At 35.5% G+C, this 60948-nt stretch overlaps 2 protein-coding genes and 1 long non-coding RNA gene across 3 annotated transcripts; 1 reads left to right on the forward strand and 2 right to left on the reverse strand.

Moving 5' to 3' along the window:
• Positions 1 to 15583: 15583 nt before the first annotated feature.
• On the reverse strand, positions 15584 to 21019 carry LOC116205766 (dihydroceramide fatty acyl 2-hydroxylase FAH1-like). The gene is made up of 7 exons (XM_031538428.1): positions 20837 to 21019; positions 19536 to 19607; positions 18888 to 18980; positions 18530 to 18726; positions 18081 to 18186; positions 16779 to 16925; positions 15584 to 15965 (listed from the first exon to the last, which is right to left on the reverse strand). Exons 2-7 carry the CDS (start codon positions 19584 to 19586, stop codon positions 15846 to 15848), a joined length of 714 nt encoding a protein of 237 aa, XP_031394288.1. The 5' UTR covers positions 19587 to 19607; positions 20837 to 21019; the 3' UTR covers positions 15584 to 15845.
• A 17182-nt stretch (positions 21020 to 38201) lies between these two features.
• LOC116202961 lies at positions 38202 to 38805 on the reverse strand. Its single transcript, XR_004156178.1, has 3 exons — positions 38592 to 38805; positions 38393 to 38441; positions 38202 to 38294 (listed from the first exon to the last, which is right to left on the reverse strand). It is a non-coding gene; the product is annotated as an uncharacterized LOC116202961 (long non-coding RNA).
• A 9323-nt stretch (positions 38806 to 48128) lies between these two features.
• LOC116205599 (probable aspartyl protease At4g16563) lies at positions 48129 to 49787 on the forward strand. Its single transcript, XM_031538231.1, has one exon. The coding sequence runs from the start codon at positions 48166 to 48168 to the stop codon at positions 49627 to 49629; it is 1464 nt and encodes a 487-aa protein (XP_031394091.1). The 5' UTR covers positions 48129 to 48165; the 3' UTR covers positions 49630 to 49787.
• Positions 49788 to 60948: the final 11161 nt, after the last annotated feature.

Consider the following 60948-nt stretch of genomic DNA (forward strand, 5'->3'; position numbering starts at 1 on the left):
AAACCAGCCGGTTTAATGGGTTCTCTCATTGTATTAAATCAAAAAAATTGAAGGCGTTTGCATGGGGAGTTGAACACAAGACCTCCCACTCCCTCTATGAAATGTTGCTCATGCTCTAGAACATTAAGCTATCGGTTTCTTTTATATTGAAGTTACAATTTACATGATTTTACAACCATTTCATTAAGTTTTTCAACACAAATGAGTGGACAAAGATACTTTATCTTTCTATTTTTTATTTATTTCTTCCTAATTATTATATACTTATCAATTATCATTACTAATCATAATTTTATTAGTAATATATGTATTATATATTTTTTAATTAAATGTGCGGTCCGACCCATCGAACCTAGGTTGGACCCATCAAACCCGTGAACCGATACCTCGACCGATTCTGATAGCACTACTTTCGGTGGCGTCTTTTGTACTTTACCTTTAAAAAAGGAAAAAATAAGAATTCCTTCGATGTTTATCTATTTAAGGAGCATACAAAATTATACACTGTAAATGATGGTATACCACATTGGCTACCCTTTACTTGATTTTAAATGGTTGTTTCAACCGGTCATGATGCAGCGTGGATCACATTTTCTCAAGCCTAAATCTGAATTTAGACTCGAAAGGAATAGATCACATCTAAACTAGACAAATAACACCCAAAAGGGCCACGATATAAGAGAAAACCTCTCCAAGAAATACTATTGATACTGAGATATAAAATTCTAGTATTTTTGGTACAATGAGATGAACTATATATATATCGGCCTAGGACAACTAAGAAAACACTAAAATAGGAAATTAGAATCTAGACTCTTACTATATAACTTCATAAAACAAAATAAGTAATTGTTTCAAAATAAGAAACTAAAGACTCTTGATTCAAACTAAAATTGAAAATAATATCTAACTCTGAATATATTTCTATCTAAATAAAATATACCACATAATTAAGATAGTAATATTCTTAATCTATGGATCAAGATATCTCATCTTTTCTTTTTACATTGCGAGAATATTTCTTTGATATATCCAAGATATGCATATTTGGGTATGGGCTTGTTGATATGGATTTGAGTTGAAAATCCTCCTCGTCATTCCCCCTCACTTGTGAAAATCCCGCCCTCGAGCTTTCGATGTACTTCAAATATTATAGTCACCATGAAGTTGAATCGCTCATATGGATGGATCTTCATTCGCCAAAGCTTGAAATTCCATATGTAGGAATTTTGATATGCATGACATCTTTAGGATCTTCTCTTCCAATGAAATAGGCAACTCTTGCGATTCTGGAGTTAACTCAATCTTGGCCTCAAATGCTTCTTTATTTTTTGGGACTCTTGACAATCTTGGAAACTTTCTTAATCTTCTCCTCCTTGCGGTCGATTGGCTTCGGTCTCTCATCTTCCTTTTCGAGGCCATGGTTCCTGTGCGGAATTCCCTCTTCCGTCGCTGGATGAATATTCGCCATATCACTAAGATTTAGCTTATCCTTTTCATGATGAAGTTTGGCGAAATTCTCTCTAGTTTTAGTTCTAATTTGCTTATTCAATTGCAATTCGGCTTTAAAAGCTAATCCTTAAGCTTCAGATAAATTTGAGATCACCTTGTACCCCATTCTTTTTTGTATGTCAAGATTTAGGCCTTCTAGATAACGCTTGATTTTGATATCTTCACTTTCCACTAGTAGAACGCATTCAGCCAAGTAAAGGAATTCCATAGTATACTCTTCAAGCGTCCTACTTAGTTCAGAACATTGCTGGTACAATTGAAACAAGTACTCTTCATACTCCAGTGAAAGAAATCTTGCTTTTAGAAATCTCTTTATACGCCTCCATGTAAAAACTAGATCTTTGCAATCTCTAACGCAATCTTGTTGCAATCTTTCCCACCAAGTAGAAACTCTACATCTTAAACGATAAACAACTCTATCAACTCGGCTTCCATTATCCAAAATATCATAGTAACCAAAGAAATGATCCACATTGGGAAAATCTATTCTAGAAAATCTTCGTCACTTAGTCTTCCATCGAAAGTAGGAAGTCTTCTTGGATGGTAATCTCCTAAATCCCATAGATATCTTCTACTTCCTTAATAATTCACAACTTGATCGTATCCTCTATCTTGATATGGAACAGTATTAACTTGGAGTGTATGATGCCGAAACTAGTCGACAAGCTGCTCACGAGGAACAACTCAATATGCTCGACCAACGTCTCCCGTGTCATGTCAGCACACAAGCCTAGAACGCCAAGCATGGTACATAGCTCCTAGAACCTCTGGTCTACTCTCTGCTCCAACCTCTATTCGAGTGTTTGTTCCAGCCTCTCGAATCTCTGCTGATTTACTGCCACCTCTTGCTCTTCGGTATTAGGGTGGTTGTGAACCACTTCGTCCGCCATTATCAGATTTAAGCAAGTCCTGCTCTGATACCAACTAACGCAGCGTGGATCATAGTTTCTTAAGCCTAAATTCGAATTTAGACTCGAAGAGAATAGATCACATTTAAACCTGACAAATAACACCAAAAGGGCCACGATAGAAAAGAAAACCTCTCCAATAAATACTATTGATACTGAGATATAAAGTTCTAGCATTTCTAGTACAATGATATGGACTACATATATCGACCTAAGACAACTAAGAAGACACTAAAATAGGAAATTAGAATATAGACTCATACTATGTAACTTCTTAAAACAAAACAAATAATTGTTCAAAAATAAGAAACTGGAGAGTCTTGACTCACACTAAAATTGAAAGTAATATCTAATTCTAAATATATTTCTATTTAAATAAAATATACTACCTAATTGAGATAGTAATATTCATAATCTATGGATCAAGACATATCATCTTCCCTTTTCACATCACGAGAATATTTCTTGGATATATCCAAGATATGCTTCTATAGGTTTAGACTTGTTGATATGAGTTTGGGCTGAAAATCCTCATTGTCAAGTAAGTATAAATGCATCTATCTTCTACTCAAATGGCAAACAAGTTTAAGCTTTTCAATTTGACATCCCACTGGTACTATGTCTAGATCAAGATATATCATATATAGGATCGACGTATTGTAGTCGTATTTAGATAAGCAACTGGGAACCATAAGATAAGTGAAACGCGAAATTCGAGAAATGCTGAAAGAGAGCATTCCCGAAAATATGTGGTATATCACATATTTTGAATCTCTTACTTTTAAATTCTTTAACCATTGCAACCACTATACTGCTAGTTTCACGGGACCTACGGAAGCGTAAAAGGAATAGAAATTCAAAATTTTCTACCGGTGAAACTAGATCCCAAGACCTACTAGTAGAATGGGAATAGATAAAGTGTACCTGAAATCTTTTAAACCGTCGACCAAGCGTCCTACACGTGACGCCTCTACCAGTATCCACACCGACTTCGTCGACGAGTTTTCGAGATCGGCGGTGCTAGCAGCCAACGCTCGAAGGAAACACCGGTGCGACTCCAAACTAATGGACTCTACAAATCGGACTTTCTGATTTTGACTTATACACTTATACTCATACGCACACATATATACATGTCCGTACATATATATATATGTATGTATGTATGTATATATATCCATGCCGTCATCATCTTCAGCCATTCCATTTGTGCTTCTATATATAAGCACATGAATGGAAGGCTTATGATGCATGGCATCCATGCATATGGACACATGGAAGGCACTTGGCCTCCATGCAAAAATTCCACTGGTGGCTTTGCATGTGTCTGCAACGTGGCCCCTGATTAGGGCCTCGTGTGCCTTTGTTTCCTGTATAAATCGGGTCCAGTTAATCTAATTAACCGGGTCCAATTAATCGGCGAATTTAATCTCATTAAATATCCGATTAACTAATCACACCGTAACTCGTCTAATCTCTATTAGACAAATTTAGTGTTTCAAAACCATTTCATCGATTTGGTCGTAGTGTGTAACCCTGTAGGTTCCCAATTACGTTAACAGTAATATCGAAATCTCTATTTCAATATTACAAACAGTAAGCGGCATCTAGCAATGCATCACTGCTACTCAAGTAATCGGAAAGTCAATTTTTCGACAAACCTTGTGACCTATGTTACCGTGCAGTATAATCCATTTGTCCTCTATATCTCTATTGAGCCCAAGACATGGTCGTTGTCATCCTTGGATGGCTCAATCTCTTTTTCTTGGTTTACCGGGTAAGTCTATCAGAACAAATGAACTCAATATCCCTATATCGTATCATTTAGGTATGCATACACTTATAAACTCTACCCACCAAGCGACCGTGAGATATCACTCCCATTACGTAGGAGGGACAAATCCTATCTTGGTCACTCACATTCCTCTCCATGCTTTGTGGTATACCCAATAACTGTCTTTATAACCAGCCTGCTACGGTGGCGTTTGACAGTATCAAAGTATACGACATTACATGTATGAAACCATGATGACCTCAAGTCAAAGGACTATTGTACCATAGTCACTATGAGATCTACCAATGACAGTCACATAACAACCCATGTAGCAGTCTTATGAAGGGTCGCTCTAGTACACATTACTCTTAATGTATACCTGCGGTGTGACTCGATGTCTCCACATCTATGACCTGTGAGACTTGGTTATCAATCTACACCCGCATTAGTCTAACCGCACTATCATCGTCCTAATTAACGATAATACTTTGACTAGGGACATTTAGGAATAGTGTTAAGTCATTATAGGATCTCACAATCAAGTCACACTTGATGCCTGTGAACTTACTATTCCAAGGACGTTATTGTGTAAAATTAATATTCAGCGCAACCCACACAATAACATAAATGCCTCGTATTATAATGAAATATATGTCATATTACAGAATTGATGACAGATTGTCTCTAGAGCATACACCAATTCCCAACATATCCTTCTAATCAACAATAAAACTTCCGAGTCTCTGTCACAATAAGCATGGCATTGCTATGTAAACACAATAAAACTGTACCTCCTAAATATAAAATAATTCCTTTTTTATTAATTTGGCTTGCAATTATTATTGCCTAAAAACGGTCTAAAAGATTGGACTAATGTGTTTGGTTTCAAAAAAATTTCGAACTCTACTTAATTCAACTCTACTTATCTTCAATTCAACGATACAATCATTACTTTTTCCATTTTTTAAAATTTTTTTAACCATTCAATTCAATTTTTAATATTAAATTCTCTCAACTATTCATTACTTTTTTCACAATTCAAAAACACAATCATTACTTTCTCTCAACTATTCATTACTTTTTCACATTTTTTCTTATAATTCAACAATACAATCATTACAAAGTAATTAAGACCAAAACTCAACTCAACTCAACTCTAAAACCAAACACATTCTAAAGGAGATGAAGGCATTGGTTGTTGAAATTCTGCTTTACCGGGTAGAATACTGAAGGAACGTTGACTTTGATTTCCTGAGCAAACCAAATTTCTTTTGTCTTTTCCTTTTTTTTTTTTTCTACTGTGAACCACGGTATCCAAAAGGCCAACGAATCCCGATTAATCTAGTCGAGCCGGGTTGACCTACTAAGGGGTAAAACTCTCCCAGAGATCTTTTTCAATTCGATTTTGTCACGTTTGGTCGACCGGCTAGGATAGGAAATAAAGAGAGGATGTGATATGATTAAAATCCTAAGAAAATTAACCCAATCTACTGTTCAGTACATGAGAAGGATTAGATTTAGGATATCAAGATGAAATGAAATGAATGCCCTATAATTTTTTTTGTTTTTCAATTTTCAGAATGAGTAGAATAATATTTTGAAATTAAATTAAAATGTTAGTAATAAAAATTTTGAAAAAAAAATCGAAAAAGAAAGACCGAGCAGTGAATAGAATCGCAGAATGAGAGGGGCATTGGGTTCAACACAACCAACCAACTCTTCGGCAACAATCAATGAGGCAAGCTTATGTAGAAAACCTCACAATCTCGAAGCACGAATCGCACATAAACCGCAATCCACCAACGCAGAGTGATATGATCCAGTTGGGGGACCCTTTGCACGGGCATGAGGAAGGATCCCAGGATGACCGGAGAGGCATAAAGTCGAGTATTGGGATATGCATGTGCTAGCGAGACCAAGTCTAAGAGCACGAGCCAAGCGAATCAAACAAGTCATGCAAATGATGTTATTGCACGTCCTTGGAGGAAAAGTCGAGCTCTTAGGCGAGATGCATTTGGAACATGAAGTCATGACCGTTAATATCCTAGAAGTCTATCTAGAAGATGATCCAAGTTCAAGGGGTTGAATTTGGGCTATTTTTGTAAGACATAATTAGTCACTTTCAATAAGTTGCGCCTATTTCATTTTAGGCTTGTTAAACTTAGAATTTATTTTAGTCAAGACTATTAGCCTATTTAGGTTAGTAGCTAGTATCTCTTTATAAATAGACATGTGGCCTCTATAGAGAAAGATAGATCAGATTTCATCAACTTCTGAGAGAGATTTTCTCTGAGCTGTTCTTCAGCGACTTCGCGGATATTGCAAGTGTGATGATTTGTAATTCCCGACATTTATAATATTGATTTCTAGCTCCTTATATCTAACGGGTCAATATTTCATATTATAATATTTGGTTTCTGGCTTTTTATAATCAACAGGTCAATAGTCTCTATCATTGAAATCTTCATTGGACGCTCCTTGGTTTGATCTCATTCTATTGTTGTTGGGTCTCTCGGCAAGTTCATTGAGGTTCACATCATTTGGTATCAAAGCTTTGGCTCCAATCTAGGTTTCACTTATCCTATTTCGTTCTTGTTATTCATTGTCCTCAGGGTTCATAAATCATTGATAGAAGTCATGATTTTTGTTGGTTGATTCCAATTTTCCTGAAGAACCCTAAAATTTCAATTTATCTTATTAGAGATCTGAAAAAAAGAAAAAAAAAAGAAATTCGTCTAAAAAATACATAAAAAAAAAGGAAAAGAGAAGGAAAAAAAGAAAAAAAAGTTGTGCAAAAAAGAAAGGAAGGAAAGAAAAAAAGAAAGAAATGAAAGAGCAATTGTTGGTGAAATCTTGACTTTTAGGGTAGAAGAAGCTTCCTTAGATATCTAATCAAGCAAAGTTGGGAATTCCAAAAGTTTCCTTTTGTTTCCTTCAATATCTGCCATTATCTTTGAGTTACCTTCCTTTATATATTCTTGTTTACTTTGGTGGACCATTGGCATATAAGATGTGGTTGGGAAATATAATATTGTTTTCTTTCATTTGAATATTTTCCTATCACATTTCTTTCCTATGTCTTAGATCATCCCTTCCTTCTATTTCGATACTCCCATAAATCTCTTGTTTCCTTATTCCAAAAAATCTTCCTTGTACATCTCATTTGTTTCAGTACTTCATTTACCACATTATTTCCTCTCTCATCTAGGTTTAGATCCTAAATTTGACTCAATTTTTGAAATCAATGAGTATAAATGCTTTGGGCTGATCAAGTGATTTTACTCTTATAATTGAATTGCTTAGTTTCTGAGGAACTTTGAGGGGAAAATCTAGAGAGGAAAAAACAGGCAAGAGTGGGTGAGCATATCAGAGGGTAAAAGCCTAAAATTAAGTGAAACATGAGTGCTTGTGTGACATTAAACAAAGTTTAAACACATGAGGGAGTATGTGAGGTCCACTTGTATTTCTAGAATTTCACTAGTTGATTTTTACCATATCACAAGAGAATAGTGGAGGAATTGATCCGAACAGTGGAGAGACTGATCAAAGCATGTTAATCTGGGCAATGCAACAACAATTAGAGCGCATAAATGTGATGCTTGATGAGATTTTTGATCGGTTGGAAAGGCAAGATAAGCGGATTGAACAGTTACTAGCTGGCTATGATGAAGTTTTTGGTTCATCCTCTAGTAAATTGAAGTGTGGTTCTTCTTTGAAACAAGAAGAGAAAGTAGCCTTGACGTCAAAAAGAGAGAAACCCATGGCCAAGTTTCAACCCGACAACAAAGATAAATGTTACATTGCTTCTCAATGCCCGAAAAACGATGGTCGGAATGTAACACTTGTGCCGTTCCTCACCAAGTGTATACGAAGCAACTTCAGTTCAAGTCTGTTGCTTCCAATTCAAAGGAAAATGAGAGTATGATTGAACCAAAAGAGAAAAGAGTGTGAACATGAGAGAAAAGAAAGTGAAGTGAAGAAGGAAAAAGAGAGAGGTGAAAAGGAAAAGTTGAGAGTTCAACCATGGTTAGGAAAAAGGGAGATAAATTGAGTTTCATTACAAAAGAGAAAGAAATTAAGAGTGCGTTTAAGGAAAATAGGCCAATGATCTTGTTATTTAACAAAGAGGCCTATCTTTTTACTACTGACCTCGATTTTTCGTTATCCCATATTACTACATGTTTTTTGCAGGAATTCAAAGATATTTTTCTTGAGCAAATGCCCCCGGGATAGCCACCAATCAAATGGGTTGAGCATCAAATTGATGATAATTCATACAAGTTGGATCTTCTAAGTAAGTTTCAAGTGAGTTCTACTCCAAATATTTCTTACCTTTCTCCTTTTTATGTGGGTGCATATTCGAGGAACAATCCTTTTGACGAGAGAGGGAATGATATGAGCCAGCTAGGGGACCCTTTGCACGGGCATGAGGAAGGATCCCAGGATGACGGGGTGTGGCATAAAATCGAGTATTGGGACATGTATGTGCTAGCTGGACCAAGTACAAGAGCACAAGCCAAACGAATCAAACAAGCTATGCAAAGGATGTTATTGCAAGTCCTTGGAGGAGAAGTCGAGCTCTTGGGAGAGATGCATGTGAAACATGAAACCAAGACCATTAATATCCTAGAAATCTATTTAGAAGATGATCCAAGTTCAAAGGGCTGAATTTTGGCTATTTTTGTAAGACATAATTAGTTGCTTTTAATAAATTGGGTCTATTTTATCTTGGGCTTGTTAAACTTATGATTTATTTTAGCCAAGACCATTAGCATATTTAGGTTAGTAGCTAGTATCTCTCTATAAATAGGCATGTAGCATCCATAGAGAAAGATAGATTAGATTTCATCAACTTTGTGAGAGAGATTTTCTCCGAGTTGTTTTTCAACGACTTCGCGGATATTACAAGTGTGATGACTTGTGATTCTCGACATTTATAATATTGATTTCTAGCTCCTTATAGCTAGCAGGTTAATATTTCATATTATAATATTAGTTTTTTATTTTTTATAGTCAGCGGGTCAATATTCCCTATCTTTGAAACTTTCATTGGACGATTCCTGGTTTAATCTCATTCTATTGTTGCTGGGTCTCACGGCAGGTTCGTCGAGGTTCGCATCATAGAGTGTCTCACTTGAGATTTACTTTCGGAAGGAAACTGAAACTCCCTGACTCAAACTCGGAGAAGAGAAGGCCTCCACTAGCAGATGACCGGAGATGGAAATCCGTCGCGTATTCATTCGAAGATGGGTTCACAGGCGACCTCGGTCAGGTCAGTGGTTGTATCACCCTTCTCCGAAGTTGGTTCCGTAGGTTTGAAGGAATGGCAGTCTTGAAAATTTGATTCCAAAGGAGGGGTAATTTTGTCATTTAGCTCGAGATCATTTCATAATCCAAGCCCAACACATCTGCTCAGTCGAATTTAGGCCTTAAAAAATAATCTGGTTCAATCCTCCTTCATTTCCTATCCTAGTAACCACCAAACACCAAATAAGGATTTGAGAAATCATATCCGGTGTTATATCCGGTCGACCAAATGCGGCCTTTGCTCTTTTCTCTTAGGAACCACGCTCGTGAGGAATGGGACTTGACATAGTGGTATAAGTTGCCAACTCGAAACCATGAGGTTTTGAGTGCAATACACTTTCATTCCCCTTTATTTAACTTTTGCTATTCTTATATTAAATCATAAGTCTCCCTTATAATCGAAAAAAAAAAACATTGATGAGCCTAAAAAGAGAATAGATAGTAAGGGAGATTATAAAATAAAAAAAAGGGTAAATTACAAAAAAAAACTCAAATTTTGTAAAATGTCTCAATTTTGTTCTAAATTTTGTTTTGTAACAAAAAAAACCATAAGTTTTCTAAAATGTCTCAAAAATAATCTCCGTTATAACTTCTGTCAATTTTTGCCTACGTGTGACCTACGTGGACTGTTAAAGGGACCCACCATCAGCAGCAAAAATTGACGGAAGTTATAACGGAGGTCATTTTTGAGACATTTTAGAAAACTTATGGTTTTTTTGTTACAAAACAAAATTTAGGACAAAATTGAGACTTTTTACAAAATTTGGGTTTTTTTTGTAATTTGCCCTAAAAAAAACATAGAAGTTTCACTTATGAATGAGAATTGAATTAAAAACCTCTTGATATCAAGTTAGTGGGCAATGAGATCCAAGTTGACTATAAACAATCGCATTAACATCCATTAAATTTCTCTAAGGACAGCTCTTATTTCATTTTTCTCTTTTATTTTTCCCTTCAATTTTGTTATCTTAAACTATAATAGTTTTTCTACAAGGACGGCCGTTTAAAATGAATTTTTTGGGATCCTCCATGACATAAGTCACATGGCAATAAATCCAAACAGGGATTGAATAATCTAACTGGTCTTGAAATTGGAAGTCAACTGCCGCTTAATTAACAGCGTTTATCATATTATATATATATATATATATATTATGTTTGAAGTAAGATTTAGTCCTCTTATTAAATAAAAAGTTTGCCTGTGGCCAAAAATGTATTAAGTTTGCCTCAATTTAGGCCGGCAACTTATTTTAACTTGATTTTTTAAGTAATAAACATCTTGACTACCGAAAAATAAAAAAGAAAGTAATAAGTATCATGTGATTATAATTAAACTGGAAGTTTTATTGTTTATTCAATATGGTCAATTATCTATATGTGGAGGCTCTTTAAAAGTCTCCTAAGTTTGATTCAATATAAGAAAAAGGATATAGTACAATAATGCACATCCTCGCTTGATAATTAAGAGATTCTAGATTTGATTCTCGTAGTGAGATTACGCATTCCTTTATTAGTTATTATGATTTTATTTCATTATACTAAACTCGTAAGTCTCTTTCGGGAAAACAAAATATTTGATCAATATGGATAGATGTGTATATATTCACATTGAGGAAATCCTCTTGGAGCAATGAGAAAAAGAGTATTAATCACATATACTATAACAAACTAATCAATTCTTTCTAATTATATTATTATAAGGTAATCAATGTAGATTGGTTCGAGTAATTTGGCGATTGTTTTCCAAAAGTAAATTTTCACAATCGAGTAATATGAATGGAGAAAATTCATATTGAAAAGTTTTACTGCGTAGTGGGCAAATTCGATTCCAACTGAATTTATAGAAATCACTGAACTTTCAAATACCAAAATGTATACTGAAAAAATAATATTATAAGATAAGATCATGTGAAATTTTCACTTCTGAATTAGATGTAATTTGCAGATCGAGAGCCACCCTCCCTCACAACGTAAATTATAGGCATGTGAAACATTGACCCCCGATGAGTGGGAAATAGGCAGCGGAAATATCGGAAAATTTTGGGGCCCTCGTCCATATGCGGCCCGCCATGGAATGTGGGAGGACAAAGTGGAGGTCCGGAAGTGGGAAAGAGAGGAAGAGGGAGACCAGTTCCCCCTGGGTGGACCCGGGCCGGCAGTGGCAGATACATTCTATTAAATTACTAATTTATTTTATTTTTATTTCATTCCACATGTCGTCTTCTTTTAGATGCAGTCAGTGCGAGGGGTTCTTCTTTGTCAATTTGCTTTTTCCCCAACTAACTCCAACCAACCAAGTTAGTCCACCACTAAAGCATCTATCAAGCACATATTTTATAATTTGTGCCTAGCAGATATCACGGGTAAATGTCTCTTCTTATGCATGATTTGATACTCAGAAGAGCAATCAGATCGATCCACTGAAGGATATAATTTTTTTAATCTTAAACTTTTGCCTTATTTAAATAAAGAAAAGAACATACTAAAACAACAAGATGAGTTATTTGAGAGAATTTTCTTTATTCTTAGAAAGATTCGATACTTCTAAAAATTTTATCTATTATGTATATTAATATAATTGACAATAATATATTGTATCAATTAGATAATTACTCATAAAAATAGGACAAATTGATCCACTTGCATGATAGATTCTCAAAGATGCAATTTTCGAATCTCCAATTGGAATGGAGAAACACAGCTCATAGGATAGAGAAAAATGATATAACATATCACCACTCTAGAAGCCGATCCGAGATAAAGACTAATCACCACTCTGAATGGGATTTAAGAGATAAAGATCTAGGGCTTCACCACTTTTAGAGCACAAAAAGATAAAGAAACTAGAGAGAAGAGGCAAATTCGGCCAAATTCAAATGGTTTGTCTTTCATTCCTTTCGAAGGTCACTATAAATATTTGTGGACTGAATTTAATGGCCTAAGTCCCTAAAACATATTGAAACTAACGTTTCAACCTTAATGAATTAAAATCTTACAACTTTTAAGAGAATTAAACCCCTAAACATTCCCCATGGAGCAACCTCTTATTTATTATAATTCTTGACTTTTGCTCAATTACCATCAGAATTCTCAACTGATTGGGCTTCTCCATTCATCGTTTTCATCATAGATAGACTAACTTCTCCATGTATATCACTCACCTTAAGAGTTGCACTATTGTTAACATAACAAAAGTAGGTCAATAGAGGGATTGGCGAAAGAAAAATAGGAGTGAAAATATGAAATAAAAAATATAAGTTGTTCTTTGTTACTCTTAATATTCTACCCTTCATTCAAAAGTTATTATTTGCGATACATGTGACATACGTGATGCGTGCCGAATGCACCAAATTAATTTTAACTCTAAATTAACCTAGTAGATAGGATAAGTAGAGGTCGATCCCTGGAGGACTACGTAACTAGCTATCAAAATTCGAGGTATCTAGCAACTGCAGAATTGAAAACAATAAATTGGGGGGAAATTGGTTCAAATCACTATGTAGAAAGATTAACTAAACAAATAAGCTTATAAGGCTTAACCAAGAATAAAATGCATTCAGTAGAGAGATGAGAAATCCACCATAAATATAAGATTAATCATTGACAAAAATTCGATTTACTATCTTAAATAGGTTGACTGTAGAATTCACACAAGCCGTCCAATTCCCTGTCTTTCCTTAGCTAATAGTTTAATCCGTTTAGCCCTACAATCAAACTCTAACCATTAAACCAAACCCCCGAACGCTCGCAATATTAGATTCGGTGAATCAATAAGGACTAGAAAGACATCATCAATCATAAGCGATGAACATACTTTGCGCAGTTTATAAAACCTAGATCATGAATCACCATAATAGAGAATACAAACGTGATTATCCATATCTCTATTATTTTCTACTAGTGCTAATCCATCTAAGTAATTACGGACTTAGAAGTATTAGCTAGCATTAAACATCAAGCAAAGTCGAATAGTTGGCCACCTATACAACTAAACTCTAAATCACAGACATGCAAGTATTGATCAATCATGAATGTTAAAGAATAGCATATCAGAATTCTATTAAGCACAAGAATCGAGTCTCATAATCGTAAATTCGTGGTTTCATTCCTCACTCAACTGAATAAACGAATTACTCCATCATGGTTATGGAATCAAAAGAGAAAGAAAAACTCATGATTGCTCCTTCTTTGGTGGCAACGCAGATACGAAAGCTCGAGTCTTAACTTCCGTTAACTCCATTTTAGTCCTCTAAGAGTTGGAGCACAGCAGCAGCCCTTTTTCTCCTCTTATCTCCCTCTCCAATATGTCCCCTATCTCCCTCTCCAATATGTCCCCTAGATGTCAATAAATGGCCTTCTCCCCTTAACAAGTATTTACTCTTCCTCTTCAATTGCTGGACATTATTTCCTTCTTCATCTCTTTTCTTTATGGTACGTAATCTTCAACAATCATTGCATTGATCCTTCCTTGTCCACCATCATTAGCTGTAACATAATTCAGTTTCTTGCTTAATCAGTCCATCTCCTTGATTCCCTCTATTTATTCTAGCAAACACCTACAAACACAAGACACATAGTTATGAAATGAAAAATCCAAAATAAGGAATAACATAACTAAAAATCAAACATAACTCAACCAAAAGTATAAGTCGGGATAATGAATATATGACCATTATTGCACTTATCAATACGCAATTTAGATACCAAATGCCTCCTCTTTGTAATAATAATAGACAATAGATAATATCATTGCTAGCACATGTCAAACTTTAGGGCCTATTTACTGATAGAAAACTCTTCAATTTTCTAGGGAAATTTTTTAAAATAAGAAAACTAGAAACAATGTGTTTACTTATATTGAATTCAAATAATTTTCCAAAGAAACCAACATGAGTTGATTCAAATAGTTCGGCGTTTGTTCCGCTTACACAAGATCTCAGATTTGAGTCCTTGTGAATGCAAAAAATTCACGTTAGAAGAGATTTACCTTTAGTGGGCGTAGCTCGACTAGATTTATCGGGGTCCAATTAGGCTTCCAGATACCTGAATTTACACTAAAAAATAAAATTTTCTAAAGAAATTTTTTTCTCTATTATTTTAAATTATATATAGATTAGATAAAGCTCTTTTTTTTAGTTATTCAATTTTTCATTTGCCCATTATTTTCTTTTTATATTCTAATTAATAACTTTCCATTTCTATTGACTTTTCTATTTAGAAATTTATTTTATATCATCTTTTTACGTGATTACTTCAATTATTCTCACATAAGAAAATTTTCTAATTTAACATTAGTAAACATATTTTCACATTTTTCTATGGAGAAATAAATTTAGAAAATGTGAAGAAAAATATAGATGAAAAGTGGAAATTAATTTTCTAAAAGTAACGAAGCCCTTAGTTTCCTAGTCAATGAATTGTCATTGTCTGAATATATAAAAATTCCTAAGCCGATTCTACCAACAGATAATAGGTAACAGGTCATCGACTTTTGACAATTTTTTCATTTTTGTCTTTTATTTTTTATCATTCTCGTGCACAGCCTCTCGCTTTTGTCACTTTAGTCCAAAAGTTTATTTTTCCGTTAAAGACAAATTTTTCGTCCAAATAATAATTTTTTACAATTTTGAAATATTGAAAAATTACAAAATAACTTAGAATAAAACCTGAAATGTAAAAAAAAAAATCTTTAAAGAAGAAAGCTTGGGGCAGATCCAATCGGGTCTGCCCCCAAGTTTTTCTTTCTTTTTTTTAATGTTCAGCTTTTTTTCAAAGTTTTCTGGCTTTCGGAATCCTTCAAAATTTCATAAATTATAAAATATCATTTTTGACGAAAATGTATTTTTAATGGATAAATGAACGGCCGGACAACACTGGCCAAAAGGGCAGATTTAGAACGAGAATGACAAAAAATAGAGATTCAGAGAAAGGCTGCAACCCACTACTGAGCATGTTTCCAATGAGCCTAAAGCTACCCAATTGTAGATCCTCATCCCTTACTCTTCTATATGTATCATATAAGAAATTTTCCTAACACATAAGAAATTTTCCTAAGAAAAGCAACAGTCGGGAATCGGAAATGTGTCTGATCAATTATGCCAAATTTTAGATTAATAAATTATCAGGGACAGCAAATGGAAATACATTTACACAGAATCTTCCCGAGCATGAAGGAACACAAAATTGACACTGCACGAAATATCACAATATAGCTTAGATCGACATACAGTAGCGCAATAATGAATTTAGTGAAGCCCTAGCAGAAGAATGTCTATAGAGAAATATTGGAGTACTTCGGCAACTTCAAACTTCCAAACAGTTCTCTTGGCCATCACTACCAGCATTCATCTACTCTTCTCACCAGCTTTCCCCAGAGGAAGAGTCCCAAACACTCTGTCCCACAGAGCTGAAGTGATTCCAAACCCCTTGTCCTGGACCCGGAAGTGATGATTCAAGTGATATTTCTGCAGGCCAAATGATTTCAAATTCAATCAAACCAAGAGGTAAAATACAATATTGGTTTAACTGTTCTCTTAAAAGGGTTTTATCCTACTCTCCATATGCCTCTTCAATGGTCAATTCTCAGTTTTAACACCATAATCACGTCGTTTATGTTTTCTTTTAATAGAGGAACCGGGTGGATTGGATCTCCAGTGCCACCAGATATTGGATTTTTTCCATGCAGACCACTTTAGTTCAGATTAACACAGAAAATACAACTGAATTGAAGAATTTCTTCTTTGAAATTTGATCTCTGTTAAACTACAAAAAAGGAGGGGAAAAAAAAACTGCAGGCAGAATCGACGTAACGATTGTTTATCAGATCCACAAAAATTCACTTTATTTATGATCGCTGGTAATAATGATGGCTTCAAGAGTTAGATAAATTGACTAGGTCAATGGAGGAGAGAGAAGTGCCAGGAAGAAAAAAGAAAGATATGATTAACGTTGAAAAAGAAAAGTGAGTTGGGGCACAAAGGAAAGTGCTTTAGGCAGCAACTCTCTCAATGACTTGAGACGATATTTAGTCCATTTTGTGGGCAGTGGAAACAGCCCCAACCTCTATAGATTATAACTTTATTTTTTTAATCTCCCATATTATTGCTCCGCAATCATTTCTTCACTACAATTCTTGTTTGGATTGAGTCATCATTAGCCACCATTCTGTTCCTGTTACATTTTGTTTTATGCATATACAACGTGCCACAAAAGGAAAGGTTGCAGAAAAGTTTGAAGATTTTATGAAAAGGGTCAGAGGATTCGAAAGGGAATCCTACCTTGAGACTTTTGGGCATTTCGCTAGTGGGCTGGCCATGGTGCAAGTAATAATGGGTGACATCATACATCACGTAACCCAGCAGACCTCCTCCAAACAACACAGGAGTTGTTGAAGGTGTAGAGATGAGCTTAAGCAAGTTCCAGAACTGTCAAACAAGTTCTCAGAAATGAGTTAGAAGAAGGAAAATAGATACACCAGCGTGTAGATTGCCACAAGTGAACTCTGAATGAGCAATTATAATTTATAAATGGAGGATTCTCTACAATAACTGACAGCGAATATTGTAGCATAAACCAACTTGTAAATGCTTATTTCAAATGGTATCAAGGCATCAACAAGCTTGACTCAATGGTTAAAATTAATTAACAACAAGTGTGTAGCTTTCTGGAATTTTTGTGCAGTATTTGCGGAACTGACCATATTCTTTTCTTGCCAAATGGTAGCTGCTTCTTGGGACCAGAACAATATATATATATATATATATATATATATATACATTTGAATGATGAGACCTAAACAAAATAGTATACTTTCTAATTCTATTCCTATATGACTTGCATGCAGTTTTGGCTTCAGTATGTGGAACTCCATAAGAAGTGATACTATCTGCAATTCAAATAGAAGCAATAATGCTGAAATCAAACTAAGGGACTGACAGAACAGAGGGGTTCATCAAAACTAAGTGTTTAAATCAAATGAAGATTGTATGCTGAAAACTGGTCCAAAGAAAATGACCACATCAAAACATTAAGAATCAAGTTGAGATACTGTTTGCCCTTCCAAAGTATTGGCGGAGAATAAGATATACCAACATGATATTCCTTCTGCAACTTAAGAAATTTTTAAGCTGACTATAAAATTTCAACACATTACGGAAAATATATTCAAGCCCTGTGCAAGAATAAATCTATACCATCTGAAATTATATTATAAGACTTTTTAAAAGTAGACTCATTCAGACACTAAAGTCAGAAACGTTGCAGAGGAAAACCTATCCTCACAAACTATTTGGCAACTGCCAGAATCCAGGATCGAGAATAAAGCCAGTGAGCATGAAACGCTACAATTTTATAGATAGGAAATTCACGCTTTAAAGTAATACGACAATCACCGAGCATTCATCACAAATATTAACACATTCCAAGATTTAGGGAAATCATGTACTCACGTTCAGATACAGCCCCATATCTAGACTGGGTGGGGGTTACTAAAGTAAATAGACTACAAACTTACAAGGATGCAATACACTCCATACATAACTTGTTTCAAACAAATGGCAATTAGGCAAAAGTGTACTTACAGGAATGCAAAGAATAGCAGTTGCAGCTGGTGGAAAAACAAGCCGAAGGCCGTCCATTGGGTGCTTATGGTGGCAGCCATGAAGAAGATAATGCAATGTATTTCCCCTAAAGTGTCAAAATCCAAGTTAGATAGCCATAGCAGTTCTAAAACTGGATTGCATTGGACCAGACAGCTGGTCTGACTAAATCCTGACACTGGCCATCCAGATCCACATGATTGTGTCACTGAACTGGGAAGTTTTAGACCATCAATTTACGAAATTTACATTTTAAAGTAACTTCCTGAAATGTCTAAATAAATTTGGCCAGATTCTTAATCCATGAACGATGAAACATGGCCTTTACCAAAAATGCTATGTGCCTGAAAATGACACCATTGATGATGCATCTGGGTGTGTTCATGTTGGTGTTCAAAAGAGAGTGATATAGTCAGAAACAGAGATCTCACCAATAGCTTTTTGTCTTGATGTGGAAGAGGAAACGGTGCAGAGTATATTCCAATAATGTCCAGACAAAGATCCCACAAACCACCATTAAAGCTATCTGAGGTGTGGTATGACCCATCCTTACTGACATGGAGATGCACCAACATACTACTGGCAGCCAAATGACAGGAATTGCCCACCATACAGTACGAGTCAAGAACTGTTCCAGATAAACGACGCGGGAAAGAAACCAAAGATGTTTAGTTCACAAGATAATAAAACTTAATTTTTAACATATGCATTTGCCACGACGGTTTGGAATAAATCACTCTTAACTATTTGGAAAGCAAAAGGATAAATGACAAGTAGAACACGCCATACCTCCCAGAAATCACTCTCAAAAAAACGAGGCCCTTCCTTGCTGACAATGGGCTGGTGAACCCACTCCTGATAAGTTTCACCTAAATGGCCGACCTAAGCAAGATTTCAAATGTCTTAGGCAAATAAATGGTGATTATAATTAACAGTAAAAGTAAGGGCAATTATGGTTGAAAAGTTATACTGAAATTTTGAAAACGTGCCCAATCAATGAATAGGTATTGTCAGGGGAACAAGGAATTTTTTCCATTTGTATAATCACAACTTAAGAAGATTGTCAGAGAAAGATTAATCTACTGAACTATTAGATATAGAGAATTTGAAAAAAATTCCATCATTGAGTAGATTTATTAAACACATGCATATATAGAGTTACACCCCTGAGTGCAATGAATGTGCACAAGCTACAAAATTCGCATGCAAGACAAGCATGCAATGCTGATATGACTATGTCTCCCTACTATGAACAGAAAGAGAAGATAATCGAAATTTAACCATTAATTGGGTTAATTGTAATGCCAAACAAATTCCACGGATATTTAAATTAACATGTGCGGACTATAGAACTGAAAACTACTTAAGATCAAAGTTCATTACAATATATGCATACCTTAACAAACAAAAAGTAAATGAATTAGAACATAACAATACCTGGAAGACTAGTGGTTTATTTAAATCAACTGTGAACCCTTGCGCAACCATCTTGGTCTCCTTAAAATGCACCTGGAAGTTAAGGGAGGGACAGACATATTACAACTGAATGGTACGATACATAAGAATGACAAAGGAAACTTCTGTCAAAGAGCCTTATATAGAGCTAGCTAACAGATAAAGGCACAAACTGTGAAAGAGAAGACAACCTCTTGGAAAAGGTGGGTTATGCAACTTGCTCTGCATCCTAGTTACTATTTTTAGGTTTTAGGAACAGTTGATTATGGTACACAAAGGGAAAAGGAAGTAATAGCAAGTATCAACTGGAGATCATATGTTTGAAGACGAAATGGAGAAGCACCCAAATCTGAGCCTTGACGGGATTCAAAACAAATGGTTCTGAGAAAGCACCAACTGAAATTACTAACAGCATGTTAATGGAATAATAAGTACTCCGTGGGAATACTTTTTTCTTGATTGGGTTGACAGGAACGTCAAGGAAATGTAATGGAACAAAGGAGCTAGGAAAACGGAACAAAGTTCACCCTCAAGGAAGGTCAATTGAATTAACCAAAGAAACAAGTTAGCCTGCACAGAGGTACATCCATATATGTTCCTGCGAAATAAACAGATCCGTGCAAGACTGAATGGACGAGGACTGCAACCAAATCCAGTCTAGATATTAAGCCGGTTCAAACCAAATGGAGTACAGATATATCAGAATAAGAATGACCAAATTTGAATTTCGGGTTTGCATCATTCACTCCACCTAAGAGCTGATGAATAGATGGATTGTCACTTGAACAGGACCCACATTCGAAAAGAAGACAGGCCCAAAAGGCGAATTATAAAGTTTTATACACTTTTTTTTTTATTTTAAATTCAGGCCGAATCTGGTTGACATATCACCAGGAAAGGTCAGCATCAGGAGGCAAACTGAACTGAACCAACCACAGTTTGAGGACAAAACACAATCAGCCAGCAAGCTCTGTTGATGGAAGTTTGCAATATGATTGATTGACTAATAGATCCACAAGAGAAAGACCCGTTCCTCTACTTCGTCAGCTACAAAGTGAGTGGTCGGGTTAGTAGGTTCATTCATTACTTGCCCGCAAATCTCGAGTAAGCCGTCGTCCTCACCGGATTTCACGAATCATTTCACTAAGCTAAACACGAAAGGGAATCCCGAACAAGCATAGACCAGACAATGTAACTTTGAAGACCCTCATGATTCAAAGGAAAGACGCAACAATCATGAACCCGCTTCAGATCGTACAATGGAGGGAGCAGGGAACACTTACCCAGGAGACAGCGGGTCGGATCTGAGATGGAGGAGTGGAGCTACACCACCACCACAGTCACCACGACCACCGCCGCAACAGTAGGCGCAGGCGCAGTAGGAGGGAGATTGCCGACTCGAGGGAATGGAGATGAAGAAGAAGAATTGGGGTGGGAGTGACCGCGTCCGTGAGTGGAAAGAATTTTGGGGGCAAATATATATTATTAAATATTATTATTATTATTTATTTCATCATTCGCCATACAATACATAACGTGGAGACGCCAAAGCATATCTGGACCGTTGGTTTTTGAATAGAATCAAAGAATCAAAGGACAGCTGATTCTCACGTTAGGATCATTGACAGGCTGGCGACATTAACGCCCAGCTCAGCTCCTCAAAAACCAGAGAAAGAAACTGCAGACTCATTTTTTTCCTAGAAATTTTTTTCACTTTTAGGGCCCATTAGGTTCGTTTCAAACAAGAGAGGAATCCGAATAGGAATGAGACCTTCCTATTGTAGTTGTTTGATCGGAGGCTTTGTACTTTGTGTTAGGAAATCGCTTATCTCATAGTAGAGAATCATTCATTCTTTGGGCCTCCAGGAAATTAGAAGAGGAAAAGAAAAATACTTTTATCTTGGATAATTTAAATCAGTGTTATCAGAACCAGATCGGACGTCGAACCGAATAAGGTATTAGTTCATGGGTTTATGGATTCAACCGGAAATTCGATGGGTTGGACCGCAGATTTATTTAATCATAATATTTTAATATTTAAAGTAATATTAATGATAATTAAATTCATAATATCTATCTAATTTCATTAAAAAATGTATAATATCTAGGGAACAAAACTAATAGATGAAGAAATGAAGCAACAAATAGATGTTGTTTAGTTGGTTAAGGAGTGAGCATAGTTGTGCATATGGAGTGAGAGGGGGGGAGAGGTTCAAAACCTCACATTGTCAACAACTTAATATTTTTGTTTATATATTTGTCCAACCATTAAACCCATGAACCGACTGGTTCTGTGGGTTCAACAGTTCAAAGATGCATTTCCGGTTTAAATGTGAAACCAGGCCGGTCATGTTATTGATTTTTGGTCCAACCGGTCGATCCGGTTCTGATAATAATGATTTAAATTATACTTTCTACGATTTAATAAAATAACTACAACACCAACTCTTTTTAAAATAAGACAAGGACCATCTTAAGTTCTTTTGAGATGGCAAGTTATTTGGTGGCCTGTGCACATAATATGTTTTTAATTTATGATTTCAAAAAAAAATATGTATATATTGAAATTATTTTTGAAAATTCTCTAGAGAAAGCCCATCGATGACCTCACTGGGAGGGTGCGGGGTCTCAAGATCCTACTCGACCTAGGGTGGGGGCCTCCCACATGCGTGGTCACGTGACAAATTCACTGGTGGGGGTGGTGACAGGAAAAGAGGCCCCACACCGCAGGAACAAGGGGAGGTCTCCGTTTCTAGATTAGTATTGCATGTTTTCAACTGTTTTGTATATTTGAATAATTATAGAACAATCTTTCAATACTTTCAAGGCACTCGGATCAAATTTTTGTTCTTATTTACTTCGAAATGACTATGCTATTGAATAAATTTGGTATATTTTTAAATGAATTATGTATATATGTTATATGATTAATCATTGACACACATGGATTACTTATTAGTCGTTTACTTAAAATATTATATAAGTAATTATCAAATTCGGAAAATTGATTGTGATTCCTAGGCAACACTCCATGATGAGAATCAAGGGCATGATGATAAGGCTGATGCACGAAAGCAAGAGCTTGGAAGTTGAGCACATGATGATCAGGCTGATGCACGAGATCTTGGAGGCTTACATGTGCCGAGTGGACCAATAACATGGGTGAGAGCAAGACGAATTCAACAAGTTATGGAGAGCTTGATGATGGACTATTCAGGTCAAGAGAAGACTAATTCAATTGAGTCTCCAAAGGGCTTTAATCAATTGATTTGCCATGAGTTAATTGCAATCAATGCCAAACTGGAGTAGATGCATATGGGGGCAAGAGGGAGCTGAAGCTGGATAAAATTAATGCCAAATTATTCTAGATGGCATGATATTGATTTCCTTTTATGCCAAATTAAGATTAGCTTGTTTCTCAAGTTTATTTATTTTCAATTTCCCTTAGGCATTTATATAAGGAGTCCGACTAGCTTATTGTGGTTAGACTATTTTAGTGAAATTTTCTCCTTTGTTCTTCATTGAATTCCTACGAACGATCAAGTGTGATAACTTGTGAGGTTCGACATAATTTGATAATATTGGCTATATTTTCTTTATAAACAAGTCAATAATCATCGTCTTGATATTATTAGTTCTTGTTTCTCTATAGACAATGGGTCACTAGTCCTCTTCATCTAAATATGTTTTTGGCGATCTAGGAATCAATTCAAGTTTGACCGTTGGGTTTCACAATCCTTTGTGAGGTCCGCATCACTCCAAATGGAAGCAAATGAAATTAAATTTTGATTCCTTATTAATTCAAACAAAAGAGAAAATCGTCATTCCATTTTCAATTTCATCTCATTCCACCTCATTTCAATTCCATTTCTATTTTATTTTCAGACCTTGAACAAACAAGCCTTTAGTGATCTTGGCACCGATTCTCTAGGACTGTTGATAATAATGCAACTACATGCATCACTAGGCCTTGTTTGGAAATGACGTTAAGTTAAAACTCAATTCCATTCCAAGTATATATATATATATAAGGGAAAATAGCCCTATATAGCACAGTTTTTACCTTATTTTCACTTCCTATTACAGTTTTTAAAGTTGTCACGATCTAGCACGAATCACCATTTTATTCCGGGATCTAGCACACCGTTAAACTCCGTCTAAAAACCGTTAAACACCATTAGACGGAGTTTAACGGTGTGCTAGATCCGGGAATAAAATGGTGATTCGTGCTAGATTGTGACAACTTTTAAAAACGTGGTAGGAAATGAAAATAAGGTAAAAACTGTGCTATATGAGACTATTTTTTCTTTTTATTTATTTGAAGATTCACCACCTAGAAAAATTTGAAAATAAGTGTGGAGCTTTATAATAATATCAGAAACATGGGGTAAAAGTTTTATCTCGTTTTGAAATCAAGGGATTCACAAAAACTATCAAAATCGGACCACCGAAAAGATAAGTAAACATATTTTATCTGAAGATTCACTGTTCAGAAAAATATGAAAATATGTGAGGAGCTTTATAATAATGTTAGGAACTTGGGGAAAAAGTTTCATCTTGTTTTGAGATCGGACGGTTCACAAAAACTATCAAAATCAGAGCACCGAAAAGGGTAATTAATTTTTACCTGAAGAGTCACCTCCCAAAAAAATTTGAAATTTTGTGTGGAGCTTTATAATAATATCAGGAATATCGGGTAAACTTTTCACCTCATTTTGAGATCGGACGATTCACAAAAGCTATCTAAATCACAACACTGAAAAAAGAGGTAAATATTTTTTATCTAAAAATTTACTACCCAGAAAAATCTGAAAATTTGTGTGGAGCTTTATAATAATATCAGAAACATGGGGTAAAAGTTTCATCTCGTTTTGAGACCGAGAGATTAACAAAAACTATCAAAATCGAAACACCAAAAAGATTGGTAAATATATTTTATCTGAAGATTCACCGTCCAGAAAAATCTGAAAATCTGTGAGGAGTTTGCTTCATCTCATTTTGAGATCGAACAGTGCATAAAAACTATCAAAATCGGAGCACGGAAAAGAAGGGTAATTATTTTTTATCTGAAGATTCACCACCCATAAAATTTTAAAATTTTGTGTGGAGCTTTATAATAATATCAGGAACGCGGGATAAAAGTTTCACCTCGCTTTGTGATCGCACGATTCACAAAAGCTATCTAAATCACAACACTAAAAAAGATGTAAATATTTTTTATCTGAAAATTCACCTTTTAGAAAAATCTGAAAATTAGTGTGGAGGTTTATAATAACATCAGGAACATGGGGTAAAAGTTTCACCTTGTTTTGAGATCGTACAGTTCACAAAAACTATGAAAATTGGAATACTGAAAAGAGTGGTAAATACTTTTTAAGGGAAAATAGCCCCTTGTAGAACAGTTTTTACCTTATTTTCAATTCTTACCACATTTTTAAAAGTTGTCACGATCTAGCACGAATCACCATTTTATTACCAGATTTAGCACGCAGTTAAACTCTGTCTAACGGTGTGCTAGATCCGGGAATAAAATAGTGATTCGTGCTAGATCGTGACAACTTTTAAAAACGTGCTAGGAAGTGAAAATAAAGTAAAAATTGTGCTATATGGGGCTATTTTCCCTATATATAATTGGGTTGTAACAATAGTGGGAAAAAGTAATTATTGTGATGTTAAATTATGGGAAAAAAAAGTGAGAAGAAGTAATGAATAGTTAAGAAAAAATAATGATTGTATTGTTGAATTGTGAAAAAAAAACTAATGAACAGTTGAGAGAATTTCGTATTAAAAATTGAATTGAATGGTAGAAGAAAAATGGAAAAATAATAATTATATTGTTAAATTAAAGATAAGTTGAGTTAAAGTAGAGTAAAGTTAAAAAAATAAATCATTTGCCAAACAAGGCCTTAAGTAGCTTCTTTTTTCTTTTTTTTTCTATTTTTTTTTAATTTTTTCAGTGAGAATCACTATGGTGCTTATAGTTACTACTAGAAGTCTATCGACATTAACCTCAAGGGCTTGGGTTGGTGGTCGTGTGTCCCTCAAGGCCATATTGCAAGATTATTTCCATGAATCCCTAAGAAGGTGCGAGATGTTTGAAAAGTCAAGTTAGGCTTGGTTTGAAAGTGCTATTGTTGAAATAGAAATACTAAATTATAGTTGTTGAAAAATAAGTGTTGATTTTAGAAAGAGCAAATGTGTTTGTAATGAAACAATTTGAAACCACTAAAATCAAATGAATGTTTAAAATAAAAAATAAGTAGAAACAATTTTTATAAATACTTATCAATCTACTGGACAAAATTACATTTCCAACAACAGAAAATAGTCAGACCAGGGTTTTCAAATAATTCACCAAACACTGTTTCTACTTAATTCTCAATAACATAAGCACTTATCAAACGTCATCTCACTTCCAAATGAAACCTTAAATTGATCAAATTAGGTGGGTGAATATGACTTATAAAATTGATCATGTGTTTGTTTCAACTTAATTATAAGTGCTGAATTTTTAAGTGCGGAATGAAATAATTGCTTATCAAATTAAGTTAAATATGTTTGGCAAATTCTATAATGGAGCGAAAAATTATGTTCCATGGTAGAACACAAGTTTTTTTTAGTCCTTTCAATATTAAAGACAAAATTTTGGCTCATAGATCTTTTAATACCGTCACAAATCTATCAGACCACATGTAAAATACAATAAAATTAGAGGATCGTTTACATATCGATGACTTATCGCTGACGTGTCGTTGATGTGTCCATAAATTAAAACCCACTTACATGTCGTTGATGTGTCCAACTTATATTAGACCGGTTTTCTTTTAAAATCGGTTTTTATGAACCGATTTTCTTTGAAAACAATTTGTATATACAAACACCGAATCATTTAGATTTACTATTTAATCGATTGGTTGAGTGTTTAAATCGCCATTGTCCATTTGAAGGAAATCGAACAAGAAGTTTCCTCTCAATCTATAATTGTTGTTGACTCCTGACAAAAACCACTCCCACGAGATTATTTTATTCCATCAAATGAGTTCAAGAGTTACCTCCGTAATACAGTTCTACAATAAAATATGAAGATTTAAACTAAGTCACCAACTCCGAAGAATCATGGCTTATTTATTAAAAATTTAGTAATGCCAAGCATACAGAAAGTTAAACAAGTGTTCAGGAAACCAGAGTTATCAGTTGCACATATATAATCGGTTTAATCAATTTTGAAGTAAGACCGTGGCGAGGCTAGCGGAGGCCATTGGCTATCGGTGTTGTATGATGACTAAGGCGACGGCAATGAAGTGGGGTTGACAGTATTTGACCATGAGGGAGTAGCGGCTAATGGCGTTCTGTGGCAAATGTCTAATGTCGTCGTGCTTTAAGTATGCAGGCTACCGTGTTGGCCACCTGAGTCCATCGTGAATTTCCTCCCTCTCTCAGTCTCCGAATTTTTTTTGGTCAGATCACTTCCCATCATTAATCTCCGCAAATTAAGGGATAATAACTTCCTAACAAAAAAACTGGGAACCACCTCCCTAAAAATTAGGTGACACCGACAACCAATTATTCTTATTTCCATTTACGAAAAATAACTGTTTTATTTATGCAGAGGATGTTGGTTTGAGCTAGATAAGAAACGGGTTCAAACTAACCTATAAAGTACATATTATTTTCCAACTGCACATGTTAACTTGACCCAAATTAATGAGTTAGACCTAACCAACAACAAAACGAATTATTAAATTGTAGCCAATGTAATTGATTTTAACGGACCTACTATATCAGACGAATGCACATGAATCATTGGGTAAAGAAGCTCATGTTATCCCTGTAATATCCAAGACCAATATCATTGATTAGTTTCCTAATAGCAAATTTGAGTCAATAGTATCGGTTTAAGTGTTCCTTAGTTAAGATCGGGTTAGGACTACCAATTGCTTGAAATCTGTTTAAGTCTGGGAAGGTTGGACCAAATTTTGAGATTTCTGAAAATAATTGAATTATGAGAAACTTTTTCTCGTTATTTGTTCTTTCATGTTATTAGACCTTAAAGATCATTTTTAATGAATTTTTCGATGAGTTTTACCTTTGTAGAAAGTCGATATGAATTTGAAGAAAGTGCAAAAATTTCATTTTTATTCTTCAATTGGAAAGTTGACTTTTTATCGGAATTTGCTTTTTATGCTATTTTATTTGAATCTAAATTGGGGTTACTTTCTTATTTACATGTATGTCTAAAGTAAATGGAGTAAATACAAAAATGTAAGCGACAACATTTATTTAAATGATATTCACGTAAATAATCTATTTCCTGAGGATTAGTTCAGAGTTTTTAATGTTGTGTTTGGTAATAGTAACTCCACTCTGTTCCAAATATTTAATGTGTATATTTAAATGAGATTGTAATGATTATTAGGAAACAGTACGCATTAGAATTTATTATTAATAAATAGGAGAAAAAGATTAAAAAAATGATGATTATGTTATTGAATTGACGAAAGAATGGAGTAGAGTGTGAGAATTTATTATTAAAAAATCGATTATAATAATGGTTAAAAAAATATGTGTGAGAATTTATTATTAAATAGGAGAAAAATATAAATATAGTAATGATTATAGTGTTAAATTTGGTAAAAAAATGGAGTGGAGTAGATTAGTAATGGAGTTAAACTCCATTCCCAAACAAAGTATGGGGATCTCCTTGCAAATGTTTAACCGATCTTCCCTTTTAGCTTTATCACTTCGAATGCCCCTTGAACAGAAACGAAGCTCTATTTTCTATTTCTATAGAACAACAAAAGAACATATTAGCGAGAGAGAGAGAGAGAGAGAGAGAGAGAGAGAGAGAGAGAGAGAGAGAGCTAAGTGAACTTGAAGAAGAAGAGGAAGAAGAAAAGGAAGAGGAAAAAGGAGAAGGCTAAGCTCGGGATTTTGGTTGTATAAATTGATTTTCCCTAACATAGACAGTCATATTCACCGAGTTTAGGTGCGGGTTGAGCCATATTCCTCTTTGTTTTAGTTTGGTTTAGGGTTCAATGTACCCACGAATTAAGAAGTTTTGACTGTAAGTTAGCTCTCTGTAACCTTGGCCTTCTTAATAATTCGTTTCATGTTTTGTATGGCTGGTTCCAATTCGTTTCAGTTGAGGTTAGGGTATCTGAATAAAGATAGCTTTCATGTAAGTTGGTTTCATAAAATTCGATTATCTGCATCCTTAAGAGTGAGCTTGGTTTTTATATAATTTGATGAAGCTAATTATGATAGAGATTATGATACAGAAAGTCAATTCTTTATGGTAATGAACGTTGATCGGTGCGGTTATCCTAGTGTGCTCAAGAGAGCTGATTGTGTACTTATGGATTGTGAATGAGTGAGTTTATACTGGTATGATAGTGCTGATTGGGGAATTTTTGCTATAAGTATATATATATATATGTATGTATGAATGTATATGGATGGTCGGGTTTAATTGGTTTTAATTGCCTTGTTGTGGTGATGGAACTCGGCATGGATGCAATTGATTCTAATGACTATGTGCCGATAAGATTCTGCTTTGATTAGAGAAGTGAATGGTGAGTTTATTAGTACGTGTGTGTCTGTGTTTGCCTGAGGTCTTAACATGTTAAGAGTTATGAGTAACATGGTTAAACTCTCATTGTTGTTTTATATAAGATTGTGAATGAATATTGGACTGAGTTCACACTATTGTGCTTGCATAAGATTGTGATATGTTAATTGATTTATAAGTTTCGGGAAATGTTAAGGTAAGCAAAGTAATTGATATGTATAAGCTATTGCAAATGCTAAGGTAAGTGAGATGATTGATTCATGCATGTGCATATCCCGAAAGGGGGGAAATTAACTGTTCCGTATTCTTCTCCGGGAGGGATGAAATGAAATGTTAAGCATTCCTCGGAAAGGTTGAAATGGACCACTGGCCAGTTAGTATTGTTACTCACTTGAGTATATTAGTGAGGATAGCTATGTAGCATTGCATCGATTCATGGCTTTATCTGGTTATTTCATAGTTTTGATTAAATGGATGCTTATATTATTGATATGCAAGTGATAAGTACAGGGTATTCAACTTTCTGAATCATGAAAGGCAATGGCTTCATTTGTTTTGATAGAGGTTCATGATATTTTATCTTTATATACTTGGAGTGAATATGAATGACTAGATTATGGATTGTCAACTTACCGAGCTTTAGCCTCACCCCTTTAATTTTAAACATTTAAGGTAAGTAGAAGTTCGAGGGTTTGATATTGAGTTTTATGGATAACTTCTAAAAAGAAGTGTCAGTACCCCGTTTTGGTCCACTAACTCCAATGGGCATCGACAGCAATCCTAACGACAACTCTTGAACCGTAACAGAGAACGACCAAACAGTCTACAAGTAACTAATCATAGCTGAGTCATCGAGATCAACCAAACAACCCTGGAAGCAATGCGCAGAGGATTACAACACGAGAAGAACTTGAAACCGACAAACTAGCATGATCACAAAGAGGAAAGGCAAAATCGTCATTATGTCATCTATTGGAGGGAAGTATTGATTACTCGAGCATTCACGGTTTTTGAAACCAAGACACATCCTTAATTTAACCTTAATTTGGCATTTTTAAGAAAAAAAAACTCTATTGGACGTTTTCAGGCCCTACACTCGTTAAATTCGAATTTCAAAATCTGTAACAAAACTCAAGATTGAAAAATATTTTTTGCATAATATCGGTCCTTGATTTTTTTTGTACGAAATGGTGATCCTGGATTAATTTTCGGGTATCCAATTGAAAAAACATTAATTTTCAAGCCCTACTTGCATCAATTGTGATTCTTTTTAAAATTCGAGACGATACTCGAGATTGAAAAATATTTTTCTACATAATGTTGAATCTCAAATTTTTTTTTTACCACAATGGAGGTCTCGGAATATTTTTCTGATATCCGTTTGAAAAGACCAGAAATTCGAAAATAATCTAGCAATTACGATTGACGTAAGTCGGATGTTCGATTTCGATTTTTATCAAGATTTGATCTCCGTAGATGCAAATTTGAGTTCTCATAGAGTCGATTATATTTTGAATTTCTCAATTTCGAAGTTTTCATCTCGAAAATGTCGACGAATCTCGAGAAATCGAATTTCACCTTAAGACGCTCGACCGAGTAATAAATAAATAAATAAATAAAATGAAATAAAAAAAAGAAAAAAAAATGGCAGCCACTTGGCCGAACCCCCCCATATCTTCTCAGTTGACTCCATGCAGTGGGGGAGATTTTTTTTCTTTTCTTTTCTTTTTCTTACGTTTTCTCTTCTTCTTCATTACTCTGCAACTTTGGCTAACCACCTCCTCTGCTCCTTCTGCTTCTGACCGCACCATCACTATCACCATCAACTTTCTTTCCTTCACCTTCTCCTTGGCTTCTTATGCTTCACGGCAAACACGGACTAGAAACCAGTAGACAACGGTAGCTTTCATCCTCACCTTATGCCTCCCCTTTTGCTTACTTGGCTACACACAACATCTCCCAGAGATCGACAACTTCCACTCCCTCTCAGGATCTCTCGGTCTCTCTGATGATCTTCCACCATCTTCTGTTGCTCTAGGAAGAACGATCATTTTTTTCTCCACCCTCTCTCCCTGAAGCTCTCATCAACTAAGTCTTTTCATATTCTTTTCTCCTCAACCTCCCCTACTTCTTCTTTTTCTAGTGGCAATATCACCATGAAGACAGCTCTCCTCTCGGTCTCCTGAGATTTCTCGGCCAACAGCAAAGGGAACAGCCTCCTGCTACCATCCCTTGTCCACTCTAGGCCAAGACCAGCTCGTCTACACGCCATAAGAGCCCACACCTTCCTTTTTCTCTTTTCAGCTGCAACCACAGGAGGCAACGAAATCTCCATCACCTAACACCATCCCTATCAGCTACAACACCCATCCATCCATGGCCCCCCCCCACCCCCCCCCCCCCCCCCCCCCCCCCCCCCCCCCCCCCCCCCTCTCTCTCTCACTCGGGCAAAAAAGAAAGTAGGAGGACAGAGCGGGATGAGTGACCCTCATCCTCGGCTCTCACTTCCTCTACAACTGGACACTACTTTCCGATCAGTTCGATCCATCTCCAGCACTTCCTCTGTTTTTTCTCTGGTCTCGGCAACAGACAGTAAGGGGAATCCCTGGAGCCTCACCTCTGCAACCCCATGCAAACCCTCTGTAGCGTTTGTTTTTTTTTTTTCTTGCGTTTGTCTTTCTTCCTCTGTGGCCTTATGTTTGTATTGCTACTGTCTGCTGTTGCTTTGATTTCTTGCAAGTCATTTGCCCCATTTCGAAGCCACTTTGTTGTTGCTCGATCTTCCCGTGCTACTGTTGGTACGAGGTTTAATTTGAGGATCTTCAAAGGTTGAGCAGCTCCTCTCGACATTGTTGGAAATTCGTGTATGTCCTAGAAATAATTTGTTATCAGTTCTGTAATATGACATGTATTTTATTATAATACGAGGTTTTTTTTGTTATTGTGTGGATTGCGCTAAATATTGATTTTACATAACAACGTTCTTGGAATAGTAGGTTCAATAGGTATCAAGTGTGACTTGATTGTAAGATCCTATGATTAATGAACATTATTCATAAACATCCATAGTTGGAGTATTATTGTTAACGAGGACGACAGTAATGCGGTTAGACTACTGTGGCTGTTGATTGATGACCAAGTCTCATAGGTCATGGATGTGGAGACATCAAGTCACACCACAAGTATACATTAGGAGTAATGTGTACTGGACTGCCTCGCCATGAGATTACTATATGGGTTGTTACGTGCTTGTTATTAGCAGATCTCATAGTGATTATGGTGTAGTGGTCATTTGACTTGAGGTCACCATTGATTCCTACATGTAATGTTGTATACTTTGATACTATTAAACGTCACCTTAATAGGCTGGTTATAAAAACAATTATTGGGTATGCATCAGATATCAGCACCCCATTCTGGTCCATCGGCTCCAACGGGGAGCAACAATAGCTACCGGGACTACAACCTGACAAGTGCAGCAGAACAAGGCATAGAAGAGCTCGGACCACTATTCATAGTCGGGGCAACATGGGCAAACACATGATTAGAGAGCATGGATTACAAAAGAGAAGCTAGAGCCACCAGAGGGTCGCAACAAGTAATCAAGAAGAGCATACAAGCAGTGAACCTCGGAATAACAGAAGCCGGCACAACAATACTATTCATCGTCGGATCGCTAAAGCATTAGAATGTATCCAATATGGGACTCTAAAAATTCCTCTTGGTACCAAAATGATCAACGGCACCTCCGAGTGCATTGAAAAAATCTTCTGCCTAAGTCGGGGTACCCTAGAACGCTCATAGACACCTGCCTAACTAGGCTCCCGGGATGACCACTCCACAGATGAATTAACAGCACCCGAAAATAGGCATGCACTTACCCAAGGATCACCAGGACCAGGGAACAGGTTTCAGATTGCATTTCGGAACTCATCATGGTCTCTCGAATGGATCCCGACCTGAGAAAAATAGGTCATTTCCACACAGAAACATAGCCGGAGACCCTTCTTACGAATTGCCAGTGCACGAAATTTATGCCAATCAGTCCTAGGGACCTCAAGGGCAAGGAAAATAAACCATGATCGCACTGAACAAGTCATTTAGATTTCCCGACTACCATTCCGACAGCAAAAGGGCCCCTTTCGGACAAAATCTCGCGCTCGGAGCTCATTCGGCTCAATGTTGACGTCCGAGCTCTACACCACCCACTCCCAACAACTCCCAGGGGCTAGGAAATCATTTCGGTTCGGACCAAGCAAATCATACCGATCTCCCGAGTAACAGTTTAATGGTCACGAACGCCTCCCGGCAAACTTTCGAGATTCGTCTTTGACAAACGGAGATCGCAGTGATCTCCGAACACATTAGAACACTTGGAAAACACTGAGAGAGCCCTATTCGCGGATTCCTAAGACGTCTCTAGTTATTGATCTTCAACCAAGGTCGGCGAGTCAACCGTTCTGTCCAAAGCACAAAGCATGCCCGAGAGCGATACAACACGAGAGGCGCGAACAGGCGATAGAAACAGACAACTTCGTTCCGATCATCCAAACGGAGCAAAACGGGCTTTTGAGTCCCCGAGCCACCTGAGCATTCGCTTACATGAAGCATGTCAATATTAGGCTCATTAAAACCGTATTCGCGCGTACATTGATAATTCATAGTTCAAGCGAACCACGGAAATTGAGCGCGCGATCAATCGAGACTCGAACTTCTCCCGGCTTTCTTCCTAGCCAAGTGGGACACTCAAACCAGCCAAGCCAAGCCAAGCCGAGCCCAAGGAAGGTTGGGGGCCCCTACCTTTTCTCCGATCAAAGCATTTCTCTTTTTAAAAAAAAATAAATTTGTAAATTTTTTATTATTTTCCTTGACGTGCATGACACCATTCGCCATGTAAGCACCATTTTCCTCTGCGTTAGCAAAATAAATGAGAAATGGTAAAGATGTCTAATATAATAAAAAAATCAAAGTTCGTTTATTTTCTTACCAAAAAAATAAAGTTCATATCAAAATTGAAAATGACTCGAAGACCATATTTTTTTGAATCATTAACCCTATAATTTATCAAAACAAAGGTGTCTAATTATTACATCTACAAGTAAAATATGCCATTATGATCCATGATCTTAGCTATTCATTAAAAATAAAAGATTAAAGGATGAAATCAGTAAATTTATTATTGGTACGTTTGGTTTCAGAGTTAACATAATTTTGATTTAGATTGTGAAAAAGGACAAATGGTTGTATAGTGTGTTGAGTTAAAATTAAAATTAACATTTTTGACTTGAAAAATGTATATTTTTGTTGTATAGTGTGTTAAGTTAAAATTAAAGGTAAAATTTTTATGATTTTAATTGCGAAACAGATGGAGTAATATAGATCCACCACGGATCCACCGAGAAGGAAAATGAACAAAGGTCCCCCCAAGAAGAAGACAAGTATGCGAAGTATGAAATCCTCGAAGCACACATATGCCTCAGATCCTGCACAGGCTGACAAGGAGATGACGCAACATCCTTAAAACTTGGCATCTTCGAGATCTAGTAAAGGACACATTGCCAAAATGTGACATGGGCTTTGCTACTTCTGGAACATTAAGAGTGTGTTTGGATTTAGAGTTGAGTTGAGTTGAATTTTGATTTTAATTGGTTTGTAATGATTGTATTATTGAATTATGAAAAAAAAGGTCAAAGGTCCCCCCAAGAAGAACAAAGGTCCCCCCAAGAAGAAGACAAGTATGCGAAGTATGAAATCCTCGAAGCACACATATGCCTCAGATCCTGCACAGGCTCACAAGGAGATGATGCAACATCCTTAAAACTTGGCATCTTCGAGATCTAGTAAAGGACACATTGCCAAAATGTGACATGGGCTTTGCTACTTCTGGAACATTAAGAGTGTGTTTAGATTTAGAGTTGAGTTGAGTTGAGTTTTGGTTTTAATTGGTTTGTAATGATTGTAATATTGAATTATGAAAAAAATTGTGAAAAAGTAATGAATAGTTGAGAGAAAGTAATAATTAAGTAATGATTGTGTTGTTGAATTGTGAAAAAGTAATGAATAGTTGATAGAATTTAATATTAAAAATTGAATTGAATGATTAAAAAAATTTAAAAATTTTAAAAAGTAATAATTGTGTTATTGAATTCAAAATAAGTGGAGTTGAGTTGAGTTAAAAATTTTTTAAAATATAAACACACCCTAAAAGTGCCTTTGGTTTCAGAGTTAAAGTAATTTTGATTTTGATTTTGATTTTGATTTTGATTTTAATTGTGGAAAATGACAAATGAGATGGTATTATAAATTTGACTTGAAAAACGTATATTTTTATTGTATAGTGGGTAGAGTTAAAATCAAAATCATGATTCTAAAATCAAACTAAGAAATCAAACGCACCCTAACAAACGCACTTTCGGTCAAGAATAATCTATTAATTGATTATTCAGATGAAATCGTCATTGGGACCCCTCAGATTTGTACTTCTCCCACTACGTTCCATTTTTTTTTCTCTGATAAGTCACTACGTTCCATTTGAAATCCCCTGAGTGCTTCTAAATCATAGTACTTCCCACTAATCCCCTATGTAATAATTATGTGTAGGACGTATTATCACTTGAGACTAGATTAATTAATTAAATAGATCAATCGTGTAAAGAGATATAATATGACAACACACAACATTGCTTGAAATTGTGAGAACTTGTCTGTGAAATTTCTTGTGTAGCTCTGTTCAATTTCCTCTCTTTATTTATTGGATCTGTATGAACTTCTTTTGTTAACCCCGACGAGGTTGCCAGCGGCCTCAAAGTCCACGGCTACCCCATATGGGGGGTGGGGGAGCCCATGACGCCAATTCCTTCCGGGCGGTTTCTTTCTTTTTTGAATTTTCATATTTGGTTTTGGTTTTATATTTAGTTTTTAACATTTTTATATCACTAAAAATATTAAAGTTGTTGTCACGTCAGCATAGGGAACACATGGCATCCGATATGCTGCCACATTAATGAAAATGAGGGGGGTTTGTGTCCTATTCTAAAAGTAAAGGATGTCGTTATTTTTTTATGAAATTATAGGATTGGTTTATGGAATTTATCCTAGAATAGAAAAAGAAAACTCATAGGCTCTACCGAAGTCTCACAGAGAAAAGAAAGAGGAGCCATTTCTCAAGTTTCTAGTCCCTGGGGATGTGAAATATGAGGAACTATCACTTTAGCATCAAATATAGTCTCCATTAGTTTTGCCGTTATATTTTGCTGATGTGACAAAAGTCTCCCTAATATAACACCCAAAAGTGTATTTAAGCTTTCTAAAAATATATCTCTTTAGAGCGTATTTATTTTTCGGTGTGAATCATGATATCTGAAAGTTCAATTAGATCCCGGCTAATCTAATCGAACTAAGTCGGACCATTAAGGGGTAAAACTGTCCTAACATGAATTTTCTACATTCATAAAGAATCAAACATCTTTAGAACGTACTTAAATTAATCAATAGTGTATATATATATATATATTTATAAGATATGTTGCATCAACATATAAGCAAAAAAATAAAAATCTAGTTTAGGAAATATAAATTAGAATTAAAGGAAATAAGTTGCATTTCGCCAAATATCACATAGAAAAGAAATATTATTCACTATATTTCATTGTATTAGGTCCATGGACCTCTTTATACACAAAAAACATATTATTTAGAGAAAGGGACTTAGTACAATGCCACACGCCCTCACTTAGTAACCTAGATATTCTAAATTTGATTATTGTCAGTGGGACAACCTATGTCATTTATTTAGTTTTCCTTTTCAATTTCATATGCTATATTTATTGGTCTCCTTTGTAACCGAAAGGAAATATTCTTCATATCACAAATAAGTAATATATATACATATATACACAAACCAGCTTTTACCTGTGCGATGCATGGATTTTCTTCTCATCCTTTTCTTCATAATCTTGATATGTAACATAGGCATGCTATAAGAAAGAACTTATATATAAAAATAGATTTTATTTAAATATTCTAAGTATTCTATATCAAACAAATATATCCATATTATTTATTAGATGAATATTTCACAAATTAAGTTTTAAATTTATATATTTGTACAGAATATCTTTTGTCAAAATTAAGTTTTTTTAAATAATTTTTGTTACATGTTTTTTAATATTATATTTTCGTACATTAAAAATTGCAATACTAAGATCCTTAAAATGATTAGCCTGGAAGTTTTAATTTTTTAAGAGAAAAATATTTAAATTCTTCTATGTATTTCAAAGAAAAATGCTAAAATTGCTAAACATCTCACAATTACTTAATCCATAATCATTTAAATGAAGAAATATATATATATATATATATATATAATTGTATCATGACTAATAAATAAAGTTAGAAAAGTAAATTTCTAAATACATGCAATCAGATTCTTTCCTAAATTAATTGCAATCAGATTCTTTCCTCTCCTCTTGATTATTATCCTTCCCAAAATTATTTGGGATCGGATTCTTTCCTCTTGATGCTTTCTAACCAATTTGCCAATCTCCTGTCAATTTCCATTAGATGGGGACATGATTACCGTTTACCAATTAATTAAATCTTGAGCTTCCTATACGTATTACTATTTATAAATTAATCAAGAAAGGAAATAAACATTATTGAAACAAATATTTATATCATATATATATATATTATAAAATGAATTAATAACAAACTGTATGCTACATTTATCATCATCATTACTTAAAAATGTATCCAGCAAAAAGAATCCAACAAAAATCATTACTTAAAAATGTAAAGATATTACATGGACTATAATCGCCTTAAAGTATAAAATTATTCTTTGTACACTGCATGGTTAATCTTCTCGTGGTGAACAGCTTCAAGATTACGACTTGGTGAATTACTGAAAAAATAATTTGCCAATATTTTTAAAAAAGTACAACAGACGAATGAATTCGAGCAAATTACAATTCAAGAAACATTTATATATATTACAAAAAGAATTAATAACAACTTCTATACTAAATTTATCATCAATACTTAAAAATATAAAGATATTACATGGACTATATATATGTCTTCAAGTAGTCAACATAAGTATTTTTTGCATACTACATGATTAAGCTTCTCGTGGCGATCGGTCAGTTTCAATATTTTGACTTAGTGAATTCCTGTAAAAAAAATTAATTTAACAATATTTTAAAAAAAAGTAAAATAGGCAAATGCGAGCAAACAATTCAAGGAAAATATTATATCAAATTGAACTTACATGAAAAACCTTGTCATTTGGATAGCGGATGATTTAGCTTCTCATGCATCTAAAGTTAGAAAGTGATTAGCGCTGTCTATCAAATGTAAGAAGAAAATTGAACAATTCAAGGAAGATATTATATATCAAACCTATATATCATAAATGAAAAATTCAACAATAGTTTAACTACTATAACTTAAACATAAAGTGTTCAAACCTGAGGAGATTGTGATCCAACTCTATTGGTTCGAATCCCAGAATTCTTCTTAAACCTGGTGGTTCCAATCAAATGTCGACCACTCTGGTTGTTGTTTCGGACTTTCAACCTGAAAATTTATATGCAAAATCACTGAGCACATGCAAGTTTTCAGAGAAAAATTTCCAAAAAAGTGCTTAAACTAAACAACCCCCAATCTCTGTGCAGAGCTCTCATGTCCATCTCAGTGCACAACTTGGTTTGCTTCCCATTTTATAACAGACTTTGAGATAAAGCACATGGATCGAGCTATGTATATATAGATAGCTAGCTTACGTTACTAATTGCCCAATAAATTTGGTTTTACTGACGAATGAAAACAGAGAAAGGAACATCTTCTTTTTCGGTAACGACCCTTCTTGGGTAAGAGAGAGAGGGACATTTAAATCTGTTATCTTTATTCTCCGTTAACTTGTAAGTAATAATTACCTATGGTAGAATTGGCTGGAAATTGCTCCCAAGGAAAGTAATCAATCCTATTGCATTTAATTTTGGGAATTAAGGAAATCGGCAAATTGGTAGGAAAGTAGTCAAGAAGAAAGAATCTGATTGCAATTAATTTTGGGAAGGAAAGTAATCCAGAGGAGAGGAAAAATTCCAATCGCAATTAATTAATTCTCAAACCCTATTTATTTATTATGCGGGATACAAATATATATATATATATATATATATATATATGTATTTACATACACATTAAGATGAGAGATGCAGGTGGAATTCACATAGAAAGATGATGAAATCCATATCTATCTATCTATCTATTAGTAAAATTAACTTGAAGCGTAATAAATGCGTTTCAATTAATGCATTTAATAAAAAGTATAAATAAGATAAATACTATTTTTAAATTTTAAAAATATATCTATATATTAGTAAAATTAACTTAAAACGTAATAAATGCGCTTTAATTAATGCATTTAATAAAAAGTATAAGCGAGATAAATACTATTTTGAAATTACAAAAATATAATATAATTTGAAAACATTGAAATACTAGCAAAAATACAATACCTTTTTTTTTTATCAAAAGTAAGCAAAAGTGAATCATTAAAGTTAATGAAAATTTTAAAATTTTGCCAAAAAAATAAAATTAAGAAATTAAATCTATAAATAAAATTGAATTGGACATTTTCAATACTATTAGAATAATATTTGCATTTTGTATACAAAATTGATGTTCATGTTAGAATATTAAAATTAATAATATGTATAACTTATTATTATTTAAAATTATAATAATTGTATGTATATAATTAAACTAAGCATGTGCAACGCACGGGACAATTAGTCGCAAAATTATTATTGAATTGTAGAACTTACTCTTATTGTAATTAAAAATTACCCTAACTTTTACACAAAACTAGTATTTTATCTTGTGCGTTGCACGGGTTCATTATCATACAAATGTTATCATTTTTATGTGAATTAGAAATCCCATTTTAACAACAACATTTCTTTTTAATAAAAACAAATGATTAATTTGAAACTCAAATTAATCATATATATATATTTTTTTTACATACCAAACTTGCTTTTAAATCATTTAATTTATGAATTATTATGTTGCCAATTTGAACAAATTAATCTAAATTTGTTATATTAATGAAATTATGCATTGTCATTTATATAAAAAAAATATTTTTGCTGAATTATGTATATATATATATATATTAATCTACATATTTGATTGGATTCTATCTAGAAAGCGATTTTTGCATTTATTATCACGTATTGGTTAACACTTTTCTATGATATATTAGTTTGCAGGAGCTTGCTCTTATATAAATTAAATAGTGTATTCTACTATATATAGAGAGTACAGATATAGGAATTCAATAATCAAAATATGATTATGCAATTATATCAATAATGAAAATAGATAAATTTCTATTTGTATTGTTTTTGAAATTTTAAAATAATATAAAAAGATTTTACAAAAACTATTAATAGATAGCAAATTGAAATTCCAACCATATTAACTATAACCCTATTAAATGTTTGTGGGAGTCAATTTTACTTTTATATATATAGATATAGCTATAGATATTAACTCTACTTTATTGAATCGAATTAATTGCATTTAATAATGAACAATATTATAAAAGCTTATAAGAAAATTGGTGATTAATTAAGATAACATCATAACCGATATATGAAAATCAATCAGTGTAACTCACGAGATAGAGTACTAGTATATAAGTAAATCAAAGTACACTTGCAATAAATGACTCTAAAAAATGCTATCAATATTATAAAATTTAATATTATCATAAAATTTGCATACACAATAATAATAAAAAAAGTAGATAATACAATAAATTATCATAGAATTTCTGTAAAAAAATAAATCATAATGCAATAACTATAAAATCTTTACGATAATATAAAATTTATATACTTGAAATGAGGATATCAATAATTAATCATATATAAGCATACAATTTTTATTCAAAAATTATCACAAGCCAATAATTATATGATCTTGTGGTAATATAAAAATTAAATATTTGAAAATGAAGAAGTCTCAAAATATATTTTTAGCAAATTGTGCAAACTAAAGTTTTAATAAAATTAAATAAATCTATTAGAAGGCATAATATTACCGTAGGTCATGAAATATATAATTCAACTATTTAAAATTAGACCAACTCCATTAAGGATTATATTTGAAAATTAAATTAGTCCAGCTCTATCTACGATTATTTTTTAGAACTAATTATTGAATATTTTTATTCTTTTTTCTTTTTTGTTGTCCCAGAGGTGTTCGGGATTCGCCCGATTGATTCCCGGGACTCCGTGAACCGCCGGTGGCATGAGGAGTGAATAATCACATCAAAAGCACTCTGGTGGTCTCAAGGAGTATTGAACTGGGGATTGGTTGGATACATGAGTTCCTCCTTAACCATTAGGCCAAACTTTTTGGGGTTGAACATTTTTGTTCTTAATAAGTAAATTAATTTTTAGAAATATGATAATTATTATAAAAGGTAATCTATAAATATAACCATAGCCCGTGCAATGCACGGAATTGAACCCCAATTTTATATGAAAGAAAAGGTGCAAGAAAATTTTAAACTTTTGGTTAACTTATGAAGATAGCTTTGTAGGTAGGATTTTTAGAATGGGGACAATTAAGACACATGATAAGCTCTTCATATCACTAATAAAGGCTGGTTGAAATAGTTCGTTACTTGTTCTCCTTAAATAAAATCTCGTGTTTAAATCTTGTGAACTATGAAAATGCTTGATTGGGAGTGATTGAGAGAATTTTACCTTTCAGTGAGCCAACTCGAGTCGTACTAAATTAGTCGTGGTCCATTGTATTTTTTATTACTGGGACCGGAACAAAAAATCCTCTTCATATCCTCACATATCCTTTACATTTATCATGTGATCTTTTCATTTTTCAAGAAAGATAATTAATCCTTATCGATAATAAGGACCGATAATAGACGGTTCATTGAATTTAACACATTAAGAGAGAAAAATAACATCATTGTACTTTTATTGAGTTGGCACTTTAGTCCCTGATCAAATTTTGCTACCAATTGAGCCCAAATGTTGGGGTTCCATCCACCAAATTGGTCCTCGCTACAATGCCTCTTACGAAAGTCTGATGTTGTGACTTCAATGGACCAAACTGCGTTAAAAAATATATTTTTTAATAAGATTGAAAAAAATGACGTCGTTCTAGTAACTTTTTTGAAAATTTATGTTATTTTTAAACGGATGAAGTGAGAAGACTGCGAACCTCTGTTTTTAAACAAGAAAACATAAGGAGAGGGGAAGGGAGCAGACTAGCAGGAGGCTCCCTGGCGAGGCCTCGCCTCCTTGACCGACGTTGTCGAAGGTTCCTCTTGCCTCCATCGACCTCAGCCTAGGGGGTGACGGTCGGTTGTTGGGGAGCTTCCTACCAATCCACCCCCTTCAAGCATTGTAAAATAAATAAATAAGGTAAAAATTCTAAAAACGACGTCATTATGCCAAGTATGATTAAAATATGAATTTTTGACGTTGTTTAGTACATGGAGTCACCACATTAGATTTTCGTTAGAGGCATTAACGGTGGGGACCAGATCGGTGTACAAAGCCCCAACGTTTTGGGCCAAATTGGCAGCAAAATTTTATCAGGAACTAAAGTTGTTGCTTGTTAAAAGTTCAAGGATGAACGTGATAGTTTTTTATTTAAAAAATATGGTGAAATGCATTTAACTTAAGAAAATAGAATTGGAAAGACACTTAAAATGGAGCTGTGGTTTACTATTCAACTTGGATGGTGCTTTCAACTCACTTTCTTAGCTTTTATATATTATAGGGTTAATAGTAAAACACAAATTTTGCACATTTTTATAGTTATAGCACGAACTATTTCCTTTGCATGAAAATACACCAATTTTCAATACGTAATAATGTTTGATATGATGTCAATTTTTTCATTAATTTTAACGAAAATTGACGAGATAGCACTTGACAGTGTCATGTAGTGCACGAGATTGGTCGGGTGGGCCCCCACTAAATTTTTAATAACAATTATTTGAAAATTAAAATAAAAAATAAAAACGGAAAAAATTAAATCTTGTGAACTTGAAGTAGGAAGAGGAGGGAGGGGGTTCGGTGGTGGGTGTTTTGCTAGTGTCCATTGCCACCCAATCATGGTCACCGGTAAACCTCTATTTTGGATGGTGGTTTCCGATCAGGCCACCAACGATCGGAATTGAAGGAACCCAGGCAACCCTGATTGGGGGCGACGGTGGGGGCCGGCCTTTTCTGATAAACTTAATGGGAAAATTGACAATTGAAATTGCTTTATTTTCAAAGAAAGTGCTTTTTTTTTTATTAACACTATTTGTTGTTTCTATTACACCTTTAGTTTTGGCGATTGTCTCATATAATTTCCCTAAAACTATACATATAATCTGCCATACACGCGTGTCTGGTAACTCATGCAAAGGTCTGGCTCGTGCTTCCCACTAGGTTTTCGGAGAGGATTCCTTTCTGCAAAACCACATATGCAAAGTTCCCTCTTTTGGGCATTACTTAATTAATAATTTTTTTTCGTTGTCCTTTTACCTGAAAATGAGACATAAAACATGGGAGTCTGACTTGATTATTCTATATCGCGTTCATGCCAGCCTTCATTTAAAAAGTAAAAGACGAGGCCAAGGCTGTCTTTAGTTAATGGCTGACTAATTTTTGAAAACTCCTCAAAACTATTTTAAAGCACGCTTACTTGAGTATATTAATGCTTCCATATCATACAATGAGCGCTGCCTAATTAATCGCCATTTTTTTTCACTTAAACTAGGCGAAAAAAGGTCTAATATCCTAGGCATTTGGTGAACGGAACATAAAAGGACAACCAAAAATTCTACTGATTTAAATTAAACCGTCAAGAATAAGTGGCATTATATTAAAATATTTTCGTGTAATTGGTACCTGTTAATCTTTAAATATACTAAAACTCTTGCACATCATTACTACATGACAACTCTTCATTTTTTCTAACTTCTTTAATTTCTTTTCTTTGTATTTTTTTCAATGCTTATCCATGCTACAAGTTTTAATTAGTTTTATCTGATTGGTTAAATTTCTATTGTGAAATCTTATATAATTAAAGTAGATCTCATTCTTGCACATTACGAAGCCACATTTCACCAATTTGGTTTCTTTATTTTTCTTATTCATTTTTCTTTTCTTTGTGCTTTTTACAAAAATACTTAAATTAACTACACAAATTAAACCAAATTTTTTTCCAAAATAAACTAAACCTCTTGCACATCATTGCCACATGTCAACTCTTCATTTTTTAACCATTTTTCATTTCTTTCTTTTTGTATTTTTTTCTTATGCTTATCCATGCTACAAGTTTCAAATATTATTGCCGGTTAATCAAAGAGTGCACAAAGAAACTTTAATTTTTTTTTCTTGTAATAGTAAGAAGCAATTCCGATATTATGTGGGTATTCAGAACATGTGACTCGTGGATCATTACATTGCAAGTTCTATAAGTATGCTAAAATTTGAGTTGGAGTTTTAAATGAATAAATTTGGCTACAATAATTCTAAAATGTTTAGTCCATTATAGATATTTAGTGCAAATCAGCCAATGTTTCTTTGTGTTTGCGCCACCAAATATATGTGCATTATACAAGCTAATGAGTAATAAAACTAATAAATAATATGACATATATAAAAAAATTTAATCAGAGCCAACAATATGAAAAAATCCGTAATCACGCAAATGATAATATATATATATATATATATTTGAAAATTAAAAAATAGAAAATAATGATCATATTTATAATGTCTATCTACGTCCCGCTACGAAGTGTGGGTTTGCTTCGTAGTATTTACTAAATTTCATGCAATTATCTATAGTTACATTAAATTAGATAAATGCCCATACCATATACAGGTTTATTAAATCTTATTAACATGGTTATTATATCCTTTTATTTCTTTTTCTCCTACGCGCATAAAAATTTTTTATAATAAAATTAATAATTACGTTGATAAATATTATATTAATTTTTTAGAGAAAAAAGAGGTATTGCACTTGAGGTGGATATATGTTGGAGAGAAAGAAAAAGAGAAAAGTGGGAGGGAAAGAACAGTTGTAAAGTGGATAGTTACCTGGCTGAGTGTACAACCATATCTTTGATTTAATGGCTCTTATAAATTGAAAGCTGTGTATATGAATATTCCGAAAAATAAAAGTTACAATGTAAAAGATTTTATCCATTTATAATAGTATAAATGTAATATTCTTTAGAAGTTTCTTAAAGTTTAGATTTTGCGGTGGGAGAGGGGTGGGGTTATTTCCAATCCCTCTTAAATAAACCACGCATTTTATTGTTCATGGGACCAGGACATAGTAACATATTACATCCGTCAAATCACCGTTTCAAGCCTCATCTTACATGAATTTTCAAATAAAGAAAATGAAAAATGAAATAAGAAATAGAGGAACATCGAAATTTCACGTGCGAAAAATCTGCTTGAAATTTCTTATTTACTGGTGACAATATATACTATTACACTACGAATATTTTTCTTGCTCATACTTTTCTCATTAATTTAATGATCTGTCATAGAGGTTGTAGTACAGTGGTGTACATCCTTGCATAATAATCAAGATGTTCCAAATTCAATACTCGTAGTGGAACTACATGTACCCCTGTATTAGTTATTAGAATTTCTACTTCATTGTATTAAGTTTATTGGATCTTAGTTGTAAAATATAATGAACTTTTCATAAATCCCCTTTTTTCTACTAGTCCCCAAAATTATGTAGAGAAAATTTTGAGATCTTAGCACTGATTAGAAACGGAAATCATCTTACAGAATGTCTCCACTCCCCTTGTTGTCTAATGATTTGTTAGATAGATATAATATCAAGAAATTATTATTTCTTATATGTGCTTATAATATATATATATATATATATATTTTGAAATGGAGGCCTAAGCCCGAGTTCAATAAAATAAATAGCTTATAATATCTTAAATAATGGATTTGGAGTGTCCGTGGGTCTTCTCATATGGAGTATACTTCGTTACGAGAGATACAATATCGAGGAAGAAAATTGTCTGTAAATAAAAAATTTGTAAAATTAAAAAAAGTATAGGGAATATGTATCTATTTAGAAAAAGATAAAATAGAGAGTAAATAAAATAAAACACATGGTGTCAAATCCTATAGTGATTGAGGAAAATAGAGAAAAGTTTTTATATCATATGGGTGAAAAATGTGATGTTATATTTACTCGTGACCGCTATATGTTTACTTTCATAGGTGACATTCTTTGTTTATAGTACTCATAAAGAAAAAGGGAAGAACTTGCACGTAATAGTGATATATTTAGGAATAAAGGGAAAAAAAGATTCTTTATAAATAATTGGTCTAACAATAATGATTAGGTTATTTGACTTGACAGGTCACTCGTGTTACGAAATGGTCCAAAATGGGGAAAAGGGCCCGACCCAACCTTGGGATCCAAAATGGTTCCTCAAATCATTTTCTAAATAAAAATTGGGGGGACAATTTTTTTTGGAAATAACTGGTCTGATTATAACGGTCCGATTATTTGAGCTAACGGGCCAACTAAATTACGTAATACCTTATTTGGAATAAATTTGAAAACATTAAAAAAGGAAAAAAATTAAAAAACTAAAAGTTTAAAATTTGAAAAAAAAAAAACAGAGTGGAGGAAAGGTCGCCACTCGCCCACAGGGTCCAAAATGGGACCCCAAATCTTTTCTGTATATAAAACAATTTCTAAATTAACGATCTAGCGACCAAATAATAACGAAATTGCCCAATTATCAATGACTTTTCAATCTTGATAAAACCAAAATAGTCCAATATTGCATTAATTTTTTTTCGATTACAAGAAAGACTTATGAGTCTAGTACAATAAAATTAGAAATCTTAAATATCTACTCAAAGGGATAGTCTTACTTGAGTATCGAGCTTGAAATATTTTGGTTATTAGACGAGATCATGCGCTACTGCACTACATTCTCTTCAAAAGGTGTAAATGAATCCGATTGTAACTTCCATGAAAAAATAAAATACGCAACACATCATTTTATTGGTTTGGGTATACTTATCATAATAAAATGTAAACCCCCTTTTCCGGTGTGCACTCTGTAGGTATCCAGAAGTATAGCGAGACCTGATCAACTTAGTTCGAGTCAGGTCGTTTCATTAAGAAGTAAAATTCTCACGATCATAAACAAGATTTGAATTCGAATTTTTTTTAACAACTAATCGTTAGTCCGCTTGAACCATCTCATATTGATAGGTAAACCCCCCTTTTCCTCTTGTATTCTGGTTTAATCTTTATCATTACCTCTGCATGCTTAAAGTGCGCCAATTAACCAATAGCAAAGGTAAAAGGAAAATTCAACATGGCGGTCTTAGATGATGATATTGATCTTTTGAACCATATATTCCCCCCTTTCTCCCTTGAATGTGTTAGTCGGATTTCTTGCGTTGGGCATTACCTAATCTGAAAAGCCCTAGTTTTAAACCGTTTTGTGATCAGGCTAAGCATCTGGCTTATTTTTTCTAAGCATTTGTTAAATTATTTCACATCCTAAACTATGCAGTGGAACCTTCATAATTATTAGTCCAACCCATTGATTTTATGACCATTTATGATGTGACAATGTATCTTCATCGACACCTGAGGATTATCTTTTAAATAAAAAGACTGATTTTTCATATCATATAGTAGATCTTAAATGTCAACCTAACATGCAAATAATGTTGAATTGGAGAGAGAAAGAATTTAGTGCAGAACTGACATCACTCTTGGCATGGGATCAAAAGGTCCTTACTACTGATTTCTGTGAGCAGGACTCCTCGTGTCCCTTTAGACTTACAGACATTGGTCGCGTAACTAAAAAAAATTATGCTGAATTGGAATTCAGGCTTAGTGATACTCTATAAATTCACAATGCAGTTAGGCATACAGACATCTAATGGTCTTGTAAGGATCCTAAAAGAGAGGAGAGAAGTCATAATGGTACCACATCAACCATCGAAAGCCACCATTAGTCTTAGTTTTCTAATTCTTCTCCTCGAAGCTATTTTCAGTTTCACATCCACCAAATGCTTCGAAAAGCAGGGAGGCTCTCATAGGCTTGTTCTAGGCCTGAGCCGCTCTCAAACCCACATTTTTCTTCCAAAAGCCTCCGCTCAATCCACTAAACGACCTGCTGCTGCAACATCAGACATTTCGGAGCCCCTAAGGGAAGCTCGAGATGGGTACTTGGTATCCCTGAGCATAGGGACACCCCAACAAGTCATTCAGGTGTACCTAGACACGGGGAGTGACCTGACATGGGCTCCATGCGGTAACCTATCCTTTGAATGCATCGACTGTGATGACTATAGGAGCAGCAAACTATATACTGCATTCTCTCCATCCCTCTCTTCCTCATCCTCAAGGGACACATGCACTAGCTTGCTCTGCATGGACGTCCACAGCTCCGAGAATCCATACGATCCTTGCATCATGGCTGGTTGCTCTCTGAACTCTGCCCTAAAGGGCACTTGTGCCAGGCCCTGCCCTTCCTTTGCCTACACCTATGGTGCCGGTGGCCTTATTGTTGGCACCCTTACATTGGACACCCTTCGAGTTCACGGTAGCAGCACAGGGGTAATCAGAGAAATTCCAAAGTTCACTTTCGGTTGCGTGAGCTCCACGTACCACGAGCCCACTGGGATAGCTGGTTTTGGAAAGGGACCACTCTCCCTTCCTTCCCAATTGGGGTTTCTCCATAAGGGTTTCTCCCATTGCTTCTTGGCCTTCAAGTACGCAAACAATCCCAATATCTCAAGCCCCCTCGTGATAGGCGATACGGCCATAGCTTTGGATGATGATGGACACATGCAACTCACGCCAATGTTGCAGTCTCCGATGTACCCTAATTACTACTACATCGGCCTAGAGGCCATGACCATAGGCAACTTAAGTGCATTGCACGTCCCACAAAACCTTAGGGAGTTTGACTACGAGGGGAATGGAGGCCTACTAGTAGACTCCGGCACCACCTACACTCACCTTCCCGAACCTTTCTACTCGGAATTGCTCTCAACGCTTGAGCTGTTGATAAGATACCCTCGAGCAACTGAGCATGAGCAGATGACTGGCTTCGACCTCTGCTACAGCATCCGTGCTCCCAACAATACATTGGTCGATGATCTTCTCCCTTCCATCACATTCCATTTCTTGAACAACGTCAGCTTAGTTTTGCCCAAGGGAAACAACTTCTATGCCATGGGTGCACCGTCGAACTCCACAGTTGTGAAATGTCTACTCTACCAAAGCATGGATGATGGAGATTATGGGCCTGGCGGGGTTTTCGGGAGCTTTCAACAGCAGAATGTTCTGGTCGTTTATGATTTGCAGAAGAAAAGGATGGGATTTCAGGCAACAGACTGTGCTTCCGTTGCTATTGCACAAGGGCTTCAGAAGCATTAATCTCATTTAAGAATAATGTAATATGATTAACATGTTGAGAAAGAAGGTATACTACAATGGTACGTATACGTACCATCGTTTAGTAATCAAGAAGTTCTAAGTTCTACTTTTATTTAACTTTTCATTTCCTTGTATTGGACACATGAGCCTCATTTATATTCGAATATATATATGATTTACGTATTTGGTTTGGTGCACAATTAATGAAGACAACAGAATCCTTTGGGAAATCTAATCATTTTATGCAGTGATTCCATTCGATTCAATTAACATTTTCCTCCTATTAGACATGAACTCATATATTTTTCTTTTTTTCTTTTTTTGGGGTGAAGACATGAACTTATATTTTTTTGAGCAAATTACGCCATATATCCTATGATTTCACCTTTTTTTTAAATCTATTATATGTTTTTAAGATTATCAAAAATATCTCATGGTTTATATTTTTTTTCCAAATCTATCACGTTGTTATATCTTCTGTTAATATATAACAGTCTTGCCACTGTGGTCCTTTACCCGTGATAGATTTGAGAAAAAAATGAAAACCATGGGATAGATTTGAAAAAAAATTTAAAAACATAGGATAGATTTGGAGCCTATTTATGTTTCATTAACAGAAAATATAATGTCAGAATAGATTTGGAATAAAATGTAAACCATGAGATATTTTTTACAATTTTAAAAGTATATGATAAATTTGAAAAAAATGTGAAATCATGGGATATATGAGGTAAAAATCCCTATTTTTTTGGGCATGTACTTTGATATCCGGAAACTCAACGAATCCCAACTAATTCAGTTTGAAATATGATCTTATAATTGATAGTAACTTCGGTTTACTGTAATTTTATTTCTAATTTTTGCATTGCAAAACTGGAAATAATTTCGGTCAAGGTTGGTGTTTTGTGCGTTCAGCTGAAGTTATTGATTAATTAGTTTAATACGTGATTAGTCTTATGCATGAATAAAACTATGATGTTTTGTGCTATATCTAGCAGAAGGAACTAATTGCATGTAATTATCATATCAGTAGGGATCATTTTCGGACACAGGAAAAAAGCACGTTCTTCAATCTTTTCTTAAACCCAAGAAAAACATGCAAAAAGCTGTTAGAATTTTGTGCATATAGCTTTTCATGTTGTGCTTTAATAAATTAAAATTTTTATTGCGGATATTTGTGAGAAATTTTCAAAAATATTACGTGATACTAGAGTGCAGGTTCGAAACATAAAGGACATGATAGACCTTTAAAAATATTCTAGATTTCACATGAAAATAGTGTTAAATAAATGATAAATCACACTAGCTATTGTCTAAAAACATAAGTTTTTTGACCAAAGGGTTTGTTGTAATCTCGAGGTTCTCACACCAAATAGTTTAGCTATGGCAACATTATTGCCCTGCGAAAATGTCTCCGCTCAATGTGGATGATATGATGTGGCAAAATGGAAAACACGTGGCCTCCAAATCATCCTCCTTTTCAAAATATATATATGCGTGTGAACAATTTAGATCATAGTTGTCGCCAATCGAAATCATTCACACTTCTTTTCTTCGTAAGACTCAGTAGGATCTGTAATTGCTATGTGACATGATTAATCTAATTCATGTCTCAAAGTGGCGATAATACAACCATAAAATAAATCATATGGAGGATTAGTGGGGAGTCGTATGATTTGGAAGCATTCGTGTTTTTCAAATGGAAAGTAATGGGAGAAGTACAACTGATATGGGTCCCAAAGAAGATATATCATCTGAATTATTTGTTAACTTTAATTTAACTGAAAGTGTGGTAGTTAATATGCTGAATCATTTTTCTAGCAACGGCCTAATATATAATCTTCCAAAAGTACCAAAGGCCATGTGACAATTTTTGGTAATATGTCCTCAATAGACGTGGAAGATGGAATAAATGTTTAGTGAGTATTGCCAATCAAAATATATAAAAGTAAAAATCAATGGAATTGCTGTGAATCTTATATACTGACTACTTATATATTAATTTTAGATGTTATTCAGTCAAGTAATTGCGTAATACTCACCGAATATTTGCTCAAATTTGAGAATGCTGAGCCAACTCCATGTCCGTGTTTGTAGATGTCTGATTTGGCATTTTTTCTTTTATATTAAATGGGGACCCATGTATAGTTATAAAGAGAGATAAAATATACACTAAAAAAGAGAGATTAGATCACCAAAAAAAAAGATTACGCTTAATATGTTAAACTCCGCCTGAGCCTAAAAAAGGTTGGGCCCGTGTCAACCTAGAGCTTGTGATAAGATGATGAATCCAATTATCTTATATACTTAAGGATTTTATTTTTATTTTCAGATGCGTATAACTTTCAACACCTGCTTTCACATGAAGTTCATAGTTTTTATACTCACTATCACATGTCATAAGTCCTTAATCACCCATCCTCGACAATGACCTGCACATTGAGCTTTCTCCTCCGTGCTAGGTGTAAAGAACTCACATGAGGCGTATTTTGGTTGCTCTCAACACTAAATCTAGCATAACGTGAGTCCACACAGATACCCGTTGGACACTTGCGGACAGTTAGACCTATTCTATCTAAAAATTTGAAATCTGAGTTCAATCTCTTATAAACCCAGCAAAAATTTTACAAATTAAAAAGCACATGAAATTTCACTAACGATAATCAAACTCGACGCCTCTTGATTTCGCTAAAAGGATATGCCCCTGTGTTATATAACTCATTTTTTCCGCTTCCAATGTATGGAATATCTCCCCCAAATCTAATTTTGTATGTCATCGATAAGATGATGAACGGTTATAAATAACTACTTATAAAAAAAAGGTTATAATTAACCTGTTTCATTTTCTATGTAACCCTAGACTATTTGATATTAATTCAGAAAAAAAGATTGCATATATAAATATTTTTATTTTGGGTAAATTAGGGGTTGTAGCTTGATAGATTAAAAAGAAAAATTAAGTAATACAAATGCGAGAAATGGTGGACCTACAATATCATCAAATAGTGGAAATTTGAGTCAGAAAGGACATACAATAAGGCTACGGATATATTATAATAATACCAAAGTAACAAAGGTCCTTTCGAAAAATATTTTGTTCCTATATCATTCTTGCTTCATGGTCCCTAAGGAAGTCTGAAGAGAGCAATACGCGTATCGATATTTTTTCTAGTAAATCATCACCCTGGACTAAAAAAATATTATACTACAGTGACGTATATCTTTCCCTAATATTCAAAAGGTTGCAAATTCGATCCATATAATGGAATTACTCTTAATATTTTATTAGCTAATAAAATTTTTAATTTATTATAGTGACCCATCCTTGAACCTTCCTTGTAATTGAGGGGTAAAAATGCATGCAGAACGAACATGGTGGAGACGTAGTTGTCCTCCAAAAATTAATTTCCGTGGTTTTTTATCGAAATTATCAATTTCCGGGCCTTACCTACTGAATTCAAAATCAAAACCTCGGAGCAAGTACCAATTCTTATATGGTCTAATACACCGATCTAATCAATCAAATCTGACTTATATGCAGCACATGCATCCCCGTAAAAAGGAGAGGATTCGTTTTTGCACAAATACATAATATAGCTACTCGTGCATGCGTCTCCTACGTGCCACCCACCAGGTTTAGAATTAATTGGGCTTTTTCTTTTTCTTTTTCTTTTTCTTTTTTAACAGAAGACTTTGGATGCTGCTTATTAGCTAACAGAAGACTACTCTTTAGGCGTTTCGCTAGGCTTGACCATAATATTATTTTCAGTAAATTTTAAACTTTTATACTACAAATAAAGCATGTCCATTAAACTTTCCATCTATGTTTTAATCTCGTCCTCGTCGTTAGTTTTTTTTTTTGTTCGTATCTAATTGATAATCTTGTTTCATTGTCATATCAGCAGAGACCAAAAACATGGGGTTCTGATTCTCCCACTCATGACGGTCTTCATTTTGCATTCATTTATTTATGTCTAATTTTTCAATAAGTACGAGATGAGGCCGAGACTTTCTTCAGTTAAAACTTAATTAATAGTTGAGAACTCCATAGCATAGTCGTAAGCACGAGTAGTTGGCTAGATTTATGCTGCCTTATCCATACAGGGGAGCCGCTTAATCGCTGCCTTTGTTTCTCTTTTTTCTCCTCCCAATAAAAGAGGTCTATAAATAAATCTGATAAGGAATGGGGGAAATAGAAAATCAATGGGCATCTATATATATAATATATAATTGCAAAACGGAAAAAGGAAATTAATATTTATCACTCCTATTTTAAAATTCTCATATCCTCATGGCCCGACCCTTTTATACCTCGTAATGTTAATTAAATAATTTCATTTATTACATAGTTAACATTTATTAACTCATAATATTAATAATCAACACATTATTTGAATTAAGAAAGTTCTCAGAAAGAAAAAACAATTAATTAATCTATAATATTAGTTTATTCCCTACACAAAATAAAATTTTTTTATTTAATGATCCATATATAAAATAATATAAAATATATAGTCGAATAATAATCTTGCGCAATGTGGGGTGAGGTAGCTAGTATATACTAAACTCCATTTTAAGAATGAACTCAGAACCTTTAATTTGCAAGTAGTTATGTATTGAAATTGAGTCATTATATAATAAATTCAAGTTTAGTGCAGTGAAATATAATGTAATGAGTTTCATAAAATCAATATAATAAATTCGGAAAAGAAATGGTTATTTTTGGGTTGATATAGGAAACATGATGGAATATAATTTTAACGTTACACCTATTTAACAAGATATTATTTTAACTAATAAAATATGCAATTTCATCCTTTTTCTTTTTGTTTATTAAATTTATTGAATTGGTTAAATGAATATTCCTGAACTATTTTAAAGGAATACTCATCCCATCACCGAAGACAAATGCTCATTCCAATGGAATGATCATTTCAACTTTGACAAGCTGTAACCACCTCGTCTCATACTTAGTCAGGGATCATAAAAGGACCCTAGGCACATCACCGGTTAGAGGACGAGATCAAGCACAAGAGCTTACAGAGGGACGGCTTTAGAAGACGTTTTTTTTAAGACATATCAAATAAGTGCTTGAGTGTCTCCTCTCAAGTTCAAATTTTTTTGGTGCTGTGCGCACCCGAATTTAATCTCGTTGGGGCACGCATGCGCGCGCCTAAGCAACGCGGCTTGGGAGTGTCCACCTTCCCGGGGACGCGCGACGGACGCACGTGAGAATGAGTCGCCACTTGCCATTTTACGACCCGAAGGTCGAGGGCCGGCAAGTTACTCGGGTCTAGGGGTACGGGCTACACCTAATTGCTAAGGCATATGGTCTGCGAAACCCGAGATTCCGAATTCGGGGGTTCTGTTACATGCAAGCCTATATCTCGCATGCCCTATCGGTACTCTAGCTTGTCTAGGCTTGCCATTTTAATTTAATTACCGCTTAATTAAGTTCCACTCATCTTAAGCGTTTTGACATCGTAAATTCGAAGGAACACTCCAACCGTCCACTCTCCGACCGGGATTCTTACATGAATAAATATACAACATAAATCCTTACATTGTCCTCTCGAATAAAAAAACGCAAATTACAACAACTGAATCCCGGTCGGTTCGCGTTCGGTTATTATTCCACTCGTGCTCACCGTGTGGTTTGACAAGACCGAAATTGAAATTAAGATGCGTGCTCAGTGTTAGGGGAATTGGACCTCGTGATCTACGATTGGGGCGTTGGACCCCCTATGAATCGTGCCCTAAAGGATCGGGCTCGATCCGCATAACAAACAAATGCAAGAATGTTAACGAGCGGACATAAATAAACAAACAATGGGGTTTTGTTATTGCCGAATTTACGTGAATTAACCAATTATTAACCGGGGTATCTTGGCATACAAATCCTACCCTAAAGCAAACAAAGTGGGTACAAGGTGTGAATCGATCAAGGATCGCCTCGGGAAGGTATTTTGCATTTGGCATTATTTTCCGAGGACTTGACATACGTGATGTCTGTTGTCAAGTCTTGTGTTTGTGGATTGCTTTTAGGATTATTCTATGTTGTGACACTACGGTTGTTTTAAGTTATTACCGAATATGGATTCCGCTCGTAAGTCCTAGAACTTAATGCCTATCCCGCTATTGCCCGTTTTTGTCTTAACCAAGTATATAATTAATCCAATATTTGTATTTTGAGCCAATCCACCCGAACTAACTACCCGAGACTATGCTAGAATAATAAAAACCTCATCGATCGGATAGAGCGGGCTATGCAGATAAAGCTGCGCCTAGACAGGTAGTCCATCCCTACCCTGATACCGTAGTGTTTCTATTATTCTAACCCTAGGGGTGTCGCTAAGTTGCAAATAGACGATTTTGCCCTTGAAGCGGAAATTATTTTCGGAAAAGAGAAATTACGCGGTGCGGGCCGCCTCGGCCTGTGACCGGCGCTAACCGATCCCCTGGACCTTCCAGGATTGTCAAGAACCCCAGAAAGTCAAAAGATCGGTTAATCTATCCGGAAGTGATCTAAGAAGAACTTCCACGTCCCGACCTGGGTTTCCTGAAATCAGGTGAGGCCTCGAGTCAAGACGCGCAAGTCCTTCCTAGACATCCATGTCACATCGAACTACGTGTCTCGGGTTTTACAAAATTTGAAAGTTTTGAGAAGGGCACCAACGCATGTTCGCAACCTATCGACGCGTGTTATCGGTTTATTACCAATTCGTACAAAATTATTAAGGCCAAGTGAATTAATTAATCGCATGAACGTCTAATTATCCCGTTAGTGAAATTATTGATTAAATTAATTAATATTTTGCCAAATGCTCTAAATATTCGGGTTTCAGACCGTCGAGCCGATCATTGATGGACCGTCCGATGCGAATCCTAATTCCCGCCCAACTTAGAATTTTAAAAAAATAATTTTAGGTCGAGTTTGCATGATTAACCCGATTCATGTGAGGTTTCGATTTAAACGATAATAAAGCATTTTAAGCACGGATCAAGAGCATATTACCACATCAAGCACGACGAACATACAAATTTACATAACCGGTGCCGCCATGATCATGATAAACACATACAAACATACACACAAACATAATATCAACGAAATCGATAAAACGGCACCGATTCATGGAAAGCGGAAAATCATGCAAAGCACACACGTTGTCATGCCGTATACATATAATTACAGGAATAAAATATTTAAACATGGCACAAACGTTGTCGGTCGGTGATCCAAGTAGGAAAGGGCTAAATATCTTAAAAATGTCCAGGGACTGATTTGAATGATTTTAAAAGAACAGGGACTGGTTTGAAAATTCGAATAAGGTTTTGGGGACTGATTTGAAAATTCTGAAAAATTGGGGACTGTGTAAGAATTACTGAAAATATCCCCAGGACTCCTTTGGAATGAATTTGAAAGTCCGGGCTGATCTGAAAAGTGAAAAAAATACCCCAAGGACTTAACTGAAACGACACGAAAAGTTCCGGAACTGATTTAGAAAATTCTGAAAATTTTAAGGACTGATCAGGAAATATTAAAATGGCCGGGGCTTTAACGGAAATAATTTTAAAATTCGGGGTGGATCTGAAAAAGGCGAAAATGGACCCGGGACTAAACAGAAACAACTTGAAAAGTTCCTTGGGATGCTTGAAAAATTCTGGATATTTTAAGGACTGATCTGGGAATATTAAAATGGCCGGGACTTGACTGAAAATAATTTTTTAATTCGGGGCAGATCTGAAAAAATAAAAATACGTCCTCTGGACTGAAATGAGACAAAATGAAAAGTTCGTAAAATCGAGTTGGGGACGAATCCGATCACCCACACGACCCAATAACGCTCATTTCACATCATATTCATCCAAGCAAGCATAAACATTCAGAAATGGAGCCCTAACATGCCACTAAGACGAGGATTTACCTAGTTCGGGAAGTTGCGGGGTGATTCTGTAAATAAGGAAAAATTTTAAAAATAAAAAAAGCCGGAAGTTGGGCTGCTGAGGGAGATTGGGCAGAACAGGCCGAATGGGCCGGACTAGGCCGAATGGACCGCTGGGCTTCTGGACGCGGCTGGGCTGGGCCGAACGCTAACGGGCTGCCGCTGCTGGACTGGGTCGGACTGGGCTGACGCGAGCTGGGCCGACTGAGCTACTGGACACGGGCTGAGCTGGCGTGTGTCTGTTCCGCGTTACCTGTGCGACCCGGATAGAAAAATGGACCGACCCGGTTAGTGCCGAAAAGGGAAAACGAGGAGAAGCAAAATGCGGTTCGGGTGCGAGATCGAGCTGCGGGTCTTGGGCGAGAGGTCGAGCTGGGAGATATTCGGGCGTGTGGTCGAGCTGTGGGTCTCGGCGAAGGATCGAGCTGAGGGGTCTTCGGGCGCGAGGCGAGCTCCGGGTCTCGGGCGCGAGGTCGAGTCGCGGTTTTTTTCGTTTCCGTGGGCGAGCTCCAAGAAATCTGGTCGTTCCTAGCCGAGAAGATCCGCAAAATCGAGCCGTCGGCCGTGCGTGAGGACCGGAACGAGCTGAGATTTTTTTCTTTTTGGAGAAGGAGCGAGCTCCCGGGATTTTCTTCGAAAAATTCCGAGAGAGATAGAGCCGTTTTTTTTTACTAAAATCGAGCTGTGGGCCGTGAGCTATGGGGACGAGGAGAATCGTGCCGGAGAGAGCCGGGAGCTGAGAGTTTCGGGTGTTGTTAGTCTGTGAGCTCGGGGAAATTTTTTTTTCTCTCCTCCGAACTCTGTGAGCTGCGCTTTTGTTCGAAAAAAAATCCGAGAGAGAGAGAGAGAGAGCGTGTTTGCGTGTCGGAAATCGTTGGCGTGTGCAGAGAGATTGGCGTGTGCAGAGGCGGGTCAGGAGGCGCGGCAGGCTTGGGTTCGATCGGCAGTCGAGGAGAAGAAGAGGAAAAGAAAAGAAAAGAAGAAAAGAGGAAGAAGAAGAACAGGAAAAGAAATGATGAAGGAGGAGCAGCGGTCAGAAGTCAGTGACTTCTGATCGTTGCCGACTTTTTTTTCTTTTTTTTTTTTGAATTTCAAAATCGACGCGCGTATAAGTTTAAAATCTCGTCTTCTTGATCGGACGTCGAAAAAATAATTCGAGACCATCATCGTGCTCAAAAAAATTCGTTGATCAATATTATGCGATAAAATTATTTTCAATCTCGAATTTTGTCCCAGATTTTGAAAATCGACGTCGATGTATGCGAGATCCGAAAACGTTTCAAATAGAATTATTTTTTGAAAAATCATAAAATTAGTGTTAAGTTAGGCAAATTTGCTATTTTCAAAAACGTCGTGAATACTCGAGTAATTAATCGGAAATACTTCCCTCACGAGTGGCAAAATGACGATTTTGCCCCTCTGGAGTCGGTGGGCCAAAATTGGGTGCTGACAGCTTGCCCCTCTTTGGTTGCGTGCTCGAATAGAGGATGTAACCAAAGATCATTAGAAGCACCCCTTTTTGGTCCCGGCGACTGTCCTGGTATCACTCTCTGTAGTTACTTGCTCCTTTGCCTTGTATGTGCGGGGGAAATCGTGCAAGCGTACAGACCTGCCACGAAACAACAACGTGGTTGGGGGTGAAAATTATGAAACGGTAAATGAGAGGCCTAAGCCCGCAAAGCAATAAAGTGCTAAGCCGAGGCCCGTGGAAAGCAGTAAAGTGCTAGGCCGAGGCCCGTGGAAAGCAGTAAAGTGCTAGGCCGAGGCTCGTGGAAAGCAGTAAAGTGCTAGGCCCGAGCCCGTGGAAAGCATTAAATGCTAGGCCGAGACCCGTGGAAAACAGTAAAATGCTAGGCCGGAGCCCGTGGAAAGCTGTAAAGTGCTAGGCCGAGGCCCGTGGAAAGTAGTAAAGTGCTAGGCCGAGGCCCGTAGAAAGCAGTAAAGTGCTAGGCCGGAGCCCGTGGAAAGCTGTAAAGTGCTAGGCCGAAGCCCGTGGAAAACAGTAAAGTGCTAGGCCGAGGCCCGTGGAAAACAGTAAAGTGCTAGGCCGAAACCCGTGGAAAGTTGTAAAGTGCTAGGCCGAAACCCGTGGAAAGCTGTAAAATGCTAGGCTGAGGCCCGTGGAAAGCATAGGGAATGTGGGAGCAGAGTGTTGAAAGAAAAGCAGTTTGCTTGATGTCGAGTCGGGGTTATGAGCGGCCGACGTAGGTTGCCGATCATTGCGCACCGGGCGACCCCCCATAAGACCCTCTTCTTGATTCGAGATTGCGACCTGCCGCATGAGGCAGAAGTGAGCCCGCTAAGGGGGAGACGCCCCCTAGGGTTCTATGCCGTATCTGCACACAGACGAACAATAGCTAACGGTGGGTATCAGCCGCGTAAAACCACTGAAATTGCGATGTGTACAAGAGATCTATGTAAAGATGTTTCAGGGATTCCAACTAGATGACCGTTTGAGGGTGGCCGTGTCCCTGAAAGAGAAAGGCTTTTCGTAGAACGGGCATGGCCCGCGGAGTGTACGCATAAAGGTAAAGGGAGGGATCTTTTGAGATCCTCCAAATCAAGGATACGACGATTCGACCCCATTTCGAGGCGTGTCTTGAACCCGAAGAGTCGAAGAGAGTTTGCTTGCGTCGAAGACTGCCGAACCACTACTCGTTGTAGCTTCACGTGAAGTGCTGCTGTTCTTTCGTGGTCAAGTCGGTAGTTGCCCCTAATTTTTGCCTAGGCCACGAGATGCGTGACGACCTAGCGGGGTATTTTATTTGACTTTTCTCACATAAATGCTCACATTTTGCTACGATCGCCCATGTTCGGGTCCGATCGCACCTCTCGGTTTCTCTAACTTTTGCCTAGACCGCCCTTTGCGGGTTTTCAGCCTAGCGAGGAATTGATTTGTGCTCCCCTTTTGCTACGACTCCCCTTTGCGGGATTTTAAGTTGTGCCCCTCGTTCCCTAACTTTTGTCTAGGCCGCCTCAAGGAGGTTTTCGACCTAGCGGGAAAATTATTCTTTTTCTCTCTCAAGTATCCTTGGACGAGAAGAATTGAATGGACAGGGCACGTGCGGGAAAAAATAGAAAATGTGATGAGGTGAAACGACACGGAGCCCAAAGGGAAACAGAGGAAGATAAGGGCCTGGAATTTGCGAGAACGTAAAGAAATCGCCAGATGACAAGGAGGTCATTAAGGGTAGTACTTCTTAAGGGCATCGGTGTTGACCGGGAGCGCATTTTCGGTCCCGTCAATTGGCAAATGTCGGGCATTGGCCGGTTTGCAGAAATTGTTTGACGTCCTCGTACCATGGTTGTTCATCGGTCGCCTCGATTGCTTTGCAATGAGCCAGGCCTTTGGCAATCTCGATCTCAAGTGGCT

The sequence above is a fragment of the Punica granatum genome, chromosome 4, assembly GCF_007655135.1.
Source record: "Punica granatum isolate Tunisia-2019 chromosome 4, ASM765513v2, whole genome shotgun sequence".
In the NCBI taxonomy this organism is placed as follows: domain Eukaryota; kingdom Viridiplantae; phylum Streptophyta; class Magnoliopsida; order Myrtales; family Lythraceae; genus Punica; species Punica granatum.

Bases quoted from the DNA above. Each gene is read 5' to 3' on its own strand.
- LOC116205766 (XM_031538428.1), bottom strand. From the start codon at position 19,586: ATGGTTGCGCAAGGGTTCACAGTTGATTTAAATAAACCACTAGTCTTC. The intron at 18,981-19,535 runs GTATTGTTATGT...AATCTTGCTTAG, and splicing joins ATAAACCACTAGTCTTCCAG to GTCGGCCATTTAGGTGAAAC. The intron at 15,966-16,778 runs GTAGGATTCCCT...TTTGGCCTGCAG, and splicing joins AAATGCCCAAAAGTCTCAAG to AAATATCACTTGAATCATCA.
- LOC116205599 (XM_031538231.1), top strand. From the start codon at position 48,166: ATGGTACCACATCAACCATCGAAAGCCACCATTAGTCTTAGTTTTCTA.